General features: G+C 34.8%; 3 protein-coding genes across 4 annotated transcripts in view; 2 read left to right on the top strand and 1 right to left on the bottom strand.

Moving 5' to 3' along the window:
- Positions 1-10,790: 10,790 nt before the first annotated feature.
- On the top strand, positions 10,791-14,093 carry LOC115984176 (disease resistance protein RPM1-like). 2 transcript variants are annotated; one of them, XM_031107106.1, is made up of 2 exons: positions 10,791-12,259; positions 12,383-14,093. In XM_031107106.1, exons 1-2 carry the CDS (start codon positions 11,026-11,028, stop codon positions 13,786-13,788), a joined length of 2,640 nt encoding a protein of 879 aa, XP_030962966.1. In that variant the 5' UTR covers positions 10,791-11,025; the 3' UTR covers positions 13,789-14,093. The 2 variants fall into 2 exon arrangements, with proteins under 2 accessions (XP_030962966.1, XP_030962964.1); XM_031107104.1 differs by having other exon boundaries at positions 10,791-14,093.
- A 25,534-nt stretch (positions 14,094-39,627) lies between these two features.
- Positions 39,628-57,796, top strand: LOC115983779 (wall-associated receptor kinase-like 10). The gene is made up of 3 exons (XM_031106551.1): positions 39,628-40,610; positions 47,406-47,525; positions 56,558-57,796. Exons 1-3 carry the CDS (start codon positions 39,728-39,730, stop codon positions 57,682-57,684), a joined length of 2,130 nt encoding a protein of 709 aa, XP_030962411.1. The 5' UTR covers positions 39,628-39,727; the 3' UTR covers positions 57,685-57,796.
- Positions 57,797-70,727: 12,931 nt separating this feature from the next.
- LOC115983181 (receptor-like protein 6) overlaps positions 70,728-72,089 on the bottom strand; it is a 6,869-nt gene continuing 5,507 nt past the window's right edge. Inside the window, exons 3-4 of the mRNA XM_031105823.1 lie at positions 71,558-71,723; positions 70,728-71,471 (exon numbers count right to left, since the gene is read on the bottom strand). The gene's annotated coding sequence lies outside the window, so the exon portion shown is untranslated. The remainder of the gene's footprint in view (positions 71,472-71,557; positions 71,724-72,089) is intronic.

Raw genomic sequence — 72,089 nt, 5'->3', positions numbered from 1 at the left:
TACTTTAGCCTAATCTAAATGTATGTGTATGAAGTTCCCTTCTAGATATTTGAACTCCAACTCTTACCCCTCACACTCTATAAGCACTTATTCTTGTGGAATAACCATCGTACAAAAGGTGTGCAGTGGTATGCTTATTGTTAATAGATGGGAAATAAATTAAAGCCACCCTTATCATATCTTAGACTAGTGTCATTATTTCACCACTGCACACCCTTGGTGTGATAGTCACTTCACAAATATAAGTGCTTGTGGAATATGGGGGGTAAGAGTCGGAGTTCAAGTCTTTACAAGAAAGTTTTACACACATATACATCTAGATTATGCTAAAGTCGAATCTCTATCTTGTAAAAAAAAAAAATTAGTGTTATTATTTCTATTTTCATCTTAGCACCTACATTTGAACGTGATACTTAATTGGCGGTACCAATTGATGAGTATGACTCAAAATTCTTTGCAACCAATGCTACTTTTCCAATTTATTCTTTGTTAGAAAATAAGTCTAAATGGACATTCGTGATATTTTTGATAGATAATTGTGCATTTTTTGCAAAGCAATGCAATCAAGTGAGTTTTTTCTTTTTCAATACTTTACTCATTTATCTTTCATAAAAATTCTTCATCATTTATCTACTTTCGTTTCTGCATTTTTGTAACTGCTAGCTAGTTTTAACCTAGTGCGTGCTTAGGAAATTAATAGTCAGTCGAAAGTTTGTCTTGGGAGAAGCCGTAAATGGAATGTAAAGGTGTGTCCCGTATGTCATAAATTAGTTTTTTTACTAATTCACTAGGAATGAAATCTATCTCTTACGTCTTAAATTCTGAGATATTTCATTCCTGGGGTTTAGCACTTGGGCTAAGAATTGAAGCAATTTTAAGTTAGGTTGCAAGTTTGATGGTGAACATTGTTGGCTGAGGTTCTTAATTAGTGGGGCACATTTTCACCATATGCTATCATTTCTACTGTGAGTCTGGTTTTCTCTTGTTTCTCATTGCTAGAGACTTGAGATCGAAGTTTGGAGAAGATTAAAAGTCAGCATGTTGTTCTTGGAATGTTGTTAAAAGAAATTAAATAAAATCTATTTAATAATAGTAGGGTGTAATACTGTGAAGCCTAACGGAGCTTCAAGCCACCATTAAACAACTTAAAGACGGGTATTATGTCATTCAAGAAAACATAAAAGAATTCTTTTTTAGATTAATGCTAACATTTTGGTTAATTTCTTTATTCATTTTCAAATTTTTCCTTTTTTGCATGATTTGGTTTTGAATATTATGTTCGTCTGATATTGGTTTGATTTTGTTAGAAATTTAGGAAAGCTTGGAAGGTGGGTTCTTCTGCAAATAGTGCTCTTGTGGTCCCTAAAAACAACAACTATCATCTTAAGCCAATTACCTTAATTCTCAGGTCCTTTCATACTAGATTTTACAAAGAAGGTAAGTTTTATGATTATGCACGAATGCATCTATATAATAGGAATTCTCATCTTAAATCAATTATATTCTATGGTTCTTACAAATCCAATTTTACATTGAAGTTGAGTTTTATTCAAACATGCACATCTACATCCATAATAAGTGAGTTACATTCCAGGCACGACACAACTTTTTTCTCAACTGTCGTTTACTATATTTGTATTACCAAATTTTGAACAGAGGGCTTGAGACCTAAAATTTTAAGTGGTGGTATTTTGTGAGATCTAGTACTTTTAGATACTACTTATTTTACTAAAAATTGAAAACTGTAAATAATGAAAAAAATAATTTTCAATTACTATTCACACTCACAAAATATTGTTCATTTATCTTAATGCACTGTTCATATTTCATGAACAGTACAGTAACATAAACAGTGCAAGAGGCACCCATAAAAAATAAATAAATAAATAAAAAAGGCCAAACGGCAGACACGTGAATCCAAAAAGCAAACCATACGGACACCCAATATCCTAGAATTTATTAAAATTGACTTTTTATACTATTTAAATTGACTTTTTATCCTAGAATTTATTAAAATTTATACGATTTAAATTCACCTTTGGGTGAGAGAGAAGTCTCATGGTCCTAAAGTGACTTTTTATTAAGAAAAAGATAGAAAGCCAATGATATTGTTTTGGTGGTTTCTGTTTTTATTTATTCTATATAATATAATAGGAATAGGATTTTGATAACATTCTTTTAGTGGTTAATTTATGTTATATGGAGTGTTTAGTTTCTTTCAATGAAAAACTTTGTGTTAAAGATAGATTTTGTATTTTTCAATGTTTGATAGTATTAATAAAAATAAGTCAAAGAGATACTGTCTTTGGTCAACTGAAAAAATATGACTTATTCTTAAAAATTGTTTTCCACTAAATTTTTTTAGAAATAACTGTATCTCATAGCAAGTTAAATAAAGAAAGTTTAGAAATTATTTTTTAACTCATTTAAAGTTGTTACCAAGCATAAGAAAATGAGATAGACTTATAAAAAATATCTTTTTAAAAATAATTCATTTTTTAGAAAACATTATCACCTCGTAATCTACAATTCTATTATATATTGTTGTAATTGGATCTCACTGTCCATTTTTTTCTCCTTTCCTAAATAAATTATTTATTGAATTAATATTAGCTTAATATAATATAAATTAAAGAAATTTAAATTGACTGCGGAATTCTACTTCCACTCCCAGTGACAATCTCACACACGTCCCAGATTTAGATTCCAATTCATTTAAAATCACAAGCAACGAAGGGAGGCGAGACCGCAAGAGGCAGCAACCCCGATTAGTAGTTACTTTTTTGTTGAATGGACATAACACTTGTTAGCACTAGCATTGGGGTGTAAAAACTCCTTAATTGCTATTTTACTACGTAAACTCTTAAAATCATGCAACATTTGAGTATGCAAACTTAAATTTTTTCCAATCCTTGCTACATGAAGGTTGCACATATGCAACTGTGGCATGGTTGTAAACATAAAAGTGATTATTTTAATTAGTCTCCCCTCATAAACCAATTAGACACTTTCTCTTCTCTTTTCCCCTCATAAAAGCAATTACTTATTTGTTGATATAGTTTATATTATTTTAATAAGTTGTATGTAAAAATAGAAACCAAGATATTGGGTGAGTTGTGAAATAGGTTGGTAAAATAAATAAAGTGGTATTATCTATTTTATGAATAATAGCAAAAATAAATTGAATAGTAAAATAAGGTAATTTTTTAAATTGAAGTCAAACGCACACTTAAGATCTGTTTGGTTGGAGAGAATGAAAAGTGAGAGGATATAAAGTGGTGGGAGGATGAAAAAGTAGGAGGATTAAAAAAATTTTAATTTCTCTCCTTTTTGTTTGGTTGGAAGTGGAAAAATGGAGAGATGAAAAAAGTGAGTTTTCATAAATTTACTCATACACCCTTGTTAAAAAATGATGTCCAATTTAGACAAAAAAGTGACAAGCAACCAAAAAAAAAAAAAAAATTAAAAAAAAAAATCATGTCCCAAAAAAATAATCATGTCTAGTCGACTATCACACCCACAGCCCAAAAAGAAAAAAAGAAAAGCAACGTGCAGAGGAAAAAAAAAAAATAGGAATGAGACATGGGCATTTTTGTCTATTAGGCAGCTTCATTTTCTCCCTTCAATTTTCTTTCCATTTTAGAAAAAAAACTTTTTGGTGGGACCGGGGAGAAAACATCTAGGCCCTACCATTTATTTTCCTTCCTCCTCATCCAACCAAACACACTAAAAAAAGTTTTCCTTCTCATTTTCTCTCCAAAATTTTTCATCCACCCTCTTTCACCTCCAAACAAACACACCCTTAATGAGTCTAGTTCTACATAGGTTTACCGAATTGTGGTCTTGGTGAATAGGAAAAGTCATAGTGTAGGCTTGTAGTGTGAGAAGCTATCAGATATAAAATAAAAACAAATAAAAAATAAAAATAAAAAAAAGGTGTATCCCATAAGTGCCCATGTGCCTTTCTTGTACTTGGTTTTGTCCTCGTCTTGAAAGAAAATTAATGGTGGCAGGTGGCAAGAGATAATAATAAAAAATTAAAAGGAACACAATTAGAGCATTCTCATCGGGTATGCCAACTGCCAAATAATAATAAAAAATAAAAGGAACACAATTAGAGCATTCTCATCTAGTGTGCCAAATGCCAAATATTTGGCATTTGGCACACCAAACACCAAAACTAATCCTCATTAGGTATTCCAAATCTCAAAAATTTTGCCACACCGCTACAGTACTATCTCAAATATGAGACGGTATGGACATCAATGCCAAAAATATTTTGGGTTATTTTATTTACTTTTCTCTCTCCTCACATCACATATCTCTTTCTCCGTTTGCAACACATCTCTCTTTCCACTCTCTCTGTTGTTTGTCTTCTTTCTTGATCGGACCAAAATGCTCTCTTTGGTTTGAATGAGAATAAATCGATGATGATGGTATGTTTCTCCCTTCTCTATGTTGTTTGAATCGGTAGTTGTTGGGGTTCTCTTGTTTGAGTTTCGGTTTACTAGGTTTTGGTTTGAATGGGTTTGAGTTTTGGTTTGATGGGTTTGGTACTGAGGAGGGGGTTTTGGGTTTGAGTTTTAGGTTGCTGAGTTGCTGGGTTTTGGTTTAAAAATCGATGGCGACTAGCTGTTTGGTTGACTGGTACTTCGCGTGATGGTGGTTTGATGGTTGTGGGATTGAGGTTTGGGTCTGATGGTTTGATGAATTGAGGTTTGGGTTAGTGGGTTTTGGTTGATTTTGTGCGTTTTGTGGTTTAGGTCAGTGGTTGATCGTGGTTTGGATCAATGGGCTTTAGTTGATCGTGGTGGTTATGTCGTTGTTGTTGTTAATGATGATGATGACGATATTAGGGAGGAGTTAATATATTATTTTAATGTGTAGTAAATATTATTTTAATGTATAGAATTGAAGGATAAAACATCTGATGAATGAGATATTGTAAAATGATGCGATAAAATAATAATCTAGACTTTTGGTGTGTCAAAATGACATTTTTTTATAAAACAGCTGAAGAGAATACTCTTATAGAAGAAGATGGGCCTAGGTGGTGGTCCTTTACAAATTGACTTTGACTCTATATGGACTCTAAAAGTTCAAATAATGTATAAAATACTATGAACATTTAGACCCCCAATAACAAAATTACCAATTCAAGCTTTATGACAAACAATAAGTGTGCGAAAAATGAACACAAGCTATAAACAGAATTGGTAAACAATCTAAGCCAATTAAAATCACATCCACAGCAGAAAATAAAAGGCAAAGATTAAGAAAAGAGAGATGCAAACACAAGGACAACACAGATATGTTATCGAAGAGGAAACCAAAGCCCTCGACGTCAAACCTCTCCGCCACCCTCCAAGCGGTAAGTAATCCACTAGAAAATGTAGTTGGAATATATGAATAGCAATAGACCCTCCAAGCCTAATCTACCCAGTGTACCTAAGCCCTCCAAGCTTCTTGCTCCAACAAGGTTACGCCGAACCTATTTCTTTTCTAACTTCCCAGATTCCACTACTTGACCATAGCATCAACCAATGTGAAATTGGTTCCTTCCTAACTGCTTCCTAAAGCACCAAACAGCTCTGTCACAGTAATGGATATGGTGAGAAAAGGTTTTGATAAAAAGCCTCTCAAGGATTTCACAATGGAAAGGAAGAGAGTTGAGGAATTTGAAGAGTCTCTTAATGAAGATTAGGGATAAATCAATCTTATTTTTCTCTAGGGTTTCTCTCTCAAAATTCTCTCTGGAAGCTCCCTTTCTTTCGTGGGCATAAGGGGTATTTATACTAGGATGAGAATGAAATATGAAGAGTCAGGTTTTTCAAAACAGGGCTAGCTCGCACCTTGACTGAGTCGCGAGTTCCAACCGCGAGGTAACTGAACAGCCAGTTGTCCTATTTTGTCCTGTAGTGCTCCAGCTGGCATGACGCTTCAACTTCTGGCATGTCTGGCACGTGTGCAGTTTCTGGCGGCTTGTAGCCACGAGTCACCCACGAGATCCAATCACAAGTTCCTGTTTTTCTTGCACACTCTTGAGTATTTCTTCACACTATCTCACTCACTACCCTTACAAGAATCCCACCTAAATATAGGGTTATTAATTATTGAAATACAAGCAAATTTGGCACGGAATAAAACCAACAAGATGGTTGATTAAATTCAACCTTACAGAATCTTTAGGCCTTATCCCTAGGAATTGTTGGTGGTAGAAAGTAAATAAAATATATATTATGAATATAGGGATTTTTGGTGTGAGATAATAAGTGAAAAATTATTAGATATATTTAGAAGTTTTTTTTTTTTTTTTTTATCGGAAAAATTGTTTTAGGTGATATCTAAAAATTTTAAGAAAATGTTAGGGAGAAGTTTTTTTGTGGTGAGCTAGTTGAGGTAAGTAATCTTATCCTACTTGGTTTTATTTTGCTTATATTGTTGTATCTTAACTACTGAAAATTGTTTATAATTGTTACCATTTATTTCAATTGTATTACCAATTTAAAGTACAAAATAAAGGATTATCACAAATATATTTGTGTACTAAATATATGATTTTATATATGTATTTGGATGATATATATATATATATATATATATATATGTTTGAACTTTGGTTGATATATATGATTTTGGACAATATGACTATGTTTTGACTTTGATATCCAGTCAATGAGAGTTATTCATTGGTATGTAAAGTTTTCTTATCAGGTTTAATGTTAACATATATGAGAGATATTTGGTCAATAATATGAAGAAAAAAAAATAGTGATTGTATTAGGCAAAGACTTTTGGAGATTGTTGTTTTTAGTTTTGGAATTATTTATTCATATGTATGTATGTATTGGGTTTAATTAAATTGGAATTATCTCTCAAACTTTGATCTTGATTGAATAATGAAAATGTCAAAAAAGTATGTTCCAATATTTAGAGTCTCTTTTATATGTGTTGTTGTAGTTTATACTTGGTATTTGAATTGTTAAATTGTTAGCTCACAGTTTTATTGTTCATCTATTAATCATGAATAACAATATTGTTATTTGCAACCATTATGATATGATATTGATGATGTGATCATTCTGAAAACTTTCCTTTAGAGTTTAGATAGAGTCTATTATGATTAAAAAAAATTACAATTAGAGACTTTTGAAAAAAATGACTTCTATTAAACTCCATCCTTTATGGCATCATTAAAAAGAAAACTCATATAAATAGGTATTAGGATATTATTTGGTACTGTCATAATGGACTAATGTATTACACTTGGTGTGGATCTAACTGTAACATCCTATTCTATAAAATAAAAATTGGGCCTATGGTTATCTTCTCTTTGCAAAATTGGTTAAATTCTCGTTAATTATGATAGTTCACTTTTAGGTAAAATAGAAACTCTATTAACTAAATTTTAAGAAATTTAAAATTCTATTTCAAAAAAATTCCTAAACATTAGATTTTATTTTAATTATTTTAATCATCTATCATAATAATTTTATATTATAAAATAATAAAATTTATACATTACATATAATCAGTACTCCAGTTACCTTCTAAATGATGAATGATATAAGAATGCAATTTGTAAATCTACTATCAAGATAACATAGATTAGATTGGTGGTGGATAGTAGATTTAATTGTTGTTGAGAATTGTGTGAATTTATCATCATAGAATAACCCATACACGGGATGTGTTATGTGGAACCAATGATAAGAAAGAAAAAAAAAATTCTAAACCTTTATATTGAACAAAAAATTACTTTTTTCATTCATTTTCAAGTTATACATTTAAAAAAAATAAAAAATCAAGTTATAGACTTTTAATTTTTATTTAATTATCCTATGCATCACACGGGTTAACGACTAGTGTACTTCAATTGCCAATACCATATGGTCCATATCATGGTTTTTTGACCGGCAGATCATTTAAAGAACTGTATAAATGAGAGATTCAAGGTTGTTAAGGTCGGACCAAAGTCAAACTGAGATTAAACCGTGATGATGTTATAATTAATTTAATAATTATTTAAAAATATATATAATAAATTAATAAAAATTAACTAAAATAATCCAAATACATATAAAGCTCTATATTTCAAATGTATTTTTCAGATCATAAATTTTATAAAACAAACAAGAAATATTAATTCCTAAGCAAACATAAATTGATTTTTAGTTATTTTTAGTGAGGAATATAAAATATTTTGGTATCAACCAATAATGATATACCATTTTGAAATTACATCATATATATATATATATTGTTAGAGCTCAATATTTTTTTGAAAAAATTATCTTAACCTATATATAAGCTCATTTGATAATCTAGTAAACTGTTTTTATGAGACCCAATAAAAAAAAAGGTTAAGAGAGACAAGCATTTTTTATCAAAAAAATAGTTGTCAAGAATTTGTCATGAATAAAAACAAAAAACAAAAAACAAAATTTGAAGCTTCAACAATTCTACATTTCCATGAGTTTTTAAGAATAAATAAATAACAAAATCTAGAAGAGTGGGAGGCCGCTGGAACTTGGGAGCATTGGTGATCACTTATTTGAAATCTGATGGTACAAAATCAAAGTCCGTAAGAAAGTGTGCGTTTTTAAGCTCATTTTATTTTACTATTTAACTTATTTTTATTATTTATAAGTTTTATTGTGTTTTTTGGTATTATTTATGGATTTTACTGCATTATTTCAGTTAACTTTTACTTTTATCTATAATACTTTTAGGAAAAAAAAATCAATTTCAACAAAATAAACTGATAACTTATTTTTATTATTATTTATGAGTTTTATTGTGTTTTTTGATATTATTTATGGATTTTAATACATTATTTTAGTTGACTTTTACTTTTATTTATAATACTTTTAGAAGGAAAAAAAATTCAATTTCAACAAATTAAACTGATCCTAAGAGTATTTGCAGCAATGTAGCTATATTGCTATATTGCTATAATATAGCTACACTACTGTTAAAATTGTGCTCCAGCAATGGAGCTAAATCTAAAAATTTTAGCTCCACTGCTACAGTGCACATCTAAAAATAAATGTGCACTGTTCATGGGGAGCAAAAAAAAAATTTATTTTAATCACTCGGTGATTAAAATAATACCTCATTCACACTCTCTCTCTCTCTCTCTCTCTCACACATTCACTTTCTCTCTCTCTCATCTCCTAAACATTACTCTCTCTCACTCCGATCTCTCACTCCAGCCTCTCACTCTCTCACTCCGACCTCTCACTCTCTCAACTTTGGTCTGCTGTCGATCCACCCTTTCTGCTGACCCAGCTCGCCGACGTGATCAAAGTGCTTGCTCGTGGTGGGTTTCTCTCAACTCCAGTCTCCCAAGCCACCGATTCACTCCTTCTGCCGACCCAGCTCGCCGATGTGATCAGAGTGCTTGCTCGTGATGGGTTTTTTTTTTTTTTTTTTTTTTTTGCTGTGGACTGTTGGTGGTGGTGGTGGTGGTGTGGTAGTGGTTGTGGTTGTGGTTGTGGCCGTGGCTGAGGAAAAAGATTGGAGATTTGGGTTTTTTTTTTTTTTTTTTTCCCTACTGTAGACTGCTGGTGCTGGTGCTGGTGGTTGTGGCAGTGGAAAAAAGATTGGTGATTGGGTTTTTTTTTTTTCTTCCTTCCTGCTGATGGTGGTGGTGGTTGTGACAGTAGCTGATGGTAGAAGTGGTTGTAGTTGGTTTTTTTGGATAGTGGGATTTATTATTTTATTGTAATAGTTATAATATTTTATTATGATGTTTATATTATTTTATTGTGTTGAAAGCTAAAATAGATCCATTGCTGCAGCATATGTATAGGTAAAATAGATAAAGTAATTTTTGGTGAAACTAAATAGCTAAATATTTAGAGCCTGTTTGGATTAGCAGTTTCCGCAACTCAATTCTCAGTTTCTATAACTCATAACTCAAAAATGGTGGAACCTATAGTAAAAAGGTTGTTTGGCCAAACGATAACTCTGTTTCCATAACTCAATTCTCTGATTTTTGAGTTATGAGTTATGGAAACTGAAAACACATTTTGGCTGTTTTCAATTTTCATAACTCATAACTCAATAGCAATATTGTAATTAAACATACATAGGGGACCTACAAACAATACTCAGCCACAACTTTTGACCTTTGACTTTTTTTTTTTCTTTCTTCTCTGGGTTGGCGGTCTGGTTTCTTCTTCTTTCTTTCTTTTTTCCTCCTGGGTTGGCTGTTCGGTCTGGGTTTCTTTTTTTTTTTTTTTTTTTTTTTAGTATCTAGACTCACCAAACTTAGTAAAAAATAAAATAAAATAAAATAAAACCCAGACCGAACAGCCAACCCAGGAGGAAAAAGAAGAAGAAGAAGCTGCTAGTGAAAAAAAAAAAAAAAAAAAAAAAAAGGCTGCACCATGACAGGCATGGGCCCTCCAAATAGGGTGAAAAATAATGAGCGATGAAAACTGAGTGATGAAGACAAACGGATGTGAAAAATTGAGTGATGAGTGATGAGTAATGAGTGATGGAAATTGAGTGACAGAAATTGAGTGATGGAAATTGAGTGACAACATTCTATTGGCCAAACAGGCTCTTAGTTCCACTGCCGTGGATGCTCTAACAAATCCAAAATGTTAGGTGTGAGAATGTTAGGTGGCTCACAGTAGGACATTGATATGAGAGAGAGAGAGAGAGAGAGAGAGAGGGAAAAAAAAAAAAAATACTGTAACAAAATAGTGCCGTAAATACATATCCACTGTCAAACTTACCAAAATAAGAAAAATAAAAGCCAGACGCAGATACGCATGGCCAAAACGCAATCCAAACGTGCCTGAAGAAAGTAAGAAACAGTCAAACAATGACGAAGCAAACTGATAGGTTCCGTCAACAGTGAGTGTGAAGAAATATACACCCAAAACCGGATGTATTTTCTCAGAAACAACAGAAAGCAGAAACTACTTTCTTGTTACATGCCTTCAAGTCTCTTTGCGAAGAAATAGAAAACACAGGAAAAAGAGAGAAGGAAGGAGAAATTTGGGAGCAAAAATGGCGGATGGTGCTGTAAACTTCTTACTTGACAAACTAACAAGTATTTTACTACAGGAGGCATCACTGCTAGGAGATGCTTACGATGAAATTGAAGAGATAAAGCTTGAGTTAGAGAGCATGAGATCATTCTTAAAAGATGCAGAAAGAAGAATCGAAAGAAGTAAGTCAGTGGAAACTTGGGTGAGGCAAGTAAGAGAAGTAGCATATGAAGCTGAGGATATTATAGATGAGTTCAAGCATCATAAAGATATGGAGGAGCATAAAAGTGGTTTCAAGGGTATCACCAAAGAAATTGTCCACTTCCCCAAGAACATCATTGCAAGGCATCAAATTGCTACAAAGCTTCCAAAGATCAAAGTGAAGGTGCGTGAGATCTCTGATAGAAGCAAGAGATATGGTTTTGATAAGCTTGATGAAGGGACAAGTAACTATATGTCTCGTGAAAGTTGGCAGCACCAAGCAGTACCATCAATTTTTTTTGGTGAAGATGAGATAGTAGGAATGGAAGAAAAAACAGAAGAAATGATTGAATGGTTACTTGAGGATGAACGACGCCGGACAATTATTTCAATTGTGGGAATGGGTGGTTTAGGTAAGACCACTCTAGCTACAAGAGTCTACAATGACCAAAGAATCAAGCAACAATTTAATTGTTGCGCATGGATATCAGTGACCCAAATACATGACAGCAATGAGCTACTAAGAAGCATGGTCAGAGAATTCTTTGAGACAAAGCAACTAGTGTTACCAAACAATTTTGGAACAATGAACAATATACAGTTGATGGCAATGCTCTTTCACTTTTTGCATCAGAAGAGGTATGTTGTTGTTTTGGATGATGTATGGGACATATCTCTCTGGAGTTCAATAAGATATGCTTTTCCAGATGATAAAAATGGAAGCAGAATTATCCTCACAACAAGAAATGAGAATGTAGCAACATCTGTTGGAGTCGGATACCGTGTTAATCACCTTGAGCCCCTTCAAGAGAAAGATGCTTGGGCTCTTTTCTGTAAGACGGCATTTTGGAATGAACCAGGTCGTTGCTGTCCTCAGGAACTGCAACCATTAGCTCATGCCATTGTGAACAAATGTGAAGGCTTGCCACTTGCGATTGTGGCCATTGGAGGTCTAATGTGTTCAAGAAGCAAGGCAATCGGGGAATGGAAGAAAGTTTATGAAAGTCTCAATTGGCAACTTAGCTACAATCCCAATCTGGGACAAGTTAAGGGTATGTTATTGTCAAGTTACAAAGATTTACCCTTCTATTTAAAACATTGTTTCTTGTATTGCTGTATGTTCCATTATTGTTCCCAAATCAAGAGGAAGAAGCTGATTCGGTTGTGGGTAGCAGAAGGTTTTGTTAAAGAAAGAAAAGGGAATACTATGGAGGAGGTAGCAGAGGAGCAACTCACAGAGCTTATTCTACGAAGCATGATTCAGGTCACAGAGACTAATGCTGCTGGGAGAGTGAAGACCTGTCGAGTGCATGATGTTATGCGTGAACTGGCTATGACGATTTCTGAGAAAGAGAATTTCTGTGCAGCTTATGACGGAAATGAATCAAGGCTAGAAGGAAATTTCCACCACCTATCAGTACACGATAGAGGTGAAAAAATCCGATTGAGCAGAACCATGTCACACCATCTTCGCTCTTTCTTCGTATTTAAGACAGATACGTGCACCTCATTCTCTTTGGATGCAGCACTATCCAAATTCAAATTGCTAAGGGTGCTTAATCTACAAGGAGTTCCTGTCGTAACAATTCCAAACACATTGGGTAGGTTGTTCAATTTGAGGTACTTGAACTTGAGAGATACCAAGATTAGTGAGCTTCCCAAGTCAATCAAAAAGCTAAGGAACCTACAAACCTTGGATGTTTGGAATACTAATGTGAGAAGGCTACCAAGTGGAATATCAAAGCTGACAAGATTGAGACATCTATACATGTATTGCAACAATTATCAGAATTCTGAAACATCCAATATTGCTAATAGCACAATGGCTCCAACAGGAATATGGAATATTCAATGCCTACAAACTCTGGCTTGCCTTGATGCGGAGGAAGAGTTAATCCAACAAGTTGGGAACTTGACTGAACTCAGAAGGCTGGATATTACAAAGCTTAAAACTGTTCATGGGCCAGAGTTGTGCACTTCCATTCAGAGGATGAAAAACCTCCTCCGTTTATGTGTGACAGCAACTAACGAGGAAGAACTTCAGTTGGAATCTTTATCTCTTCCTCCATCGTATCTTCAGAAGCTGGAATTGGTTGGACGGTTAAATACATTGCCTCGCTGGTTTGAGTCACTATCAAATCTCACTCATCTGTATTTAGGTAGGTCTTATCTCCAAGATGATATGGTTCTTTCTCTCCACAAATTGTCTGCTCTAGTGTTTCTTGAACTCAGAAAGGCCTACAATGGTAAGATCTTGCACTTTAAGGCAAATTGGTTTCCTAAACTCAACAAGCTGAAAATTGTGGAGCTCGCACAATTGGATAGTCTAGTAGTAGAAGAGGGTGCATTGCCAACCATTCAGGAATTGAATCTAATTCGTTGTCTGGAGCTAAAGGCGTTGCCTCAGGGTGTTGAACATCTGATTAGCCTCCAGAAGCTATACTTGGAAGAGATGCCAGAAGAATTTATACAAATGCTGAGGAATGATAAAAATCATGATCAATCAAAGGTATGCCACATACCCACTATCAAAATTGTACGTTTAAATGGACAAAGTCATGTAGTTGAAACACTTTGCTAGCCAAATGTTAGCTATTCCAAAAATAAAATATAAACCACCTTCATTCTTGTTGTCAAGGTAGTTTACTTGTCTGGCTTGGATGCGGTTTCGATTGTGCAATATTGAGGCCATGTTAAAGATGGTGGCTCATATTCTGTTATGCTAGGGATGAATAATAGGTTTGTGGGGTGTGGAAAGCATAGCCCCTTGTCATTCAAGAAAAGTATATTGGGAATTTCAATGTATTGGGTTAGGGTTTTGATTGAGAAGGCATATATGTTATAACCCTATATTGAGAATTTAAAATCTAGGCAGGCACACATCCTTGCCCTTGCAGAGGATTCATATGCTGCCCTCTTTAAATCCTCTTTGTGATTTGGAATACTTCAGGAGTCAGATAATACTTATATATTCATTCACAATACTCTCAAATCATTCTATTTTAAACAATGAATTAGAATCTTACGGCCACAATGATTTGAGTGATTAGAAATGCTAATATTCTTTCTTTCTGGTCTTCTCTGCTACTAATCCAATCAATAACAAAGTGAGTCTACAATAATTCTGCACAATTTAAAACTTTATAACTGTATGCAAACAATTTTTTGCAATGGATTTTGTGCACGTGAATATCAAAGAAACTTGGTATTCATTAGTTGAGTAACATCTTGTTTCTCTGTATAACATTGTGATGTATGAAACTTCCAGTTAAAGAACTAATAAAAGGACATGCACTAATTAAAAGATGTAACCAGATGTACAGTACAGATGTAGTAAGTTTATATCATTGTGAAGCCTTCAATCCTTTTCAAGGCAGAATTTCCGGCATAAAGAATGCTGCTGAACCTGCTTCAAAAGTCAAAAAATAAAATCTAAGCCAAAACAACTAATATCGTGTTTGAGCACAACTAACACCTCCTCGTGTTTCTAATAGAGACATCCACCATTCAAATCGTCCCACCCAAATTATAAAATTAAAAAAAAAAAAAGATAAAATAAAATAACAAACACACAATTATATAAGGAACAGGCAATTCAAGTTTCATGAGCATTAAAGCAAATACCTGAAGACCCCATTATATGGTGGCAGCAGAGTGGTAAATCGTACATATTAGCCAAAATCCTAGCCATGGTCAGCCTGAGCCCAATGATTGTAAATGAAACTCACACACATGGTGTTACCTGTTTCTTATATGCTATTTGTTTGTGAAGTGAGGAAGCCGGAGGTTCTTTGAAGATGCTAAAGCCCAATGCAAGAGTCACCAAAAGCCCATTAAAGGACACCATCGCATGCAAGGTCACATTTTTTTAGGTTAAGTATTATGGGCACACAAATGACTGGGGTCCAGGTATTTTACGATAAAAGAAACTAGGTAGTTCGTTGCTACCCAAAAGGCACTTGTAGGTAAATGGGCCGGGTACCCACAATTTGTCTTTTCCATTTAACTGATGGATCTTTTAATAAGCCCTATCATGAAAGGTTATATATTTTATAAGGAAAATTTTTTTTGGGAAACCATTTTATCACCACACTGATTAGGAAGGCTAAATATTTATCAAAAAAGAATAGTAAGGTTAAATAAATATAAATAAAATGAAAAACTTTCTTTTAAACTATAAGTTAAGGGTGTAACAAAATAAATCTTACGGTTCAGAAGTAACAAAAAAACATTTTGAGATTTAAAAAAAGCAGCAAATTAAATCACAAACCATTTTATGTTGAACAAGCATATTATGCAGAATTAGATTTCCTAGAACAATTGAATCTTTTGTAATGATTAAGAATTTATTTACATGTTTAATAACATTATCACATTCTTTCATTGTGGTTCCATTAAATCTCTTAATTAAAAGTTGAATGTAAGTGCATGTTTTAGAGGAAGCATGATATGTGTTAATAATAGCATCAAACATTATTTAAACATTTGCATATATATATTAATAGAGTTTCAATGTCAAGTGCTATAAATATAAGCAATATATCTCTCACATTTTAAAATTATGTTAATGTTTTACATATATTCCTCTAATATTAATAATAGCATTTTCACTTATACTTCTACTGGCCATAACTAAGAGTATTAGTATTGGGGAACTAATACACTCAAAATGTTATTTTAGCAACCCCCAAACACCAAAAACCTACAACATCTGGATTGCTAAACTTAAAACTTTTTGAACTTAAGAAATCATTTTTAAATCATTTCCTCTCTCTCTCTCTCTCTCTCTCTCTCTCTCTCTCTCTCTGAGGTTGATTTTCGGTTTTGGTTGATTTCTTGTGGTGGCTGGTCGTGGGTTAGATATTTGTAGTGGGTTTGCACGTGATGATTTTTGGGTGAATACTTGCGGGTGAGTTGGTGATTTGTTTGGGTATTTTTGGAAAATCTGTGGTGGATAGCATGATTTTGTTGGTTTCATGTGGTGGGTTTGCGGTGGGTTTGGTGATTAGTTTTGTTTCTGAACATGGTTGTTGTGGATTTATTATTATTATTATTATTTTGAGACAATATATACTTGCAGTGGCAATAATGGTGGGTTATGGTGGCTAAGGGTGGCAAATGGGCGGGTTTGGTCATAAATGGGTTGGGTGTTTAATTACCCATTTATCCATTTATGACCCATTTATATATAAATTAATTATCCATTATCCACCCAACCCATTTAATTAGTAACCTGCCCATTTAATCCAATATGACCCAAATAAATAAATAACTTGTTACTAGATTTTCCCATTAAGTTAGCAACTACAAAATTTCTCATAAACCAAATAAGACCCTTGGAAATCGAATTAAAATCTTTTAGCTTTATAACAACATCAACCACTTCATTTTCATTTATTTTCCCAAACTTTCTCACAAACCAAACAGAACTTCTCCTCACCCAGACCAAATACCTAGCTAATCAAACAATCTTTTAAGCAAACAAACAAATACTCATAGAATTAACTTGAACTTTAGTCTAAACTCTGAAATACAGTTTTTCCCTAATTTTCTCAAAACTTTCTTGGCAACCAAACAGAAAAACGCGAAAGAAAAAAAAAACACTATTACCAATACACTCAAATATTTTCCACTGACTTAACGCTTTCTTGTGAGCTTCACACCGAACTCAATGCCAACAAGTGCAACTGTTAGGGACATATTTTTATGTAATTGGCATATCCTTTGACAAAATGCACTTTACTTGTATTTGGGTAAATCTAAGTAGGTTCAAGATGATCATTACAAGTGGTTAAATTGAAGACATGAAGACTACTCAAGAACTGCTCAAGAAAAGTGCAATTTGTAGGTATAATACTTGCTCGATCTGTCGAGATTCGTTAAAGCTGGACAGATGCCTTAATCGATCAAGCTTACGGGTTTTCAGATTATAGCCAGAAATGTTTTATTCTAAAAGGCTATTTGTTTATGGGTTTGTATAATCCTTATAGGACTAGGAAAGCCCAAGGTTTGTGTAAACCTATTTGGAATAGGAGAGCCCATTAAACTCCTATTTAAAAGAGGTGGAAAAAGAAAAACCTAACCCTAGAGAGCTTCATAAGGTTTTCTTTTTGAAACCCTAGCCTCCTTCTACAAAAAAAAGAGTTCTTGCTGCATTTCTTGTACGCCTTTGGGTTCTGTAACCAAGCAAAGTCTCTTGCACCAACATTGAAGATCTTATTAGTGTTTCTATGTGAAGCTGCTACAAATCAACTACAACAATCAAATGGTTGCTGTGGAGTTAGTCACGTATTAGGATTCGTGCAAAAGAGTAATCTACGTACTGGGATCCGCGCATCAAATTGGTTAGTCACGTACATGGGAGCCGTGCATCAAAAAGGGGAACTGTCACTACAGAACAAATCCAATTGGGTATTGGGGTAAGGGTTCAACTGTAGGTTGGTAAGGTACTTGGGATTCCTTTAAGTGTAACTGCTTGTTGTGATAATAGTGGAGTTTTGGGAGTGGTGACCTAAAAATCACCTGGTGGGGTTTTTGCTGTTAGGTTTTCCCCATTCGTAAACAAATCACCGTGTTATTTATTTTCAGCTGCATAATTAGTTTACTGGTGATTTGTTTGTGTTATCACGCGTTTGCATGATAAATTGATTAATTAATAACTTAGCTAATTAATTAATTAATTTCTATCACAAGGGGTCATTCAGTTTGTGGCCTATCAAATGGTATCAGAGCAGGCACACTCTGATTAGGTTTTAATCTTTGCTGTATGATCCATTGACCCCTGTTGTCATGGAAACTCTTAATTGTTTTGATTTGCATAATCTTATGTTGAATGATGAAGATGATATTCAAGATACCTATTGCAAGCTTTATAATTTTTGTATGAAATCTCTTGAATGTTCTACAAAATTAAAAGCTAAATTTAAAAAGGTCAAGCTTGAAAAAGATAATTTGATTGCAGAATTGGATGAAGCCAATAATTTGAATGAAAATTTTAAAAATCAAATTTCATCTTAGGTGGACAAAATTAATAGTTTGGAAGAGCAACTAGTTGAATTTAAAACTGAAGTTGAAAAATTAACTAGTGTCAAACTTGTTGTTGAGCCTAACTCAAAAGAAAAAAAATTTTATATTCCCCCATTTAAAAGGAATAATGAAGAGTTGAAGGCTAATATTACTAGGATAGACAAAGGTAAACAATCTGATGTTAATGCTGAAGTTTCTAAACCTATGTCTAAAACTCTTCCTAGGTTGCATAAAACTTCTGAATTTGTCCCCACTTGTCATCATTGTCATATTGTTGGTTATATTAGGCCAAATTGTCCTAAATTAAGGTCTTTGTCAACCTCTAAGGTTAGACCTCCTTCTAAGAAGCATAGTAGTTTGAAAACTACTCATGTTTGTCACCATTGTGGTGCTTCCAGTCACACTCGTCCTAATTGTTTCAAGTTGTTTCCTCATAAGCGGGTGTCCAATAGGTCTCATCCTTTTTTTAAAGGCTCTGTTCCTATTCTTGGTGAGTTATTAAAAGCTTTGAGCTTTTTTACTCAATTTTAGGGGAATTCTAATTCCTCTATGTCCTTTAATAGTCATACTAAGACACGTGCCTTTTCATCTTCACGGTCAAAGACTCGTGCTGTGTGGGTGATAAAGGATCTTAAGACTTAATTGTCTTTCTGTTTGTCCTTTGCTTTAATTCTTTCTATCTAAAGTGGGACTCTTTTTACTTGATTCCTTATCTGCTTTTGGAATCATACTTGCATGCATCTGCACCCTTCTATCATACTTTCATGCATATGTATATTTCTTTCATGCTTTCATGTTGTCTGTTTAAAATGTTTTTGTTTGTTTGTTTTCAATTTTGTTTTTGATATAAAAATTAAAAATTAAAAATTAAAAATTAAAAATTAAAAAAATCAGAAAATACAAAAACAGTGTATGTTTTGTATACATTGGTACTTGTGTACCTTGGATGGCCATTGAAACACAAAGTCTTCTAAACTTTGTATCATTTGTAGCTTAGATGAGCATCTCTATGCACAACTAAGTAAGTGAGCTTTGTGGCTCATGTTTGTGATGAGTAAGATTAAGTTGTCTCTTATACATTACACTTATATCACTCTTTTTGATGAGAATGACTAGAAAATCCTAAGAGAAAGGCATAAATAACCATCTCACCACTGTTACCCGCCAATCATAATATGACACCTATATGCTTCGGCATAGCAAAATTGGAATGTTAAATATTATTGGGTATTTCTTTTCTCTTTCTTTTATATGTCCATGTATGATATGCTTAGAAGAAAAATATGCAAAGAAAAATCAAAAGCAAAAAGATCAAAAATACTTTAAAAATGATTGCAAGCGTGTATTCTAGGAGATATGGGAGTTATAGGATGTACCTCGAAGGTGACAGTTCCCATCAAGCAGTTATGATTATGGGTGAGTTAAAGTGATTTTCTCATATCTCAAATTATCATAACATGTATACACTTATGCAATCTTGCGATGTTTTTCACACACAACACGCAATATTCTTTGCTATTCTAAATACATGTGCAGGTACAATGTGATTTGGCCATCACAAGGTTTTACATGTGTTAATGTATGCTCATTAAACTGTCTTGACTTGTTTTTGAAATATAAAATTGGTTAGATTTGTTTAGTGTGTGTGTTTCTGAGGATCCATGTGCTTAAATTTTTAATTGAGAGATGATTTTGAGAGCTTAATATGTTGATTGGTTCATTGGTTAAGTTGCATGTTGGATTGCATTCATGTCTGTGTTTTTCACATCTTGAAAAACTGGTTTTAAAAGCTAGCTCGACACCTCCTCGATACCTCCTCAATACCTTGCTGTCTGTCGAGCTTCTTCAGCTTTTTCTTATCGCAATCCCGACTGCTCCTCGACACCTGCTGGATCGATCGAGATTTCTCCTACCTCCTCAACAGCTTCTCGTCAGCTAGGTCGATCGATTGAGATTCTGTTCTTGTGTCTTTGGTTTGTTCCTCGATACCTTCTTGACACTTGCATCTGTCGACGTTTTGTTCTCTCGACACCTCTCGATCCATCGAGATCCTCTTGCATGCATTATTTTTCACATGTTTTGCATCTTTCTTTTATCTTTATGTCCATAGCATCTTGTTTCTCTTTTTCTTGTAGGTCTGTGGTTCCTTGTTCTCCTCATTCTCTCTATGTCGGTTTTCTGCCTATCTCCTGTCATGTCTTTTGGCTTCTTATGCCCTTTGACAATCGTGTCAAAAAAGGGGAGAAATTTGAGAATTGAATGTCATTTCTCAGGGGAAGTAATAAACTTAGGGGGAGAACTTTATGTTAAAAGGAAGAAAGTTTTTGATGTAACTAACTTAGGGGGAGAGTTAGTTTGATACACATTGATATTGATATATTTTTCTTTGTGTTGTGTATCTTTTGGTTTTGTAACCATTTACATACATCATGTGTTGATTCTATATTTGATAATGATGTATGTGTTTCATTCTTTATCTCACATGTGTTGTTTCTTTTCTCTCTTTATACATATGTTTCTTGTTTATTTAACTTGTCATTATTTTCCACATGGTACTTTGATGTGTTTTGTTTAGTGCCTTTCAGAAAAGACAAGTTAAAACCAAGTCAAGATTCCGAACCTTCTTCTTGTAGCAACTTCCAAGGTTCAGATCTTTTAGACTAAGCTTATTTATTTGGTAATCTTGAGTAGAATGTATTCTAGGACATTCAATGTACTCTTGTAGTTTTGTCACGGATTGCCAAATGGGGAGATTGTTAGGGACATATTTTTATGTAATTGGCATATCCTTTGACAAAACACACTTTACATGTATTTAGGTAAATCTAAGTAGGTTCAAGATGATCATTACAAGTGGTTAAATTGAAGACATGAACACTACTTAAGAACTGTTCAAGAAAAGTGCAATCTACAAGTCTCGATACTTGCTCAATAGAACCTTGATTTGTCGAGATTTATTAAAACTTGACAAATGCCTCGATCGATCGAGCTTACGGGTTTTCAGATTATAGCCAGAAACGTTTTATTCTAAAAGGCTATTTGTTTATAGGTTTGTATAATCCTTATAGGACTAGGAAAGCCCAAGGTTTGTGTAAACCTATTTGGAATAGGAGAGCCCATTAAACTCCTATTTAAAGGAGGTGGAAAAAAAAAAAACATAACCCTAGAGAGCTTCATAAGGTTTTCTTTTTGAAACCCTAGCCTCATTCTACAAAAAAAAAAAAAAAAAAGAGTTCTTATTGCGTTTCTTGTACGCCTTTGGGTTCTGTAACCAAGCAAAGTCTCTTGCACCAACATTGAAGATCTTATTGGTGTTTCTATGTGAAGCTGTTGCAAATCAACTACAACAATCAAAGGATTGCTGTGGAGTTAATCACGTATTGGGATTCGTGCAAAGGAGTAAGCCGCGTACTGGGATCCGCGCATCAAATTGGTTAGTTACGTACATGGGAGCCGTGGATCAAAAGGGGGAACTGTCACTACAGAACAAGTCCAATTGGGTATTGAGGTAAGGGTTCAACTGTAGGTTGGTAAAGTACTTGGGATTCCTTTACTTGTAACTGCTTGTTGTGATAATAGTGGAGTTTCAGGAGTGGTGACCTGAAAATCACCCGGTGGGGTTTTTGCCGTTATGTTTTCCCCATTCGTAAACAAATCACCGTGTTATTTATTTTCCACTATATAATTAGTTTATTGGTGATTTGTTTGTGCTACCACATGTTTGTATGATAAATTGATTAATTAATAACTTGGCTAATTAATTAATTAATTTTTATCACAATGGGTCATTCTGTCTGTGGCCAATCAGCAACGAAGAAGAAGAAGCCATGATACCTGACGATGATGACACTTAGAATCTACTACAAACTCTCGAAAACCAAAACACCTAAACTCTTTCTTGTGAGTTTCGCACCAAACAAAAACAAAAAGTGGTTTCAATGGCACTGATGTTGTTTGATAAATCATGGGTTTCTCCAGTGTTCACGCCTCCACTTTTCATGACGAGCCCAATCGGCAATATTGTTACAGATACTTGTACAGCCTTTGTTATCAAGCCAGTTCTCGAGCAGGTCGTCTATAATCTCGATTCAGAGCTGCTAGTCCGAGAAGTTACTATCGTTGAAAGCGAATGCGAAATCAACATCTGTAGAAGCCGATACACTATAGCTGGTGAACTCCAATTCCATCCCTGTTCTCTCTCTAGAATTTCCTTTTGTTTGGTTATTGAGAAAATCTGAGGGAAAGTATTTGGTTACCGAGAAAATCTGAGGGAGAGTGAGACTGAGGGCTGGGCTTAGAAATCTAGAGGTTACTAGGTTAATCTAGAGTGAGACTAAGAGTGTTTTATTTAAGTTTTAGATTTTAGAAGGGTTTATTGGGTTTATTTAATTTTAAATTTTAGATGGGTTTAGTGGGTATTAGTGGATTTATCCATTTAGACCCATCTAATTAAATAACCAAATAGGTATTTATCTATTGAATCCAAATACTCAAATGGGTTTGGTTAAGACTTATCCAAATAAGGTGGGTAATGGACGGGTTTTTGGATATGGATAAAAATTGCCACCCCTAATGGTGGCCATAGTAGGTTGTGGGGTGGTACTAGGTTTTTGGTGGTTATTAGGTTGCTTGAGAGAGACGGAAAGGAAAAGAGAGAAATAAATAAATAAATAGTCTGATTAAAGGGTGTTCTTATGGCATTTTGTTAATTGATCATTTTAAGAAAGTTTTTATAATTTTCATGGGAAATATAAGATTATTTTTGATAACTAATTTTGTTTTCTGTGTTCAAAATTTTGCTTTTAAGAAAGAAAGAAAAAATTGTCGTGTTTTCAAAGTTAAAAATAAGTTTAAAAATATAAAAATAAATATCGGTGAAATTATATTGGACTGGTTAAAGTCCCAACAAGATCAATATAATTTGGGGTCATTCGGTTTTTAAGTCCCTACAAGATAAACATCAACAGGTGCCTATCAAAGGTCATCATGTTGGTGTGTGAATTCGCATTGCTAATTTGCTTCATTCCGTGGGGCAATGGATATTGATGCCACTAGTGAGCAAAGGTGGTCTGTCATTCTCTTCTCTAAGATCATCAGATGGTTGAGTTCAGCATAGTGGAATGCAGAGAAACAGCCCTCGTGTCCTGTGCGAGAGAGAGAGAGAGAGAGAGAGAGAGAGGATGATGAAATTCTGAGTTTTGCTGCCAGTGGCAATGGGGTTTGAACTTGGGCACGGCATCATTAATTGAGGCTTTTCACATTGAACAAGGGCTTAAGAGCTAAAACTAGAAACAGGCAAAGGCTTGTTTTCTCAATTTCCTTTTTATTTTTTTGAGAATTGCAAACAATTTTTGTTTTCTATCTGTTTTGAATTACCTAATAAGTTTATAATAAAACTATTCTTAAAAACATAAAATTAAGGGAAAAAAAATAGTTACCAAACATATTGTTATTAAAAAGTGAGTTATTTTTTTTAATAAAAAGTTTATAAAAATATTTCCAATCCTAATGTTCTTAGAATATTCGTTAACTTTTCCCATAAATAAATAGCATTAGTCGTGATATGAAAAATAAAATATAGAATATATAGTGAGTTGTGAAATAATATGTTAAAATAGGGGAATTAGTTTTTTGGATTGCTAAAATGTTAAAATTTTTAATATCCTAGACTTAAATGCTCTCTAAATAACAAAAAATTAAAAGCTTTTTGTTTAGAAAGCTTACCTTGATGGATGAACCCAAAAGTAAATTCGCATGTATATAAGAAAAGTGTATTAATATGCTCGCAATAACATTACGGCGCTGCTCCATCACTATTTATTTAGTCAAGTTACAACTCACATATAAAAATATTAGAAAAATACTAACGAATACCCTTAAGGTATCGGTTAATGTAAGGACTGAAATTGGATTGGTCCCAAAACCGGATTGGGCTCAAACCCTAGTGGCCCAAACAATAAAATTGTAGAGCGTGGATAGAAGAACTAGATCTATCCCAAAAGAAAAATGATTAGATTTAACAGTTCAAGACGGTTTGACACAAGTGAGATTAGAAAATCTATTCTCGGAATAGATTTAGTCGTTCGTATTATATGGTTTTGTTGAATAATAAAATTGTACAAGAGTTCCAGTCCTTCTCCTTTTTTTTTTTTAGTACATCTTTCCATGTTATATATTCCAGCCTTGGTGTCGTCCCTACCATACACGTGTAGGTTGGATTCGGAGAACTCGTTCCTGTCCCATCTAGCACTTTCCATAACCATCAACTAATAGCTGTAAGGCTGCTTGGTCATTGTTTAGGTGTCACTTCCACATTAATGCGGCCAGAGAGTTGGTTGGGAATCATTTAATTCGGAGATAGCAGCTTTTTGAAGATATTTGTTGCCCTTCTCCTTTCTTATCCTTTGTCTGATGTCTAACCCTTAGTAATGATGTAAATTTGAAGTAAGTCCATGATGATATGGCGCTCAGATCAACCTCGGACACATGTTGTCGAGAGGGCTTTTGTCCTTGGACACTTGTTTGACCTATCTCATATTGCCTCTACTCCTCTCTTCATTCTGTTCTCCTTATAATCTTATCTAGACCTCCTCGGATGGTCTAACGTCATTGGATTGGGCCATAGGCGCAGTTAACAATGTCTTAACAGTACTTCCTAATTAATTGGCCCTCACAATAACCCCTCAAAATCTTGCTTTTCGACTCCTCAGGAGGAAATGATGATTTTGACATCCTTAGCCCATCTTGCTTTTGGTCCTACTCTGTGTTCCTGACCTTCCACGTGTCTTTTCGCCTGCTCAAGGCACGCTCCTGACGATTCGGCATCCAGAACGTGCCAGCATTAAATTTTGGCAACGCCTTTGTGCCCCACGTTCAACGATAAGATGTAAATCAAACAATGGAAGGTTTTTCTTGTTTTGTGAGCGGGAACTTTCCCACTTGTAACTTCTGCGCCACTATAAATAGATTTTCAAATCAATTCTCTCTCCTACTTTCAACAATCACACAATCCTAGAGCTCATACATTGAACCTCTCTCTCTCTCTCTCTTTCATTTCCTTGTGCGTCTACAAATACTAGAACTTTGTCCGAGGACCCTCTTTCAAACCTATAAGTCTTCTTAAAACCTTTTTAGTTTTCATCTTAAACTTGTTTATTTTCTTTGTAACATTTTAGAAAAATGGGTAAGTTCCAATGTTTGGTTGAGTCCGAGGAGTGTATAAGAAGTTTCAGGGTTAAGTATAGGATCCCACCAATAGTGGGTGTGAGGTATGCGGCCTAGGGGGAGTGGGTTGGTGCTAGGAAAATAGGGGAGGTGGTCATTCCCATGATTGCCTTCATAGAGGGTGGGATGACCATTCCCATGGGTACTATTACTAAGAATTACCTTAGGTTTTTTAGGTTATCTCCCACACAGTATGCCCCAAACATGTTTAGGGTCTTGGAAAGTATAGAAACTTTAAACGAGAGAATGAACCTAAACCTGACCCACCATGATGTGAATTGGGTGTACAATTTGCACCATTTGAAGAGGCAGGGTTATTACCTCAAATCAAGGTATCCCGCAGTAAGGCTAATCCAGTGTCTTCCTACTTCAAACAAGAACTTAAAGGAGGATTTTCTTATCTTTTCTAGGGAATGGCACGACGGCCTGCCCTGCCCAACGGAGGAGGGAGAACCAGGTGGGGGTATAACCGTAGATTCATGAATTTTAGTTTTACATTTTTTTTTTTTTTTTTTTTTGTCTTGTGTTTCAATATTCTTGTTTCTAATGAAACCTCATTTTAATTCAATGATTATTCAGATAGGCGTTCTACTAAACCCAAACTCAACTTAGTCAACAAAGCGAGCTTGGATAGGGTATTGCAAGCCAAAATATATGTGAACGAAACTGACGGTTAACTCCGAGCAGCCTATTTAATCCTCGGATACACACCTCTCTCATTCGCCTTCCAAGCTCCTAAATACGTAATCAGAGCTCGTGACCCTCAGCTCTAACATATCAGCGTTGCCTACCAGGGGTTTGTCGTTCCAGAGGGTGTTCCACTCCCTAGAGACATTCGCTGCACCTAGCCACTTTTCGTTACCACTCCTTCAGTATGAGCATCCTCATCCCAACTCGTCCTCAAAGAAGAGGAGGACAGAAGAGAAGAAGAAGAAGAAGAGGAAGAAGAAGAAGAAGAAGAAAGAAATCTGGAGGAAATTGTAGATTTGACAGACTCCTCGGATGAATTCGAGGTTTTTAATCAAACTATACACTCCGAGGACGCTTTCGACGAAATGGGTGTCCAAAGGAAAACCCCAAAGGAGTCTAATGGAGCTGATAGAGAACCAACCTAGGAAAGGTGCACCGGGGAGATTTGCACAGTCTCAGATTCCCTCTCCTCCTGCTCCTCACCAACCTCCTCACCAACCTCAGCCAGTCAGACCTGAAGCTGCTAATCTAAAAAGGAGAAGGGAGCAAAAACGGCAAGACGTTGTTGATACTGGAAGATCCCGTTCGACCCAGGAAGAAGAGGCCCAACGAGCTGCGAAGCTATAGAAGGTCAGCCACACATCACAACGAAGCCTAGAGAGGTCGGATACTCAGCCTTTTGAGCCACAAGCCTGGCTCCTAGCACCCATGCATGGTGGGGAGCCCTTAAGGGATGATGCATCACTTAGGGACTTCAACGATGGCATTGGGTGCCACGTAGCCTCGGTCGTGGAGGAGGCTTTGTTGCTACCAAGAGATATGGCTGAGCTAAAGAATATAAGGAAGAATGAAGTCTTCCTTAATTGCAAAAGATATTTGGGAATGGTATAGTGTTAACTCTTTTCCCTCTTTTTTCTTTTTATTTATAATTATTATTTATTGATATGTATTATTTATTGGCTATGGTGTTGATCCTTCCCTTTTAAGCTATCCAAAATACTTTTAGACTGGAAGAGATTACCAATAACTGCTACCAGCAATTGGAAGATGAAAGAAAAAACGGACGGCCGCCATACAAACATTGACCATATCTGAGCATAACCTTGCCGAGCTGAAGAAAAAGTTGACTGCTGAGGAGCAGGCTCACCGTAGCACTGACTCAGCCTTGAAAGGCGCAGAGAGACAAGCCGAGGACCAGAGGAGGTGTCTACGCGAGGCAAATGAAGAATTGAATGCTGCTAGGGAGCAAATGGCAGCCCTTAAAAAACAACTGAAGGAAACCCAAAGGCTAAAGGATCAAGCTGAGAAGTCCAAGGCTGAAGCCGAGAAGGCAAGGGTTGAGGTCGAGAAGGCAATGGACGAGGTCGAGCAGAAGGGTTATGACCTTGGAGTAGTTGAGACCGAGGAAACCCTTAGGGCAAAGGTCCCAGTGGTGAGCTGCATTTACTGCGCCCAAACTTGGGATGAAGCCCTTAACCGAGCTGGGATTGAGGCTTTATCTGAGTTGAGGAAAGCAGAGAATGTGTTTTACCCTTCTACAATTCGAGCCTCGAATCCTCCTTCCACTCAAGATGAAGTGGCCTCCATAATTGCTTATCCAAATCCAGAAGTATTGCCTCAGGATCCTCCTCCTCCTAGCCAGCAAGGACCAACAAAAGAGACCGATGCTTCCTAAGAAGTATCCTCAGATAAGGCTGCTGCCGTTTTGGAGGTAGGGGTAGCTTCCCAAGGCTTTCAGCAAGACTTGGCTTCTACAGTCATACCCGCTGAGGGAGCTTCTAAAGACAAAAAGGGAACAATTGCCTTGGAAGCAGATAATTCGACCAACAAAACTTCCAAGCTTCAAATTAAGCTGAAAAAATGAGCTTTCTTTTGTAATACAATTAGGACTTTTGCAAGGGATTTTGTTGTTTGTTGTTTTTTTTTTTTTTTTAGAAATATTTTAATGAAGTATGCATTTTTACTTTTTGGAATTCGTTTTGAGTTGTTGTTTATCTCATTTTTGTGTTATTCGTTCTATCATTTTGGTTTTGAGTAGTTTCATCTTGATTGCCCTTTATTTATATAAGAGAAAAAACATAATTTGCACACATTTTTAATTGGCAGCTAAAATGGATGATAACCATTGAGTCTATAACATCACATAGATACAATTTGGATACATATATATCCATTCTAACAAGTTGAACCTTAAGAAAATGTTCAAAAGCCGGATAAAGTTAAGTCTAGAGCACCTCAACATGCATTAAATGATGCTCACAAGCTTATTAGGATTTATATCTTTACTAGGTAATTAGAAACCCTGTGATCTGAGAATAGGATTTAAGGGTTTACTCCTTTGAAATGCCCAAGTTTGTGTGGCACTAGCATTTTCATAACAAGAGGCTGTATTAGTTTCTATTGAACCTATTTAATGCTCCAATACAGGTCATAGGGTATTAATTTCGACTAAGTTTTTGGTTCGAGGAACATGACATAACTTAGTTTCTGTTTAATACTTCAATAGATGTCAAAGGGTATTAATTTCCACTAAATTTGTGGTTTGAGGAACCTGATATAACTTAGTTTCTGTTTAGTACTTCAATAGATGTCAAAGGGTATTAATTTCCATTAAGTTTATGGTCCGAATAACTTGACATAACTTAGTTTCTGTTTAATACTTCAAGAGATGTCAAAGGATATTAATTTCCACTAAGTTTGTGGTCCGAGGAACCTGACATAACTTAGTTTCTGTTTAATACTTCAATAGATGTAAAAAGGTATTAATTTCCACTAAATTTGTGGTCCGAGGAACCTGACATAACTTAGTTTTTGTTTAATACTTCAACAGATGTCAAAGGGTATTAATTTCCACTAAGTTTATGGTCCGAGGAACTTGACATAACTTAATTTCTGTTTAATACTTCAATAGATGTCAAAGGATATTAATTTCCACTAAGTTTGTGGTCCGAGAAACCTGAAATAACTTAGTTTTTGTTTAATACTTCAATAGATGTAGAAACACATGATGTATGATTGGCATAAATTAGAGGAAGGCTAAACAAGATTACTTTTATTAATAATAATACCTCTTTAGATTGTTTACATTCCAAGGATGAAGCACAACTTTTTCGTCTAAGTCTTCTAAGTAATAGGCTCCTATTCCGGCCACTGAAGTAATCTAATACGGTCCTTCCCAATTAGGCTCCAGTTTTCCCCAAGCTAGATTCTTGGTGGTTCCCAAAACTTACCTCAGCACCAGATCTCCTACAGCTAACGGCCTCAGCTTTACATTGGTATCGTAACTTTGCTTCAGTTTATGCTGATAATAAGCCAGTTGGACCATTGCGTACTCCCTTCACTCTTCGATCAAGTCTAGACCTTTTTCCAATAGCCCATCATTACTGTCCAAGGTAAATACACTGGTTTTTAACGTTGGGAAACCAGTTTCTAGAGGGATGACGGCCTCGGCTCCAAATGTCATTGAGAAAGGAGTTTCTCCTGTTGATCGTCGAGGCGTTGTTTGATATGTCCAAAGGACATATGGCAATTCCTCCACTCATTTTCCTTTTGCTTCATCTAGTCTCTTTTTAAGTCCATTGACTATAACCTTGTTGACAACCTCAGCTTGCCCATTCCCTTGAGGATAGGGCAGAGTGGAATATCTATTCTTTATCCCTAAGTCAGAACAGTATTGCCTGAAGGCTTTACTATCAAATTGAAGGCCATTATCCAAGATAAGGATGTGGGGAGTTTCAAATCGAGTAATGATATTCCTCTAGATAAACTTTTAACATCTATGTTTTTTATGTTAGCCAAAGGTTCAGTTTCGGCCCACTTAGTGAAATAATCCGTGTCGACCAGCAGATACTTTTTGTTCCCTAATGCTTTAGGAAAAGGACCTACAATGTCTAAACCCCACTGAGCAAAAGGCCAAGGGCTGGATAGAGGATTCAGAATTCCTCCAAGTTGGTGGATGTTTGGAGTGAACCTTTGACATTGGTCACATTTTCTAACATACTCTTGTGCTTCCTTCTACATATTTGGCCACTAGTATCCTTGAGTAATGGCTCGGTGAGCTAGGGACCTTCCCCCCATGTGACTTCCACAAATTCCTTCATGCAGTTCCTTTAGGAGTGACTCTGACATCTCGGGATGTACACAGAGCAGATACGGCCCAGAAAAAAAAAAAAAAACGTTTATACAACTTTCTATCCTCGGACAACCAAAACCGAGGAGCTTTCCTTCGTATCTTTTCAGATTCTATTCTCTCCCCAGGCAATATATCGCTTTCGAGGAATTGGAGTATGGGGTCCATCCAGCTCGGCCCCAAGTTGACTAGATGAATCAGGAGCAAGTCCTTCCTTGCTGGGGTAGGGGTGTATAAGTCTTCAACAATTATCACCCAGGGCAAATTTCCGTGCCGAGGAGGTGGCAAGCGTTGCCAAGGAATCTGCATGGGTGTTCTCACCTTTGGGGACATGTGACAAGTCAAAAGATTCAAACTTTGTTTGTACACACCTGACTTGACCTAAATACTCCTGCATTCTTGTATCTCAAGCTTCCAGCTCCCCTTTTACCTGGCCGACGATCAATCTCGAATCTGAAAATATTTCCACTGCCTTTCCACCCATTTTTTGGACCATAGTCATTCCCACTAGCAAAACTTCATATTCCGCTTCGTTGTTCGTAGTTGAGAATCCCAGCCCCAAGTCCCTAGGATTGTGCCCCACTTAGCGATCTTCCGAGTATAATTTGCGCTCCTAGGTATGGACTTGAGCGGTAACTGAGTTAGAACTACTATGGTGTGCACCTGGAAATAATGTGGGAGTTTCTGTGTAGCATGCACTACTGCCAAGATGGCCTTTTCCAGTGATAAGTACCGCACCTCAGCTTCATGAAGTGACTTACTTATATAATAAACCGGTCTCTAGACACTACTGTCTTCTCGTATCAAGACAAAACTTACTGTATGAGTAGCCACTGCCAGGTAGGCAAACAGGACCTCATCCACTTCAGGACTAGACATGATAGGTGGCCGAAATAGGTATTCTTTCAGCCGCTAAAATGCTACGACACATTCTTTAGTCCACTCAAACCCTTTCCACTTATGCAGTAAAAGGAAAAAAGGTCTGCATCTATCAGCTGACCTAGAGATAAATCGGTTTAAGGCAGCAGTCATTCTTGTCAATTTCTGCACCTCTTTCGGATTCCGAGGTGCTTGTAAGTCATTAATGGCCTTAATCTGATCTGGATTCACCTCAATTCCCCTGTGAGTCACCATGTACCCCAAGCACTTTCTGGAGCCTACACCAAAGGAACACTTTGAAGCATTCAAACATAGCTTGTGCTTTCTCAAAATTCCAAAAATGCTCATAAGATCTCCCACATGCTTGGACACCACTTTGCTCTTCACAACCATATCATCAATATAGACCTCAATGTTTTTGTCCAGTTGTGGTTCGAACATTTTAGTCATCATCCGTTGATAAGTAAACCCTGCATTTTTCAAACCAAAGGGCATCACTTTATGATGATAATTTCCAATGAGAGTGACAAAAGCTGTCTTCTCTTGATCGTCCAATGCTAACGGTATTTGATGATATCCTTGAAAGGCATCCAAAAAACTCATCCGAGGATGACCTACTATTACATCCACCAACTGATCTATCATTGGCATAGGAAAAGGGTTCTTGGGACAAGCCTTATTGAGATCCGTGAAGTCCACATACACTCGCCACTTCCCAGTCTTCTTTTTCACCACCATCGTGTTGGCTAACCATTGAGGATAAAAAACTTCCTTGATAGCCCTTGCCTGCTTGAGCTTAGCCACCTCACTTTTGACAACCTCAGCGTGCTCTTTTGATGGGCGCCGAGGTGGCTGTCTCTTCGGAGTGTCAGAATGATTAACATTGAGTTGATGATAGATGAAGCTTGGATCTATACCCGGAGCTTCATATGCACTCTACGCGAACACATTAACATTTTCTTTGAGAAATTCAATCAATCGCCCCCTCTCTTGCGAAGGCAGTTTAGCCTTAACTTGAAAGAATTTCTCCTTATCATCACCAACGATTACTCTCTCCAGATCTTCGCATTTTGCCTCGTCGGCTAGTCCATTTAATTGTAATTCTGGGGCTTTTGATTGCTATAAACCATTATCGGCGGTAGCTGAGGTCTCTGCCTCTGGCCGATGTTGGATAGCCGCTACCAGGCATTGTTGAGCTATAGCCTAACTTCCTACTATCTCCAAAACCTGGCCTCCAGACGGGTATTTCACCTTCTGGTGTAGAGTAGAAGAGACGGCCCCCAGAGTGTGAAGTCAAGGTCTGCCCATAATAGTCGTGTATGGAGAGAAAACATCTACAACAATGAAGTCCACTTCCACCACATCCGTACCGATTTGCACAGGTAATCTGATCTGACTTTTTGGGACGACCATTCTTCCCTCAAAACTCACCAAAGGGGAACAGTAGGCCGCTAAGTTCTCAGATTTCAAACCTAGCCCCTAATACAAGTTAGGGTACATTATATCAACAGCACTACCTCGGTCAATCATCACCTTTTTCACATCGTACCCGCCAATTCTCAGCGTGACCACAAGAGCATCATCATGGAGCTGTATGGTTCCAATCTTGTCCTCTTCTGAAAAACCCAAAACCAACGAGATGTCCATCCTGGCTCTTTTAGACATTGAGCTATGCTCCTCGGCTGGAGATGGGGATACTAACATTACTCTGGAAGGACAAGATCCAGTCCTCCTCGGAGCAGTAAAATTAACATTTATTATGCCAAGGGAGAGTCTCGATGAAGCATCTCCCCGCATCTCTGAGCCTGCTTGGCTTACCCGATCACTGGAATGATGCAAGAGTTGCTTCAACTTCCTTTCTCAGACTAGCTGGTCTAAATGGTCCCATAAATTCCTACAATTCTCAGTTATGTGTCCATGATCCTGATAATAGTGGAAATAAATATTATAGTTGCATTTCATAGGCTCTCCTACCATCTTATCTGGCCATTTGAAAAACGGCTCATTCTTGATCTTCTCTAGTACTTGTTGCACTGGCTCTCGAAACACAGCACTAACCGCCTGGGTGTTGGCAGAACCTGATTGCCCAACAAAGTCTTTCCAAGGTCGGTTATTGTTGTACCAGTCCGACCTGAAATCCCTCCTCTCCTGAGGGATCACCTTAGCCTTCCCTTTTCCCTACAATTGGTCTTCTTCTACCCTTTTGTACTTGTCAATCTGATCTATCAATTGGTATACGCTAGTAACAGGTTTACCAGTTAGAGATTTCCTCAAATCATGCTCGGCTGGAAGACCAGCCTTGAAAGTGCTTATGGTCACATCATCATGCTCTCCCTCTATCTCATTAAACATTTCCCAGTTTCTATCCGAATAAGTCTTCAAAGTTTCACCCTCCCACATGGACATAGACAAAAAGGAACCCAAAGGCCAAGGAACCCTGCTGCAGGTAATAAAGCAAGCGCCAAAAGCCTGGGTGAGTTTTTTAAAGGAATCAATAAAGTTAGCCCTTAAACCATTGAACCACCTCATTGCCACCGGGCCCAAGCTAGATGGAAAGACCTTACACATCAAGGCCTCATCTTTGGAGTGAATAGCCATCATTTGACTGAAATGGCTAACGTGTTCTACCGGGTCTATCTGACCATTACATATGGTGAATGTAGGTTGATGAAATCGCCGAGGAAGACTCGCATCCTCTATGTTCCGTGTGAAGGGTGATTTGGAAACTTGACTCTACGCCTTGTTCATGGCATCATTCCCTAAGCCTCTACGAGGCGGACTTTTGTACCTCCGTCGATGGTGATGCTCCTCTTCATAGGAAAAAGTCTCATTAGGCGGAGTCTTGGATCTCTGTCTACAACCAGCAACATCTGTCTCTTCGGAGGACGGTTCGGAGCTAGGTAGGGAACATCTTCGCCGAGCGTGACGAAACTCTCTTTTCAACTCATCAATTTCACGTTGCATGTCTCTGTCATTCTTTGCATGGGAGACATGACTCTTCCCTCAAGACTGACTTTTACTAGTATGAGTTGTGCGCATACTTCCCTCACGGTTCCCTCTCCATTTGAGGTTCCGGTGCGGATTGCCATGCTGGGAACCCCTTGACTCTGCTTGGTGTAGATCAGCATCTATCTGGTGCGGTCTTGCTGCTGCTTCGTGTGGACCTGCCTCCTTTATCATGAACGTTGTAACCAAATTTCCTTTAGCCTAGATCAAACTCTTCCCACAGACGGCGCCAATTGTAAGGACTGAAATTAGATTGGTCCCAAAACTAGATTGGGCTCAAACCCCAGTGGCCCAAACAATAAATTTGTAGAGCGTGGATAGAAAAACTATATCTATCCCAGAAGAAAAACGATTAGATTTAACGGTTCAAGACGGTTTGATACAAGTGAGATTAGAAAATCTATTCTTGGAATAGGTTTAGTCGTTCATATCATATGGTTTTGTTGAATAATAAAATTGTAAAAGAGTTCCAGTCTTTCTCCTTCTTTTTTTTTTTTTTTTTTAAGTACATCTTTCCATGTTATACATTTCAGCCTTGGTGCCGTTCCTATCATACACGTGTAGGTTAGATTCGGAGAACTCGTTCTTGTCCCATCTAGCACTTCCCAAAACCATCAATTAGTAGCTGTAAGGCTGCTTGGTCATTATTTAGGCATCACTTCCACATTAATGCGGCCAAAGAGTTGGTTGGGAATCATTTAATGCGAAGGTAGCAGCTTTTTGAAGATATTTGTTGCCCTTCTCCTTTCTTATCCTTTGTCTGACGTCTAACCTTAGTGATGATATAAATCCAAAGTAAGTCCGTGATGATATGGCACTCAGATCAACCTCAGACACATGTTGCCGAGAGGGCTTTTGTCCTCGGACACTTGTTTGACCTATCTCATATTGCCTCTACTCCTCTTTTCATTCCATTCTCCTTATAATTTTATCTAGACCTCCTTGGATGGTCTAACGTCCTCGGATTGGGCCATAGGCCCATTTAACAATGTCTTAATAGTACTTCCTAATTAATTGGCCCCCACAGTTAACAATCCATTTAAAGAAAATTTTTTATAGAAAAAAAAAAAATTAATTTTTTGACAATTTTTATCATTTCCTATGAAAGTGGTGTCAAAAATTTTCTAAAATAAAATTGTTAACCAATGCCCTAAACGCACTTCTTAACATTCTCTAAAATATAAAGCAGACAAAATAAAGTAGGGTAGAAAAATTGGCTCTCCAACAATTTTGACTCTCACACGCATTAAAAACCTGATGGGCCAAGTAGAAATTTCCTATTTCTAAGGCTTTCTGCACGTCACTTTTTTGCATATGCAGATATAATAATAATAATAATAATAATAATAATAATAACCCTCTTCTAGTTCTAGCCAAGTTATTGGTGGGATCAATGATGTGAATACTATTTCGATGCCTGTTTTGATTTGTGCATTAAGGCCTCGTTTGGAAGGAGAGAATGAAATGGAATGGAAAGGAATAAAAAGAATAATTTTAGAATATTCTTTCCTTCCCTTATTTAGGAGTTTTATGGAGGGAATGGAAAACTCATTTCCTTGTTTGGTAGTTTAAGTAGGAGGAAATGAAATAGGTAGGAGGAAACACTCATTCCTTTCTATTCTCTTAAAATCTCAATTTTTCATTCCTCCAAAATTGGGAGGAATGAGAGGGAATGAAATTAGATTTAATAATTTTTTTACAAAAACTCCTAAAATACCACTATATTTTCAATCCTTTATTTTAAAATAGGGGTTTAATAGTAATATTGTCATAAAATCATTCCATTCCATTCCATTCCCTCCAAGTTGCTCCCAAATAAGATTACTTACATTCCTTTCATTTTAATTCATTTCCATTCCTTTATTTTAAAACATCCAATTAAGGTTATTTAATTCTATTCCATTCTATTTTTTTCCATTCATTTCCCTTACTTAAATATATTCTATTCCATTCCATTTCTCTCTATTCTTTTATGATCATTCCATTCCATTCCATTCCATTTCCTTATGAACTCCCAAACGGAGCCTAAGGGTCCGTTTGGATATAACTTATTTTGCTGAAAACTGAAAACACAGTAGCAAAATAATTTTTAAATGTGTGAATAGTGCTGTGAGACCCATTTTTAATTTTTTTTCCTGAATAAAGTGGTTGTGGGTCTCGTGAACAGTGTATGAACAGTGCACAGGTGGAAAAAGTCAAAAATCGTGTCTAAAACAAAAAAAAAAAGAAACATGAAAACTCAAAACGCAAACACAAGATATTTCCTATTCAAACAAACACTAAAACAAAAAAAAAAATTTAACAGGGGTAAATGATAGTGGAAAAAATGAATTAAATAGATAAAAACCTTTTGTTTTGACCAACAGAGAAAGAGGAGTGGATTGGTTGGATGGGGGAGAGAGAGTGTAATAACTAAAGAAAACACGTGAAAATGAGGGAAAGAAAAACAGTAAAACATAAAACATTAACTGCTATTGTATTTGCGTACCGATTGGATCTTGGCTTTTGGCTTGACCAATAGAGAAAGAGAAGTAGATTGATTGGATGGGGGAGAGAGAGTGTAATAACTAAAGAAAACACGTGAAAATGAAAAAAATGAAAAACAGTAAAACACAAAACATTGACTGCTATTGTATTTGCGTACCGATTGGGTCTTGGCTTTTGGCCTGACCAATAGAGAAAGAGGAGTGGATTGATTGGATGGGGGAGAGAGAGTGTAATAACTAAAGAAAACACGTGAAAATGAAAAAATGAAAAACAGTAAAACACAAAACATTGACTACTATTGTATTTGCGTACCGATTGGATCTTGGCTTTTGGCCTGACCAATAGAGAAAGAGGAGTGGATTGATTGGATGGGGGAGAGAGAGTGTAATAACTAAAGAAAACACATGCAAATGAGGAAAAGAAAAACAGTAAAACACAAAACATTGCTGCTATTGTATTTGCGTACCGATTGGATCTTGAATTTTGGCCTGTATTTAGCAAAATGGCCTCGAATGGCCGAAATGGACCATAGCAATAGCTATCTGAAAAATTTTCCAAGGTGGAGAGGATGTTTTTCATTTGGATTTGCGCACTTGTATAGAAATTCCCGGCTCAACTTAGAATGGAACGAAATTGATAACATTGGATGTTAGCGGGAATAGAAAAATAAAATAAAATTGCACTCCCTTTGGAAATAATAATAGAATAGAGTAAAGAAGCGAACAAAAATTGATGTTTTATCCAAGGATGAATCCGAATAAGAATAAGTGAAGATAAATTTAGATATAACAAATTTGCTTCCATGTTCCAGTACCAATGAAACAAAAAAAAAATAATAATAATAATAATAAAAATCTTAAAATAAAACAATGAATGTGAGACACAAAGTGGATAGTGTTTGGTTAGCAATGATTTTTTCTCTTTGGGAAATTAGGAACCCTGTGCGGTAATCATTTGATTCATTTCCAAAGAGGTCAAGTAGGTTTTTTAAACCCACAAGGGGCTTTAATAATCTTTGTTGCATGCTTAATCTAATTAAATCCTCCCACTCTCATTATGACCAAACATGCAATCCTTTATTTATAATTATTTTATTAAAAATATAGTAAATAATATACAAGGTTGATATAAATTAATTTTTATTTGAACTATTGCACACTTTGACGCCCTTTTAGCCACACAATCCAACATCAAAATCATCACCGGTCAATAAATAATAAGTATTAGTTAGCAAAAAAATAATAAAATAAAATAAAACAAGGAAATAAGTAATACAAATTTTTATTTTTGTATGGAAAGTAATTTTGTTAAAACAACCCTTTTAAAAAAAAAAAAATTTTTTGATAGTTGGAAGAACGAGAGAGTTGAACCCCAAATGTCTCATTTAAAAATACCAAAAGATACCAACCAGTTGAGTTACAAAACTTACAACTAAGAGTGTCCACAGGTTGGTCTGAGTAGGCTTTGTGCCCAACAAGCAACCAATCGGACAAAATCAAGTGGAAAACTTCCAAACCTACCATCGACTGGTGAAGGACTTGGGTCAAACTTGTATGATTCGTGTCAGGGGGTGGTCAATCTTGGTTGGAGTGAGGAAGGAGGAGATTTGGCTAACACTCATCAAATCTAGCTGAAATCCACTAGATTTATTGAGATCTTGTTGGATCTATCGAGATATCACTGGATTGACATGAAATCTTGTCGGATCTCAACGAGATTTCACTAGATTTGGCAAGATTTAATTGAATTGGTTGGTGGAGATCAATCGGGTTGATTAGAATCGGATTTTGATTCAAGGGCTGACCAACCGACCCTTCGGAATCTGCTTTCTGGAGGTTGTAACCCGCCATCGACTATCACAAGCCTCAAATCAAGTGGTTTCCGAGTTGGCTTGGTCGGGCTGGATGGGTGGGTTGGACAGCCCTACTCTTAATTGGTTAAAACAACTCAACAATATAACTTTGAGAGGTGAGATTTTCATTTTTAACTAATGAAAATTTTTTGGAGGAGAAGATTGAGATTTTGCTATATATATATATATATATATATATATATATATGAAAGCAACATCTTACTAGCCATAATGATAAAAGCGGGTGCTTGTTTTTCCATGGGGGTCAAGATAGGCCCCATTTCCTCTATCATTAGTGGATTAGGATTGGGTACACTAGTTGTAGTTATCCCCTCTCCACTCAAACATTTTTAGCGTTTTCATTTTTATACTTTCACTTTTCTTTTCTTTTTCTTTTTTTAACTTTTTTTATTCAATTATTAAGATTGAATTTTTTTTTTTTTTTTTTACTTTTAATCTCAACTATTGATAGCTATTACATCAGGTGTTATATCCTAAGTATTGCATCTAATCTCAATCTGTCCTTGGTAATGGTCCATGCAATAGCTCTCACTAACTAAGATTGAGAGTTGAAAAAAAAAAAGAATTTTCAATCTTAACTATTGAATATAATAAAGTTAGACAAAGTTAAAAAGTGAAAGAGTAGAAAATTTTATGAGAGAGAATTGAGCAATTGCACCAAGTAGGACATTGCATCTAATCTCCACCCTAAGTATCAGAGGTGAGAGGTCAATAAAAGTCATCTTGTTGTGAGTGACATGGTCGGGCTTGTTTGGTTATGTTGTTTAAATAACAATTTTCGTTGTTTAAACAACACAACACGTATTTCTATAATATTTTTTCACTTATACATATTTATACAACACTTAAATAATATTACTAAAACAATATTACCAAATGAGCCTGACATATGCGACTCACCTAGAAATAAGTGAGCTCTTAATTCGTTAAAACAACTCATAAATATAACTCTGAGAGGGGGGCGGGTGCTCATTTTTCCTTGGGATCAAAGTGGGTCCCATTTTCTCTATTATTGGCAGTGGGTCAATGTTTATGCAATGATGTAGGAGTAGGATTACACGTGTTTGATGCATGTATCCACCTTTCACCTTAGGGTGGATTTTTCTCCTCTGCAACAGATATGAGAACATGCGAGGGGCAGAGGTCTATAAAAGTCTTCCTCTTGCGAGTGACATATGAGAAGGTTGTGAGTGACACCTGAAAAAAATGGCTGTACATTTGGTAATACGAATTACTTTCATACTTTTGCTTACATGCGAGTTAGCAGAAGCAGCACCACCTATAGCGAAACCCAATTGTAGAAGTGGCTGTGGTGACCTTCAAATTCCATACCCGTTTGGGATTGAACCCCATTGCTACTTGGACAAGTGGTTCGAAATTGTTTGCAAGGGAACTGGCGGCTCTGCTAAAGCCTTCTTAACTAGTATGAACATGGAGGTACGGCAAATCAATATTAGTAGCAGTCCATTAAATAGGCACTATTCTTTTGTTCCAACGGTTCATGTCCAAATCCCAATCATTTATTCGAAGTTTTGTCAGCTCGCGGGAAATCACAATGTTACGAACATTTCAGGAAGTCCTTTTAACTTTTCTGCCTCTGATAATACATTCATTTCGGTTGGTTGCGACAACTTTGCAACAATAGCTGGAATTTTTCCGAAGGTTTACGGGTGCAAGTCAGATTGCAAGAGGGACTCAAAGGTAGACAAAGAAGCTATATGCTCAGGTTTCAACTGCTGCGAGTCGACCAATATCCCATCAAACCTTCAAGCATTTGATGTTGAATTCAGAAGTGTAAACGAATCAAATGACAGAGAGGGAGTAGAAAAGGGTTGCAAATATGCCTTCCTAGTGGACCAAGTTTGGTTGAAGGAAAACAAACCAGATCCTTCTTCTGTGCAATATTGGGAATATGTTCCCGTGGTGCTGGAATGGGCAATATTTCAATGGAACAACAATTCACGTGAGTTCTTTAACTTGCTAAAAAATAGACGCAAAGTCAGTTGTTCTTACCCAGACGTCTACACCTTTTATTGTGACTGTGCTCCGGGATACAGAGGAAATCCTTATGTTGAAGAGGGATGTGAAGGTAAACTTCAAATACTAGTTTATATACTCCATTTTTGCACCCGAACAACATTCTCTCCATTTCAAGTAATTCCATTTTATTTATTTATTTATTTTATGGTTAAGATTATATATATATACTGACCCCAAAATCTTTTTTGTTGGTAAATTACAATAATCTTTTTTGAGTTATAGGAAATATCATAAACCCTCTCTTATTTGTATAAATAATATTCCATTTATTTAGGTTTTAATATAGCTAACAAATAATCCCTTATGGCCATTTATGTGCATTATAATTATGTCAAAAATACAGATTTTAAAATTAAATTCTCATATAGTATAACCTCAAAGTAATGCTTACTAAGTACTAGATTAGTTATATGTTTAGAATTTGTTTAAAAAATAAAATAAACTTATTTTTAACACCCCTTTTTTTTATTGTAAATTCTGTACTTTCATACTTTCATCTTAAGCTAATGTTTTGCACTTTATTCTGAAATATATATTTTCATCTAAATTTAATTCAAAGTAAAATATGTATTTCCAGTCTATAATAATCTAATCACATATATAATTACTAATTACTCCATGTTATAATTAGTAATTAGTAATTATATATGTGATCAGATTATTATAAATAATCTAATCACATTATATAATTACTAATTATTCCATGTTATAATAATAATTAAAAAAACATTATTATATATATTTTTAATTATCTTATGAGATCTCACATCATATATGAGTATGATATATTGTACAACTATAATAAGAATGTTAGACTCTTTTGTAGTTGTACTCTGATTATGTAATGTATTATAAACTCAGTTTAAAACACTAATATTACTATTTTTGTGTGTTGTTCTAATAAGTATTATTGTTTACTAAAAAAAAAATTGGAATGTTTATTCTACATTGGTTGTATGTGTCTAGTGTTCACTATTTATAATTCCAATCTACAACTATAAAGGTTAAACCCTTTTATAGTTGTATTCTAGTTATATAATGTATTATAAAACTAATTTAAAATATTAATATTACTATTTTTGTGCCTTTTTGTTTTTTTTTGTTAACAAGATAAATATTATATTAACAACCAACAACAAACATTACAAGCTACCCAGAGAGGCAAGAGTACTGGCAGCATAGCTATAATAGTACAACTCATTTTTATCAAAGTCAATTAAAATATACATATTAGCAGGGGAGGGAAAATCAAACTTAACAAAATTTTCCATCATAAAATAGTCATTTTTAGCCAAAAATTTTGTGCACGTTTTAATAAGTATTATTAATTATTTAAATTAAAAAAAAGTATGATATATCGTAAAAAAAAAAAAAAAAGTAAGTCTGACGTAAATTTTTTTTTTTCAGTAAAGGCACTTTTTTTTTTCTTTTCTTTTTATCTTTTTTTGAGGCTAAACGGTAAAGGCCAATTTGGTAGCAAGATTCGAGGAGTGTTTATGCGATTTAAATTGACATTTGGGTGAGAGACAAGTCACATGGTCCTAAAGTGACTCTTTTTTTAAGAAAAAGATAGAAAGCTAAAGTGACTTTGATATTTGTTTTTTTTATAGAACATTGAGATAATTATTGTCATGGTACGTCTATTTCTTGCTTTTAACTTTTGACAGAGCCAATAGTATTGTTTTGGTGGTTTCTGTTTTTATTTATTCCATATAATATAATAGGAATAGGATTTTGATAACATTCTTTTAGTGGTTATTTATTTTATATCTAATCTACAATTCTATTATATATTATTGTAATTGGATCTCACTGTCCACTTTTTTCTCCTTTCCTAAATAAATTATTTATTGAATTAATATTAACTTAATATAATACCAGTTAAAGAAATTTAAATTGACCATGGAATTCTACTCTCGGTGACAATCTCACACAAGTCCCAGATTTAGATTCCAGTTCATTTAGAATCACAAGCAAGGGAGGGAGGTGAGACTGCAAGAGGCAGCGACCCTAGTTGGCAGTTACTTTTTTGTTGAATGGACATAATACTTGTTAGCACTAGCATAGGGGTGTAAAAACCACTCAATTGCTATTTTACCACCAAAACCTTTAAATTCATGCAACATCTGGGTATGCAAACTTTTTTTTTTTTTCCAATACTTGCTACATGAAGGTTGCATATATGCAACTGTAGCATGGTTGTCAACATAAAAGTGATTATTTTAATCACTCTCTCCTCATAGACCAATTAGACTCTCTCTCTCTCTCTCTCTTCTCTTCTCCCCTCATAAAAGCAATTATTTATTTGTTGATATAGTTTATATTATTTTAATGAGTTGTATGTAAAAATAGAAACTAAGATATTGGGTAAGTTGTGAAATAAGTTAGTAAAATAGATAAAGTGGTATATTGATGATGTAAAATAGGTTTTTTATTTATTTATTTTTTTTTTGCATCCCCATATGTTAGTTTAGAAAGTTGTTTGCCTCCCCATATATATACACACACATACACAATTTAAGTCACCCTTTCAAAATTTCTTTACTTGTCATATGTCATTAGTTTCACCGTTGACGTATTAAAATAGTGGATCACACTCAATAATGAAAAAAGTGATGTTAGTAATATTATAAATTTTATTATATAGAGTACATAAATTTATGTGCCACTAATTACAAAGAATAAAAATATAAATATAACACTCATTTATTAGATTGTTGAATTATACAAATTACATTCATTGTCTTATCAGTTTGTAAATTTTATTATATAAAATTTATATTAACTTTAACATTTTTCAAATAAAAATAGTAAGCCTTATCTTTTTTAAAAGGATAAAATTTGGCTACAAACTTGGTTATAGCCTAATGCTATAACTTTACTCAATATCTTTTTATTGAATGTGAATTTTGATAAATCCACCTTTTAGATTACATTTTCTTCTTATATACTCCATGTTTGCAAAATTTCTAGAAAATTAAATATTAATAACTATATTATCAATCAATTGTACAAAATAAATTACAAGTTCTTGAAGTATAAAATTATGCATGAAAAATAACTTTTTGAATCATATACTCCATCAGTCCCACTTTGTTTGTCCTTTATTCCATTTTGGGATGTTCCAAAATATTGTTCTGTTTCTAAAAATAAAAATCATTAATTTAGTAATGTTCCTATTATACCCCTATTTTATTAATAATTCAATTTTTTGATAAATTTATTTAAGGGTAGTTTTGAAAACTTATACATTTTTAAAAAGTAGACAAGACAATAAATGATGTTCCCTTAAAAAGTTTGACTTTTCAAACAGGACAAACAAAGTGGGACAGAGGGAGTAGTAAATAACATTCAATTGACATAAAATTTGACATGTATGTTAAAAGCATAAAAAACATGCAATCCAATAATTAAAATTTAAAATACATAGTCATGGTTTTTTTTTTTTTTTTTTTTTTTTTTTTGGTGAATCAAATATGTACTTACGTCCTTTTACTTTACACGACACTAAAATTAGCGCCTCCACTAAATTTTTTTTTTCTTTTTCATCTCCTATTTATTTTCATAGTTTCAAACTTGTAATTTTTGCTATAAAGCTAAATGTTATCTACTAAGAAATATTGAATTTTATATCATTTTTTAAAAGCGTTCTAGGCATTGAGTCATGTATACAACTAACCATGCTCCTCCACTGAACACCCATACACAAACTAATATATTTTATTTTTACATCCTTCTAGGAATTTCTCTAAACACAAATGTAATTTATTTTGTATCCATCTTGGACTATGGATCCCAAAAAGTTTAAGCCAAATGGATATGAACTCAACTATGTTATATTAACCACTCATTATTCTTATCATTATTCAACGTAAGACTTTACTTACACTTGTATACTCAATAGTAGCATGCTTTTTAATTAGTACTATGTTCAGTAGTGAGTAGACCTTTGAGTTTAAACAGATAGATTCTATTATAGATAGCTCATACTTGAAATTGTATTCTATGTTAGAAATATAGACTCAAAAATATAAAGCCGCTTGCATAATAATATTTTCAATTATTCTTCTTCATAGAAAGTTATCAAATAATAATATAATACATTTTCAATGGACACTCATTGTTTCTTACTTAAACATATTTAACCTAAACCAATTTTGATGAGGGAGTCAATTTCATACCATAATGACCTATTCGATTGGTATTTACCCAATTGGTACCCAAGTCAGTATAGAAACAAAGTTGAAACGTACCACTAGAAATACCAGGTAAAAATCAGGTTGTTTCACCTATGCTAGGATGTATTCCGGATTTCGGTTAGTAAATGTATATGGACCAGAATTAAACCAAAACTTTTTACTGTTTCTTTTGCCTTTCTTCTTCTTCTTCATTTTCTTCAATTCAATCACTTTGTCTTTACATAATTTCTCCGTCTATTGTAGTTGTCTTTGAATTTCTTAGGCTTCTTCGCCTCTTCATCTTCTCACTCTCTCTTTCTATGTCACTGTCCCTTAGCTTCTCTTTTTAAATTTCTTATTTTGTGTGATCACATGACCTTAAACTGTGACTAAAGAGTGAAGACTAAAGGGTTTAGTCAATTCCCATCCACCATTCATTATTTTAATTAGTAATGCTAAGATCCCAACCAATCCTCAATTAGTATTGCGGCCATTTTAATCTTCAAGTTTCAATCTTCAGGTTTCAATTTGTTTTATTTTTATTTTTAGAATTTGAACGATTTTTTTCCCCCTGAAACTAATGGTAGGTCCATTATTATTAATGGGCTAATATATTGGGTTAAGGATTAACCTTTTTTTTTAATCACTAAATCATTTTGGGTTAAGGATTAATATCTAAACCAAGCATGTTTATAATAAAATTAAAATACCAGTTTGGATGATATTAGAGATACTATAAATTTTATAATATTTAGTTTATAAACTACTAGCCTCTAAAGACGCGCTTTGCGCGTGCTCAAAAACTCTTTCTATTTTTTGGGTAAAGTTTAATAATTTGCATTTATTATAATTTGAAAATGTTTTTTTTTTCAATTAAATAAAAAGAATAAATTTTAGAGATAAACAATAACTATAATTTCATTTTTAAACATGTGTTTGAAAATGGTGTAGTGATATAGAGAAAAGTTTGGATAGGAAAAATAAGATGAATGTGAGGGGAAAGAAAGCTAAATTTTAGGAATTCTCATAGTTTTTTACAGTATTTTTTAAATTAGGGTGCTTTACTTTTATTTGAAAGAAAAAAGAATAAAAAAATGCTAAATTTTAGGGAATAAAAAAAAAAATGAACATGAAAGGAAAAATATCATAAAATTTAGGAGTTCTCTTTTTAAATTCAAAATAAAATTTGTTATTTGACATTTATAACCATATTTCTAAGAGAAGTTACTCATCATTAGTGAGGGTATTTTTGCATCACATAAAAGTCAAGAGGGAAATCATCTTATAAATATTATCGATTATATAAAGTGTCAACTTTTCAAAAAAATAATTCTGATATTATATAATAAATTTATTTAATTATTATGTTGTTGATGCAGTGTTAATAAAATTCATTACAATGTCAATTTGTAATTATAAATAGGCTAAAATGTAAGGCTTACTCTTTAAGTTTCTTCATTTTTCATTTCAGTCCTATAAATCTGAGTTTTGTCATTTCAAACTTTTAAGTTTCATTCTTTCCCAATTAAATCCTATATTAATATGCTATTAGTTTTTTCTGTTAATTCTTTTTTAATTTTAGAAAAAACGTTAATTAAAAAAAAAAAAAAAAAAACCAATTAAATGTGCAAACATGTATTTATTCGGTTTGGGCTTCCATTCGATGGTTCTTCACTCGTTCTTGTTCTTTTGATCCACCTTCGCACACGTGTCCAACCCAAAACGAGGATCGGAAACATTCATAGGTTTGGAGTCCTGAGAGGAGTTTTCGGTGCAGTGTGGCGATAAGATGATTTGTTGAATTTGTTTGTTCAATGAAATCTGGTTGAGCACGGCGAGGTTAAGGTCAGATTGGGAGTAATTGGAAGTGGAATTGGAATGAGAGAGAGTGTGAGTGAGGAGAATGGCGAAGAGGTACCTTTTGTCCGGGAGGAAATGGTGGAAATGCCTTTGTATTGTGCTGAGTGGAAATCGTTTATACTAATGTGGAAGGTAGAAGGAGCTTGCATAGCTTAAGCTAGAGGAGAATAATGTAGAAACTAAATATAAAACAAATATTTAGTTGGCTTTCTGTTTGCTCATTTAATTGGCTTTTTGTTTTTTTTCTTTTTTTTTTTAAATCAAATTTTTTTCTAAAATTAAGAAATAAATATAAAAATAAAACTTAAAAAAAAAAAAGTTAATTGCAGAAACTAACATCACATTCACAGAGGACTCAATTAAAAATGAATGAAATTTAAAGGACTAAAATGACAAAACCCAAACTAATAGAACTAAAATGAAAATTGACAAAACTTAGAAGGTGAGTTTTACATTTTGGTCTTATAAATATTTTTAACTTAAAATATGGTAGTATTATTAACATTTTCCTTCCCATTTTGTGAAAATTCTTAGGTACGTATTCCCAGAATAAAGAAATAGTGTTCTCTCTTCTCACATGAATGTGAGAAGAAGAAACAGAATTTTCTTTACTTCGAAAATATTTAAGAATTACTCCTTATTTTGTAATCTCTTGTTGGTCTATGTGTGGGTTGAGCAATAAATTGCACAACACTTTAATGAATTTATTAATTTGCTTGTCAAACAATCACGCATAAATGAAAAGGATACGAATGGTGAGAGCTCCAAAAATAAATTTATTAATTTTTTTTTTGTTTTCCTATCAGATATTAATGAATGTGAAGACAATGATCTCAATTATTGCGGAAACAAGTTGGATTGTGAAAACACAGATGGTGGTTATATTTGCAACAAGCGAAAATCTAAATCGAAGATGGTCATTATAGGTATGCCTCTATACTTATTAAATTATCAAAATAAATATAAAACTAGAAACACAAATCATATTGTTACATGATTGAGAACAGGGCTCTCCGCCAAGAGCCTTGTAGCAAATTTAACTTCGTTAAATTATCGCTAGCAATAGTCTAAGGTTCCCCTAACAAAATTCTTCATGTGATAGGGGAAAGAGATTGTCTTAGACCTAACAATCAATGCATGCAGTAATTTCAATATCTTGATGAAATTCAACCTTAAAATATATATTTCTAGTGTTCTTTTTCCTTATGGTTCATTTGGACAGTGGTATTTAAAAACAAAAGCTTCGAATTTCAGCTTTTAGTTTAAATGACTTGAATAAAATATGAAATAACAGATTTTTTATTTTATTTTATAATATGATAGAACAAAGAAGGTGAATATTGAAACCCTGATTCTCCCTAATTTTACCAAAACTTTGGTAGTTCCATCTAAACTTGTATTCGATTTATGATCCATTTAGATTAAGACTGAGTAAAGGAAAATAGAATAAAGTTAGCCCGAAAAATAACCTATTTTTTGGCCAACTCTACTCTATAATCTCTACTCCTTTCAATCCAAATAGATCCTTAAGAATATACAAGTTACTTTAATATGTAGAGCACATCACCGATAATGCACCCAATATTACTTTGTATGGTTCCATTTTCCATAACAATATTCAAAGCTTTGGATTCTAACAAATCCACTAAGATTATATTCTTCTTCATGTCTGGTAAATATTGAACTTTAGTTAGGAAACGAATTGTTGCATCATGCGATTTCAATTTCGTTCGTGTAGAAAAAACCACCTTCCAACTATTCAAGTCTGTAAATTGTAAAACCATTCCCTCTGGGGACAAATAAGATAGGTACTAGTAAAATTTACTATACACTCACCTGAATAGCAAACAAATGATGAATCAACCAAGTCCAATTCAAAATATTATGCTACGTTTGCATTGGAATCATTTTTGTCCTTATTTTTCAAAAGAGTACGATCTTTTGTCCAAAGTGAGGAATTATGTTTAGACCCTTAATAAGCTTAACTATCAATTTTAATAATTTATACCATTATTCAACTAAGTAGTTACTATTCACTATTCAAGTATAATGTACAAAATGGATTTTAAATAAATAAAAAATAAAAAGAAAAACAATAAAGAATTTTAAATACACTGAGAGAGAGAGAGAGAGAGAGAGAGAGAGAGAGAGAGAGGGGGGGGGGGGGTGAGAAACACATGACTTCTTGTATTTGTAGTCACACTCAATAAGTCAACTATATATGAAGGTTGTTGTAGTATAAACGATGCTCACATGACTTCCCATATGTGTAGTCAAATTAAGTACCTGAGCAACTGAGTTGGTGAGCCACCTTAAGCAACACGCTGGAAGTGCTCTCGAGCCTTTTGGCACGTAGAAGCAGAGTTGGTCCCACAGTTTTTTGTGGGAGTAAAGTGACCTTCTACTCTGATGTTGAGGTCAGGGACGGTTTTGTTAACGGGATAGGAATGGCGGAGGAGCTCGAAACTTTATGGCAGAAACTTAAAGTTACTGAAGAAGAGGAGGTAAGTATTTCGCTTGGAGATGAATGTACAAGAGCAGCAAATGAGAGGGGAAAAAACTGCCTTGTCTTGAGGGTACTATCAAGTAGAGGTATAATGTTAGATGCACTGAGAAAGAACATAAGGATGCTATGGAAACCAAACAATAGTCTTCAGCTTTCGGTTATTGAAGAAGAGTTATTTTTGGCAGAGTTTGAGGATGAAAGAGACAAGAAAAGAGTGATGGATATGAGACCGTGGCACTACAAAAAACAACTGGTGCTTTTGCAGGAGTTTGAAGGAGAGTAGGACCTGAAAGACATTGTGCTGAAATGGTCACCGTTCTGGGTGCAAATATACAATCTTCCCCTCAAGAGTCGAAGTAGAGAAACGGGGAAAGCAATTGGAGCTAGTTTGGGAAAGGTTATGGACGTAGATTTAGCAGACACCGGAGTGCAGTGGGGGAGATATCTTCAAGTTCGGGTTGAAGTAGATGTTACATGGAAACTAATCAGAAGCCGGAAAATTAATTTAGAGGGGGAAGAAGCGAGGTGGGTGCATTTCAAATATGAGCGCCTTCCAAATTTTTGTTATAGATGTGGTCTATTAGAACATGATATGAAGGAGTGCAGGAGAGCGCAGGAAGTGATAAGGTAGAAGAGAGGGGTGATCTCCAATATGGGGCTTGGCTGAGAAGGGAACCAGCAAAACGGTCGGGAGGAGAGTATAGCTTTGCAAATAAGAAGGAGAGTAGCGACACAAGAAATAGAACAAAGGTTGGTTTGGAACGGGGATGGAATGATTTGGTAGAGCCAAGAAGGGTGGTGGCGCATGATGAGCAAACAACGGAAGCATCAATCCTCGAGGAGGGCACATTAGGGAAGTTGACGAAAAAGTCTAACGAAGGAGAACTGACCGCAAAGGCTATTCACGAAGATGGTAAGGTTAGAAACCTTGGTGAAAATCCAAGTGAAACTTTAGCTCAGTTGAAAAAGAAAAACTGGGAAAGTGGGATTGACTTAGGCGGGAATGGAGGAAGCATGCAAAAGGCAACAGGGACACAACATAGTGAAATCCCGAAATTTGAATTTAAGTCAGCGCTACAAGCCCCAACACAGGACTATCGAGTGGGCCTGGCCTTAGACGAAAATAAGGACGGCCCAGTGGCAATGATGTATGAAGTGGATGTGGGCTGGGTTACAGAAAATTTAGGCCCAAATAGCGATCACTGGAAGAGGAGGGCTCGAGCTGGGCTGTGTAAAGAAAGTAAAGAGGAGACTGGCCCTATTCAGGGGAAAAGAGAAGGACCTACACCACTGGAAGAGCTTGACCAGCATTTCAGAAATACAAAACGTAAGAAGGGAGAGGCGCAAGGCAAGGAAAGTACAGGGAAGGAAAAAATCAAGGGTGGCGGAGTGACGGTTGCTTCGAGGCAGCACCGTCGAGCTCAATGACCATCCTAGCGTGGAACTACTGGGGAATGGGATCAGCTTCGGCAGTTCGTGCTCTCGCCAATAAGGTGAAAGGTTGCAATCCAATGTTGGTCTTTCTATCAGAGACCAAAGCTACTCAAAATAGAATTAAGGGTCTATAGAGAAAACTCTGTTTAACACAAGGAATTTCGGTGAAGTCTGATGGCCGTAGTGGGGGTTTGGCTATGCTGTGGAAAGAAGGTTGTGATGTTCGTTTGAAGAGCTGCTCCAATACACATATTGATGTGGTCGTGTGCGAAGGAAACAGTGCTCAACCGTGGCGTGCTACGGGGTTTTATGGACACCCCGATTCAGGTATGAGACCAATTTCCTGGGAATTACTTGTCTCTTTAAAAAGACAATGTCAAATGCCTTGGATTGTGTTTGGGGATTTTAATGAGATTCTTAATTCTGATGAAAAGTTGGGTTGGCTGGAAAGAGATGCTAGGCAGATGAAAGGGTTTAAAGATTGTTTGTGTTATTGTGGGCTTATTGACATGGGTTTTGTGGGTTAGCGGTTTAACTGGTGTAATGGGAGAATTGGGGAACAAAGAACGTTGGTCAGGTTGGATAGAATGGTAGCTAATGAGGAGTGGTTAAACTTGTTCCCGGAAGCGAAGGTTTTTCATAGATCAATGTTGGCTTCTGACCATTGTTTACTATCTTTGTCTCTTAGAATGAGAGGTCCGAAAAAGAGACGATTTATGCTTGAAGAGATGTGGACTAGGGAAGAGGGTTGCAAAGAAGTTATAGAAATGGCTTGGGATCCGTTGAATTGTAATCCAGCAATGCCAATTAAAAAACGTTTACAAAGCTGCAAAGACCATCTTCAGGATTGGAATTACAAAGTATTTGGGAATGTTAATAAAGTTCTGAAGCAGAAACAAAGGCGTCTACAGTAACTAGAAGAATTAAATTTGCTTAATGAGTCAGCGAAAGATATTCAAGGCTTAAAAAAGGAAATAAATGAGGTGTTATTTCGGGAGGAATTGATGTGGAATCAAAGATCAAGGGCGCTATGGATCAAATGTGGAGATCAGAATACTAAGTTCTTTCACACCACGGCCAACAATCGACAAAGAAAAAACAGAATTGAAGGAATTTGTGATCCAGAAGGAAGATGTAGAGCGGACAGAGTGGTGGTTGAAAATATAATTTTAGAGTATTTTACTGAGATCTATAGCACATCCTACCCAATAGAGTTTGAAGCAAGTCTTGGTGCTGTTGATAGAAGAGTTTCAGAAGCAATGAATGTTGAGCTCCTGAGGGAATTTAAGGAAGAGGAAGTGTGGCGAGCCCTTATGAAGATGCACCCAACTAAGTCCCCTGGCCCGGATGGTATGTCCCCTATATTTTTTCAAAAGTATTGGGATGTGGTAGGTCCTCAGGTTATTCAAAGTGTTATTCATATACTTAGAACTGGAATAATGCCTAATGGACTAAATGATACATACATCTGCTTGATTCCCAAAGTGAAATCCCCCAAAAAATTTTTGAATATCGCCCTATTAGCTTATGTAATGTGATATATAAAATTGTATCCAAGGTTCTTGCTAATAGGCTGAAAGGGGTACTCCCAGAAGTGGTTAGTGATGCTCAAAACGCGTTTGTTCCTGGTAGGCAAATCACAGACAATGTCTTGGTTGCTTTTGAAGTCATGCATTGCATCAATCAAAGGAGGAAGGGTAAAGAAGGTCTAATGGCAATCAAGTTGGACATGAGCAAAGCATACAACCAGGTGGAATGGGGTTTTCTGGAGGTGATGATGTGGAGAATGGGTTTCCAAGATTGGTGGATATCTTTGATGATGATGTGTGTATCCATGGTCTCGTATTTGGTTTTAATTAATGGGGAACCTAAGGGTAAAATTGCTCCAACAAGAGGGCTTAGGCAAGAGGGCCCAATCTCCTTATACCTATTCCTCCTATGCGCGGAGGATCTATCGGCCATGCTAAGAAGAGATGAGTCTGGCGAAAATCTGAGGGGTATCTCAGTGTGTAGAGGAGCCCCAAGGCTGTCCCATTTACTTTTTACGGATGATTGTATTTTTTTCTGTAAGGCATCGATGGAAGAGGGGCTTAAAGTCACCAAAATTCTGGATAACTATGAAATAGAGTCTGGGCAGAAGCTAAATAGAGAGAAGACATCCCTATTTTTTAGCAAAAATATAGAGGTGGAGGTTCAAGAAGCAGTAAAGGATATGTTTGGGGCCCAGATCATTCTCCAACATGAGAAGTATTTGGGGTTGCCCCCTTTGGTTGGGAAGGGAAAAAAGAAAGCATTTAGTCGCATTAAGGACCAAGTTGGGTGCAAAATAGCAAGTTGGAAAGGAAAATAGTTGTCACTGGTAGGCCAGGAAATTCTACTAAAGGCAGTTGCCCAAGCCACCCCGACATACACAACGAATTGCTTTAAAATCCCTGACTCCTTGTGCAGCAAGCTAAACTCTTTCATTTGTAATTTTTGGTAGGGACAGCGTGACAAGGAAAAGAAACTAGCATGGATTGCTTGGGAGAAAATGTGTAAACCAAAAGCTGATGGGGGGATGGGATTTAAAAATCTCAAGGCTTTTAACTTAGCTTTACTTACAAAACAAGGGTAGAGGCTCATGCAAAATCCGGGATCTCTTACACACAGAGTCTTGAAAGCGAAGAATTTTCTGGAAAGCAATTTCATGGAGGCACAAGTAGGCAAGAAGCCTTCATACACATGGAGGAGCTTGATGGAAGCTAAAAATGTCCTTGATAGGGGGCTGCGTTGGAGCATAGGAAATGGGCAAAGTGTAAGAATATAGGGTGATAGATGGTTGCCAACCCAAAAATCCTTCAAAGTTACTAGTCCTCGGCTTCATGCTTTTGAGGGTAATATGGTGGATTCTCTACTAGATCGAGAGGGAGGTAGTTGGGACAAAAACTTGGTATGCAGTGTTTTCCTCCCTTACGAAGCTGAGACTATTTTAAGCATTCTAATCAGCCACACTTTTCCAAAGGATGCTCTAGCCTGGGCATGGACCCAAAATGGGAGATCTACTGTGAGCAATGGGTATAAAGTGGCATGTAGTTGGCTGAAGGAACAAAGGGGTACGGCTGATGGGGGCGAGGCATCAAATCCAAAGAAGTGGAATGAGTTCTGGAACTTTATTTGGAGTCTGCACCAATCAATTTTTGGTGTAGGCAATAATTGAACCCCAGATCTTTTATTCAACCGTGAGAGATTTTATTAGTTGAGCTAACTAAAACCCGTAAAGGGTATTAAGGAGTTTTTTTTTTTTTTTTTCAACCTTCTCTTGTGATACAGTTTTTTGAGAGCTTCTGTGATAAAGTTGATTTTACTGGTTATATATATATATATATTTTAGGAGAGTTATTGAGATTTTTTTTTTCTTTTCTAATGATACAATAGTTTGACATAGAAATGCCTTTACGGTAGCCTTTTGTTCAAATTGAGTTGGTTTTCCACACTCGTGGTCATGTATTTGTGCTCCATTTTTTTTTTCTAACAGCTCCTTAGATTCCATCTCCTTCATTATTAGTCAAAGCATTTTATTATTATAACCAATCAACAAATTCTCTCCAAAGAGATCAAATCTAAACGTCTAGATGGCAAACCTTTTATCATAGTTTTTGGCACAAAGGAGCCAAGGAAGCACTGTAAAACACAATATACACATGAAAAAATGAAAGCTCGAATTTATATGAGAACACGAGCTTGTTTAGACTCCAATTTTAAAAGATACAGCTGGATTGTTTTTACTCTAACTTATCTAAGTGTGGAAGAAGAGTAAATGAAGTGCAATAAACCGATAACTACTCTAGTGCATAAACATGAACAACAAACAATAAAAGTAAAGCACAAAAGTAATGGAAGAGAGATGTAATCACAAGATAACTCTAAGACATGTTATCGAATAGGAAATCAAAGAACTCGGTGAAAACCTCTCCGCCGCCTTCCAAGCGGTAATCGATCCACTAGAGAATAAAGTTGGAGTACACAAATAACAAAAAACCCTTCAAGCCTAGTCTATCTAATGTACTTAAGCCCTCCAAGCTCCTGCTACCAACGGACTTCTCGGAGTCATGTCTTCTCTAACTTTCCAAATACTGTAATACGCCCAATTGCATCCGCCAAGTCTCACCAACTTCTTTTGGCAAATCCCCAAAACTTCCCAAACCCCAAAACACACTCTACACTCTAAATAGATGTGGGTTGTATTTGAGTACAAATCTCCTCTCAAGGTATGACAATGGGAGAAGGAAAGAAAAGAGGCTAGAATGATTTCTCACTAAGGATGTGTAGCTCTCTCTCAAAAGATGGGTGTGTATGTTGTAGAAAACCTATCTTGGGTTTTTCTCTCTGAATGGCCTCTTTTACTTTTGTGGGTAATGAGAGTATATATAGTATGAGTAAATGGTAAGAAAGTCACACTTAAAAATCCTCTAGGCAAAATGTTTTACGAGTACTTTTCGAGAAGGCCTTACCCGCGAAACACTCGCGAAATTGACAGACTAGCATGACTCTTTAGCTTCTAGCATGTGCTCTTCATGTGACTTTTAGCTGTCTTGATCAAATCTCTAGCACTTAATACTAAACCCGTTATACCATCGTGCACCCTTGGTGTGGTGGTCACTCCACAAGTATAAATGCTTGTGGGGTATGGGAGGTAAGGGCTAGGGCTTAAGTTTATAGGAGGAAGCTTCTCACACATATACACTTAGATTAGGCTAGAGCAGAAATTCTATCTTGCATCAAAAAAAAAAAAAAAAAATACTATACCCATTACAAATAAATCCCACAAAAATACAAGGAAATAAATTTATGCAATTACAACACTTTTTGTCATGGAATAAGCCAATACTAATGTAATGATAAAAATCATAACTTAACAAAAAGGAACATTAAAAATTTACGTAGTTTAGCTTTAAGCATTCATCAACATGGTGCAGCAACAAGGAGAAAATTTCACTAACAAATATGGATATTATAAAGATAAATATCACAAAAACCAAACCAAAAATACATCTAAAAAGCTCTCTCACAAATAAATAAAAAAATAGAAAATTTTTTATTCCCTGTTCTAATTTGTGACATACACATCATACATTAGAAACAAACCACATATAAATGTCTATTAAAGTTGGCTAATTCTAAAGAAAAGAAATGCCATACAAACCAAAAAAGAAAAAAGGAAAAAAATATATATATAATGCAAGACATAGATAGCTTGCCATAGCTACTATGATGAGTGCTAATTTCAACCTGCTACTATTTAAGCCTCTCATTGACATCGACAACTTTGGTTTTGATGCCCTTATTAATTCAGTCACAATTGAACATCGCATATATGTACTAACTAGTTGATAATTTGTGTAGTAAACAAGAAAGTTTAACATAATATGAATTTTTCCTATTATTTTTATTTAAATATGAATTTTGATGATTATTTTAGTTACTAATAGGCATTTATGAATGTGGTTGTAGATTGAACTATATCTTCTAGCATTAGGTGTTTATTATGATTATGTTTGTGTATGGAACTATATATTCTACCATTTAAAGAAAATAGGAAGTGTCAAGATTCTAATGAAAGTTTTAACTATATAATAGAATTTAAATTCAATTGAAAATTTTCTATTGAAATAATAATGTATAAAATTATGAAAACTCAAAAGTTTATATAGTACCATATTATGATGTAAAACAAAAGTCAAATTGTTTTGTTATATATATATATATATATATATATATATATAGGTTACCTTCATTTAAAAAAATATATATCATAGATTACCTGAAAATCAAGAAAAATTCATTCTTTTCCCCTTGTTCTAGAAATCAATTTGAAGTTAACAATTATTTAGATTACAATGTAGTGTGAGAACATTATTTGGAAGAGTTAATATCTAGAAAAAAAAGGTAGGTACTTCTGATCAAAATGTATATTACACATTCATATTTTAAATAATAAAAAACATAGATATTTCATATTTATTTGTTTGAATTGTGCAGGTCTTGGTACAAGCCTTGGAGTACTATGTCTACCAACTACATGGGTTATATACAAATGGATAAAGAAGAGAAATAAAATCAAAATAAAGAAAAAATTCTTCAAAAAGAATGGTGGTTTATTATTACAACAACAATTATCTTCCACGGAAAATAATGTTCAAAATATAAGATTGTTCAATTCAAAGGAGCTAGAAAAGGCAACAGATCATTTTTGTGAAAGAAGAATAGTTGGAAAGGGTGGACAAGGTACAGTTTACAAAGGAATGTTGAGTGATGGACAAATAATTGCAATTAAAAAGTGCAACATTCTAGATGAAGGCAATCTCAAAAACTTCATTAATGAGATTATCATTCTTTCACAAATCAACCACAGAAATGTGGTTAAGCTACTTGGGTGTTGTTTGGAGACCAAAGTTCCTTTGTTGGTATATGAATTCATCCCAAATGGGACACTTTTCCAATATCTCCATGAAGAAAATGAAGAGTTTCCATTGACATGGGATATGCGCTTAAGGATTGCCATAGAAATTGCAGGAGCTCTTTCCTACCTACACTCAGAAGCTTCCTCACCAATTTATCATCGAGATATAAAGTCTACAAACATACTCTTAGATGAAAAATATAGAGCCAAAGTAGCAGACTTTGGGACATCGAAGTCGGTGAAGATTGACCAAACTCATGTAACCACCTTAGTTCACGGAACTTTTGGGTACTTGGACCCAGAATACTTCCAAACAAGCCAATTTACAGAAAAGAGTGATGTGTATAGCTTTGGAGTAGTCCTTGTTGAGCTTTTAACTGGAGAAAAACCTGTTTCTTCAACAAGGTCGGAAGAAGGTAGAAGTCTATCCTCATATTTCATTCTTTCAATGAAAAAGAACCATCTCTTTGATATTCTTGATGATCAAATCAAGAAAGAAGGTGATAAAGAGGAGATCATCATAGTGGCTAATCTTGCAAAAAGTTGTTTGCACTTGAATGGGGAAAAGCGTCCAACAATGGGGGAGGTCGTAATGGAGTTACAAGGAATTCAAAAAGCTTCTCGTGGTGAACAAAATTATGAAGAACTTCAGTATGTTAGAAGCAAAGAAATTGATCCTTCATATGTTTGCTCTACATCATCATAATCCTATTCAGAAAATTGCTTCATTTTTGTCATTGATTGTCCTACCAGTATTATCTTTAAAACCGCTGTAGTTAATAAAACTATTTGCTTCGTAGTAATTTGTTTCATTTCATGTTGTGAACTATTAAAACTTATATTAATATGTACATAAAATAAATTTAAGAATAATTCATGAATATTTGCATGGCAATGGCTTGCATATTATGAGAATCGTAAACCGTGGGTGTCAAAATCAATGTCCAGTCCATGGGGATCACCTTGGGGCAAACTGAAAACATACCCATGGGTTGAGGTTTATGGTGACTAATGAGATATTGTTAGGACTAATGCCCAAAAATCAAATTTGTGAGATATTCTTTATTCTTTGATTAATAAAAGTGTTTTATTTTTTGAGATAATTTGTGCATGAGCTTTTTGGACATTAAGTGTAGTCCATGAGATGTATTGTATGTGATCTAGGTATATGGGAATTATAGTCACATACAAAAGATCTAGATCACAAGTTTCTTATAAAATCATAAACCCTAGTTCTTAGTAGGTGATGAAATTGAGCATTTCTTCTATGAAGACTACAACATGTCAATTATGGCAACTTATCTTGATCATTGAATTGGAAACTTCTAATTGATATGTTGGCATATCATAAGTGTTTGGGATACACTAAATTGGAATGCTGTCAGATTTTTTGTTCTATCAAAGTAGTCACTTGAACAAATAAATCCTATGACTACTATTTGCATTGACTCTCAGGATACTATTTCAGTATACCTAAGTGAGATCTTGTAAGATTAAAACCTCAGTACATTGGATAATTCCATATAGAGTGTAGGGAATACTATTATTCAAGACGGAATCCAAAATCTTGATAAGACACACAAAACATCACATTAAGATAGATTTAAAGGGAATTAATTATTTAGAATGTTAGGTCTTACTATTTTAGCAAAGAGTTACTAAAATCTATATCCAACGGAATTAGATTCCATAAGAATGTAAGAATAATTAAGAGATTAAATTAAGAACACATGGATTTAAGATGTAGTGATTTACAAAAGGACGCTAACTATTGACTTTGTTTCACTATGGATGATTTCATGGAGGGGTTAAATGTTATTTAATAGAGTTTTAGGATGATTTTTAAAAATAAAAAAAAATTAAAACCTAGAGTGCAATCATAATTTATTCCAACCATAATCTTATAATGGAATAAATTATGGTTAATGGTAACTTTAGGAATGCCATGAGTTGTCAAAAGGCTCAAGGCCTATTGAAGCTTATATTTTTATTTCTCTTTGGTCCGACTTCAAGCCACATTATTGAAAGCCCACCTAGGTTGACACACTAGCTAATCCAATTATAAAAGGTATTGGTTTAGTTTAGAAAACCCCTAAATTATATTTTGCACTACATTTTTAAAGTGTGAGAGAGAATTTTCTCTCCCCCCTCCAAGTGATGTACGGCTTCTAAGGGAGAAAGAAAATCAGATTTTCAAGTTTCTCTAAGAGGTTGGCACATAGCTAGGGGTTCGATTCTTAACAAGGAGAGCTCGGTCTCATAATATTAAAAAAAATCAATAGGGTTTTGTCATGAAATTAATTCAATTAATCCAATGAAGGACCAATCAGAATTGAACCCACATAATCACATGTTTTATGCGTTAATGTACTTGGATGCATATTAACCGCTATATTCATTAAGATCTTTTTAATTGTGATGAATTCAATTTTGATTTAAATTGATGCTAGTGTCCATCAAATGGCCCAGACAACATTTTTAATCCTGAGTTATTTTAAAGTTACAGTTGTGCGCCTTTGTGAATCTCTTGATTGCAAAATGAGATATCTACATATGGGCATTGGATTCGCTATTGCAAAAATAGTAGGTTAGGTATAATGCATTTTATAACACATGATTTATGGATGTATAACTCATGAGAAATAGGGGCATGTTTGGTAGAGGTATTTGAGTATTGTTATTTAAAATGATGTGAAAATTGTGGTTTAAAATGTGTTGTGAAAATGTGTATTTAAAGTACTCATAATGCAAAAAATATGTTTGGCACTATATTTCTAATAACGTATTTTCAAAAGTGAAAAAACATAATTGTGTGTTTGGTATGTGTGTGTGTGTGTGTTTTAAGCGATGATATGTAGTCTAATAAGTGGGACTTACAACTTTTAAAATATTTATAAAAGTGTCATTGAGCAATATTATTTGAAAACTGAAAACTGATATGAGGAGTTTTCTATTTTCAGTGTTTAAACATTCTAAAATAAGCAATATAACTCAAATACTCCTTCATAAAACACTCTTACCAAACGCCTTTTTTTTTGGGACTATGCCCAGGCCCAAGTAGAAGCAAGGACCCTAGGCCTTTGAGTTATTGTTTTGGTGGACTGGGCTTGGTTCACCGTAGCTAAATGTGGCTAATTACAAACCAAGTTGTGCGCAAGTCACATAGAGCTCCTCAAGATGAAAATGCGATTCCTCCTAAGCAATAAAATACCATTATAAGTGTTTTAGTGTCATAAAATGACCATTTACTTTTACAAAACAAGTAAAATAATTATTCATAATATTCACAATGAGAAAGAGATTGAAATAAAATATTTAAGACTTATCTTTTATTGTGTAAACATTTAAAATATTTCCTTCACTTGGTACCCCGGATGTACTGTCGTGGTACCTCGGACGTACTAGACCTGTAATCCAAGAATGCTGATTCCCTGAATTATACGATCTTTCCCATGCTTATTATGCAATGGAGTTTTTGTCCTTTCCCTTTGCCTTTATAGGTTCAACATAAGAACAACTATACAATACACATATCTTCAAATAATTATTAGTTTCTTAGATTATGATATACATTTTAATACATATACATATATGTAAATGAATTTCATGAGAATAATTCAGCCACGAGGATCCTGGCTCCAATTCTCACAAACTTAGTACTTTTGCACAAGACTTGTGGGATTTAGAACTCAAGTCCAAGTGGCTTTGCTTGGGCATTGCCTTCCAAGATAGTTAGGCGAAGAGGATTCTTGTGGGAGAGAGTGATATATGATGTGTGCATGTTTCGGCATATGTTTCTTTGGAGGCTAAGTGATATTTTGAATGATCTCAAGGATATGGGACAAATTCCTCCTTGGCTCTCTTATTTTGTTTCTTTCTTTCTCTTCCTTACTGGGCTATTAAAGCTCTATGAATATATCTTTTGAACTTCTAAACTATCCCTCTGCATCCCCATTTTTCTCCCCCCCCCCCCCTCCTGCTGCTATGCCTTTGTGTTCCTTTTATAGTGAACATGGTCTGGTACCGCGGGCGAGGACACCCCTGGTTTACTGGGTAAAACCATGTTCTCTGGAATCTAAAAAGGTGGATTGGGCAGAATTTTAGCTTATTTAGGCAATTATAACTCAAAAGGGGCATTTGGCTTTAATTACAAATGGAAGATTCCTTCTTGGAAAGTCAAAACAATGGGTGAGCTACTCAATGTACTTGATGATAATTTTAGTTGAAAATGACAATTGAGAGGAAATTGTGGGGAGGTGTCATGCACATGGGGGAACTGAGTTTTCCATTGGTCCATGCATTCCAAGAAAATATATGAACCAAGGGAAACACTCGAGATCCTCCTTTCACCAGAAATCACTCCCCTACCAACCAAACCATTCCTCCCTTACTATCCACTCGAGATCCCACAGGTTTGGACCATGGGTTACAATGATAATACCTAGTTTTTGCCGGATTTTTAATGGCTTTTTGCATACATCTGAACATACATAGGGCCTTGATGTTGATTCTTCTTGCTGCATATACTTTGGCCTGATCGAGATCCTTGTTGCATGTCCTCTGGTCTAATCGAGATCCTTGCTGCATGTCCTCTGACCGAGATCCTCTTCTTTTTTCTTTATTATTGTTATTATTTCTTTCTTTTTTCTTCTTTTTGGGATTTGGGTCTTTATAGTCCTTCTTAACTTCATGAATTGGGTCTTCTTTTGTTGAGGCCCATGATCTTTCCTTACTATTCATGGAATGAACTTTCTTGTGAAATTTTGGTCCTCAACACATTTTTCTAACCACATGTAGATAAAATAAGACCAAATCTAACAACATAGGTTAGTTTACTATAATTGCCCCTAATAAGAATATCAGCTTCATTCAAAAGAAACCTAACAATATGTACTTTAGCTCAAAATTCTGATAATCCAGTGGCTAGCTCAAAAGAAACCTAACAATATGTACTCTAACAGCCTAGCACACCCAGCACTCATACCCCAAATATCCTACCTAAATAAGGATTGAGATTAGGTGCAATTGCTAACAATTAGCAATTGCACCATGCCACTACCCCATTTCCTTCCAAATTTTTTTACATTTTTAACTTTTTAAATATTTTTTTATTTAATGGTTACAACTTTCAATCTCAACCATTCACTGCTATTGTATAACGTGCAATACTATTACACCTAATCTCAATCTCCTAAATATAACTAGTGATGTCTGCCATTTATCCTCAAAAGAATATAACTAGTCATGAAGAAGTTAACCACGTAATTACTTGGACCAAATGATTATTTACTACTTCTCTTACATATAGGGCTTTCTCACATGAGAAATTTGCAAGAAAAAACAAATGCTAAAGTATTAAGGGAAAAAAAAATCCTTCCCAAGAATGTATCATTCGTAAAGTTTAACTGATAATGAATGAGACAAAAGGAGGAAATTTGATTGATGGCAATTTTCAACTTTACCAAATAAAAATAAAATCTGACCAAAGTCGAGAAAATTATTATAGTACAATTCGATAAATAAATAAATAAATAAAATTGTTATTGTACTTTGTAAATATTACTTTTAATTCTAAGAGCACAAAAATGCTATAAAAAAAAAAATTTAAACGAAATTTAAATTACTAACCAAAAGAACAAAGAACATAGTAGCTCAAAGAATTTCTATTCCAAAATTTGTACACATTCTTGCACAAAAATCAATTATGCATTCAACTAAAAATTGTTATCCTAATACAAAATTTCTCATAATATAGATTCAACCAAATAATTTCTGTATTGCTATTCTTGTGAGTAGTGTGATTCATAGTAGGCATATCAAGTTTTGTATTAAAAGATCAAACAAGGCAATAAGTTGTATGTACTGATTTTTGGGAGTATCAATTTGTTATTCCAATTTAATCTCGATGTTGTGATTTTTTTTTTTCCATCTATTTGTAGGTATTATCTTGTTGGTCTTAATGGTGCATGGGAATTTGTTGATCAAAATTGTGATGCTTTGGTCCTCTTGGATGACAACAATGGTGATAAAAACCATTCCACTGATATTTTTCTTATGTTCTCTGACTTGTAGGTATTATCCTGAATTTTCATATGTTCTCTCTTTTTAAGAAATTTTTTGTTAATAGTACGGGTCAGTTCACCTAAGGGTTTTAGCAATAGTTTTCGGTTTAGGATTTGATGATTGTTTGTGGATAAAGATGCCTAAATGAAACTAGGGGAAAATGTAAGAAATAGACTTTAAAAGAGTTGGTATCTCTTTACATTTTTATATGTTTAGGAGTCTATCAATAAGATTCTAAAGTACATATTGATTATGTGGAAAACTTAGAAATTAATGAATTGAGAATATGTTTCTATTGAATTTTGCTGTTTTGGTTTCCACAAATTGTTAGAGTCACCTTTACTTCACCAACTAGTTGTTTCAAGCACTTTTTTGGTTATGGTTTTTCAAGTCTAAAACGTCAAAAAATTCAAAAATAAATAAATAAAATGAAATAATTTTCTTATTCCAATTTCTTTTTCTTTTTTTCAATTTTGTTTTTTTGGCTAAATTATTCCAGTTTCTGTTAAACTGACAATAAAGAACAGCTCAATATTGATAACTCTTTTTATTGGAGTTCTCTGATGTAAACTACTATACTTGAAAGCACAAGCTAGACAGCATTCTTTCATATTTCAATAGACACCTAATCTCAGGCGTCTTGGCCTCTTTGATTTCAACATTCCTTGCCATTTGTGTAGCTTGATTTTCTTTGAATGAGCTTATTTATTTCTCTTTCTTCTCTCCCAAATCACAAAAAAAGGAGATCTACTGAAAGGTACCAATGGGCAGAGACAACACTGGCCAAAATTCCACGACTGGATAATAACATATTACAGACACTTAACCTTTTTGCCCATGGAAGTTTTGATGAAAGAGAAACAGTTAGTCTTCTAGATACATACTAGTTTTCTGCCTTTGTTTCATTTTCCCCACCTGTCAAATGGAGTTGAAAAGGCTTTAAAAAGTTGGGTCTGCCTCCCCTCCCTTTAAAATTCTTCAGTTTTCTCCCGTTTTTACCCGAATGAAGGACACGTGGCACATAAAAACATCTGAAGATAAAAAAAAATGCGACATCAAAACATTATTTATCTCCATCTTACCCACCCCTTTCACTCAGCAGCAACCTCCATTCATAAACCCACCACCCATATACACCAACAATCTTGGCAAACGGACGGCAAGGAGCCATCGGAATGGTGCCGAAGGCGCCACCCACTAACACCCATGGTGATTTTCATCTCCTTAGAAAGGCCACTTGGAGAGTGTCAATTTTCACTTTTTGCTCATCACTAGCTTGCACTTTTTGGTCTCTGAGAAAGTGTAAGAAAAGAAATGAAATTGAAATCTTGAAGCTTTTATCAAAAAATGGAAATTGAAATCTTGTATATGGGTAAGTTTCTTTCCATTCTTACACTGCTTCCTCTCCTCTTCTTCTTAAAGCCGCATAGAAGAACGTCCCAACTATGGTTGGTCCCAACAAAGCAACCATTTCCTTTTAAGAAAACAAAAAATAAAAGTACAGTAGTCGCAAAACCTTCGTAGCATTGCTATTTGTTGCCATAGGTGTTAGTGGGTGGCATCTCCGGCACAATTTCGATGGCTCCTTGCCATCCGTTTGCCAAGATTGTTGGCGTACGTGGGAGGTGGGTTTGTGAATGGAGGTTGCTGCTGAGTGAAAGGGGTGGGTAAGATGTAGATAAATAATGTTTTGATGTGGCATTTTTTTTTTTTTTTTTACCTTCAGATGTTTTATGTGTCACGTGTCCTTCATCCGAGTAAAAACTAGAGAAAATTGAAGAATTTTAAACGAAAGGGGATTCGAACCCTAAAAAGTTATTTCGTTTGTATTGGTTTCTTGATCCTCTGAAGGTGCACACAACGTTGGGAAGATTGACTGTGAATTCATACAAAAACGCGTCCCTGACTTCAAGGGGACAAGGCAGCCTGACCCAACTATAGCTCCTAATCCTTGCTAAGATGAAAATGAGGTGCCAAGACAATAATATGACCACCACTCATCCTTCTTCTTCATCCATGACATCATATGGACCCTATTAATAGGGTAAGGCCTAAGTCTTCAATTAAAAGCCAGCAAAGCGGCCATAATCATAAATTCTTGGCAAAAGCCCATTAAAAGGACTACAACTACAAAATGATCCAAGAATCCACTCAAAGCAATGTACTAACATCCTTAGACAAGTTGAAGAAAGCCCATATAAGTCCCAAGAAGGAAAGCAAAGAGATCAAGAGAGTACTATGAATTCAGCTTATTAGACCAACAGAATAGAAATTAGTTTGCTCTAAAATTTTTATCATCATCTCTTCCCTTAATAAACCAATGGACTGAAAGTCCAATGAGTCAATGACATGCTCCACTAACTTCATCCAATACACTTTAAATTGAGTTCCAAACCTCACACTCTAAGTTTGGGAGTGGGAGTTGAAGCTTGGGGAGATAAATACCTTGAGGCGCTTCCTTGAATAACTAATATAACACATAGAAACACTTTAACTCAAAAGGCCAAAGTCAATGTGTATGTTCTCAATTATGTTATATTAATTTCTCATTGTTTTCATCATTATTCAATGTGAGACTTCAATCACACGTGTATACCCAACATATACTTGGGTGACTCTTTTCACAATCTGAATAAAATTTCCATCACTTATAAAAAAGTACTTTAAAGTGAGTACATAAAAGTGAGAAGTGTTGAGGTTAGGACTTTTACTATTTTACATTTTCAAAGAATATGATGGCAATGAAGCAATGAGAAAACAAGAACAAATAGCGGCCTTGTTGATCAGGGCAATGAGAAAAGTTAAGGCCCCTCACAAGTCACACCTTGGCAGCTTTAATATTAGGTGAATTTGGGAAGACTTCATTGATGGCATGACACATTCAAGATGACAGTATTCCCCTCCCTTACAAAGCCTCATTTTTGTTTTGTTTTATTTAAGGTTTTTTGCATTTGTTTAATACTTTGGACCGAAATGCAAAATAAAGCAAGAATGACCAAAATAATTCAAAAATTCTAGAATCAATCGATATAGTTTGCTACTTTGACTGTGACAGAATAGTATGGTTGTTTGTACTGGTTTTGTGACCTATACAAAAAAGTCCAGCCATAGTGATATGTACCATATGTTTTTAAAACATTACTTTAAATACAATAAAATTGGGGGGGGGGGGGGAATGTTACATGCGGTAAATCTAGTCTTTTGAAGATTCAATGCCAATCAAAATTTTTAGGATTAAGCCTTATTATAATATTTCTGGGTAAGGAAGATAATTTTTTTCAATAACCATGTCTTTATTTGCTAAGGGTGTTGTAACTTGGTGGAATATCTGACTGTCCTTCATTAGGAAAATTAAGGTTCAAATCTCACTTCGCCCATATTTGTGACTATCAAATTATTAAAAAAAAAAAAAAAAAATCTTTATTTGTTTACACTCCATCACTTTGGGTTCGTTTGGTTGGAAAAATAGAAAAGTTGAATGATAGAAAAAAGGTGAGATGATGGAAAAATAAGAGGATAGTAAAGATTAAGTTTTTCTTCATGTGTGTTTGGTTGGAGGGATGGAAAACTCATTTGTTTGGTTAGGGTAAAAGGTGAGAGGATAGAATAAGTATTTTCTATAAATTTACTTTTCTGTCCTTATTTCATTATATATAAGAAGTAATTTATTTGTAATAAAATATTATTTATTTATTAGTTAATAAAATAACATTTTATAAAAATTAAAACATTAAACATATTTTTTTCTCTTTGTTATTATATTTATCACTTTTTTTATTTTATAAAACAATGGTGAAAAAAAGAGCACTAAGAGAGAGAGAGGAACAAACCAACAAAGAAAGAAAATGACTAATAGAAGGAAAAAAACAGGAAAGAGAGATCCATGTTCAATGACTTCAATATTTTAATTGAGGGCAAAAAAAGAAAAAAAAAAAGGAACTAGAATAATTAAGCAAATTCACCTGAGTTTCCTCTCTAAATTAGGGAAAAAAACGTTTTGGTGGGCCTAGAGAGAAAACAGTGGGCCCCACCAATTTTTCTCCTAAAATCACCCCAACCAAATACTCCAAAATATCATTTTCTCTCTGCATTTTCTCCCCCTTTTCCATACCCCCTAAAATCCACCCAACCAAACAAACTCTTAGGTTCTTAGTTGAAATAACTCAACTGGCACTTCCTCTTTACATATACTTGGATGGAAGCTGAGGTTGTGGGTTAATGCTCCACTATGTGTGCATATTAAATTATCCATGCCTTTCTAGGTGTTGTACCTCCACTATGTGTGCATATTAAATTATCCATGCCTTTCTATGGTGTTGTACCTCCATGTGTAAAAATATTATTCCTTCTTTGCATTGGAAGCACTACCTCTATGTAGCCAAAATGATTGGTTTATGAGATCTTGGTATTCTGCTGAAAAATAAAATTTGGCTAATATTTTATAGATATTGCGAATATATAGCAATGGGAGAGCATTTTGTTCAAGGTTAATGATTCAAGAAGATATATAAGAACAATTGGATCTATTGTTGGTTCAAGCATAATAGCTGCTTCCCCTATAGACTGCAATTATTAACTGATGCATATTAATCAGCTACTCTTCAAAAAAACCTTTGTGCTATGTTTGGGCCTATAAGATGGCGGCAGTCTGAAATTCATATTTGTTAGCATCTTGTAGTTTTGATAGATGTTTGATAAAATAACCTATATAAAAGAAGAAGTTAGATGTAACAAAAGCATACCTTTCCCTTTTTAGGATCCCTACCTAATTTACTGGGGAAAAAAGCAAAGGTGAGTTTAGTGTTGTCCTAAATTAGCAGAAAACTTAGTGTTGTCCTAACATAATATTTTTTATTTCATAAATTCAAGAGGCATTTAGGGCTCATAGAAAGAGTTATCAACATGAATAACAAGATCATAAATCAATTGGTAGGCAAGCAAACCTAGCCCATGACTCAATGCAGATTTTTATAAATGAATAAAATCATAATCATTGCAATTAAAATGGCAGAAGTTCCACTATTTTGCATTAGAACATGAACATGATTCTCAGCAAGAGTCCATAACTCATGGTTAATGGAATTATTTCCAAAGTGAAGTAAACTGACTCAAGTTTTGTGGTATGTTGGAAAATGTACATAGTATCTTGTTTTAAGTATCACATTGCATTATGGATGAGTACTCTTCTCTCTGAGAACCTATAAAGAATGCTGTTTTTTTTTGAAGAATGGTCGTATGCAATTGGCAAGAGAGGAGGAAGCCTATAAGCACAAGAAGTAAACTAAAGAGGCAATAGAAGAGGTGATTTGGTTATGCTCACTATACTGATGAGAACACATTGCTTTTTTTTTTTGGTTAAAAGGATAGTATTATAAAAGCATTAGCCCGCTGGAAGGTGGTGAAAGCTTTTGCGGAAGCAATATAAAACAAAAATCATATTTTCATTTAAAGATCGTTGTACCACACAACCATGGATTCTAAATAGAACAAAATTGCGTACCTCTTTTAGCAACCCAAGCATGTTGCCTCCCAAGGTATTCACGTCTCTCTCTCTATTTCTTTTGAGTTTTCAGAAGACTGCAGTATCACACAGTAGTTCTGATGGCCAACCACTGAATATGATATTATAAAATCTTATTTTATAGTAGACTTCTAAAACCCTAGAGAGAGATTGGACGTGGGATCCTTAGGGATCCTAATCTTCAGCCGTAGGATTTTATCAATAACTTTTTGAACGTTATTGACTTATCTTGAAACTCTTTCCAAAAGTATTTCTTAATTTTCTCAATCATATCAAGAAAATATCTGAACTTCTACATATTGCAATAATGTCCATCAACACATTGCAATTGACCCCTGAAGATTAGAGAATTACAAATGAGGTCCCATTTCATACAATTTTATATCTATGTCCTTCCACCATACTATATTCCCACAAGCCACTAGGACTGGATAAATATCATTGTCATGTCCCTAGCTTATGTGACCCTTAATTTCTTGATTTCATAATTTCTATTGGACTCCAAAATATTTATAAAAACTCTTTAAATATATATATATACAATATTATATATATGAAAAAAAAAAACATTTTTGAAAAATGTCACCGGCCGGTTTTGTTTTGTGTCCAGCTTCAATATGAAAATCAACTGAATATACTATCTTCTTTAGAGACTGGTGGATTCATTGTTGAGCATTTATATATTTTACTCATTACATACATAACCCAACGTGTCTATATATAGCCTTTAAAATTGGCATCACCAGTTGACATTGTCAAAGTTATGTGCATAATAAATAAATATACACAAACCCCTCATGTTTAAGGACAATAGAAAAATTGCGATAGAACAACCTTTTAAATAACAATGATCACTCCATAAGGTGTTCTTGATCGGATCCAATTCAGTGTATGTACTTGTTACATTACACCCACTTGTTTGCTTAAAGTCACTACTTCAATGATGGAGTAAATCATCCTATCATATAGCAGCACAACAAGTGTAGGCTTCAATGGTAATAATCAATTAATATCCACAGCCTAGAACAATTTAATAATATATGAAAAATCATTACTCCCTGTCTTTGGTTCCTTAACCATTAACATGATTTTTCCTACAAAGGTGACATCACATGCCACATTTAAACAATGAAATATACCTATAAAAGTTATGAATGTGAAAATAGAAATTTATCATCAAATAAAAATGCATAGTATTGTTTTTGAGGGCACATAATTCTAACAGGTGGGTATCAGGTACATCAAGTATGGGGTTTGATGAGGATTGAATGAGGACCCGTCTTCCTGCTGGGGAGAGCAGACTAGCTTGCCAACCAGAAAGCTTCTACTGATCCTTATGGACAACAAAATTGAAATCTCTAGTGCCTCGGTCCACAAACTTTAGAGGAAACCCAAGGTATCGATCAAAGCTGTGAATAAAATATAGCCCTTCTTCATTGTTTGTATTCAAAACAAAAACCCGGCGATGCATAATCATTTCTTTTTCCTCACTTATTATTAGCTTAAAGTAGCATATTCAAGGTATTTTATTAAGTTGAATTTGAATAATAAATTGGACATTTATTTTAAATTTTCTCTATCCTTCAAATGATTTTACATTTTTAGTTGTGAGCTTGCAATTTGCTAATCTATTCATTTGACTAGTTCCATTTTGACTAATTTATGTTGTAGGCTATTAGAAGATATGTAAGAATCATAAGCATGTGCTGGTTCGATACATTCTAAGGATGTTCCCTTTCAAAGAATGACTAATCCAAAAGAAGAAAAAACTCTGTTATAACTTCCCTATAGAACCACATCCATTTCCACATAGGTCTCCATGGCAAAAGCAATTTGTAAATCCAATTAGTCGAAACAACTTTAGTTAACAAAAAATAGTTAAAAGTCCCTTATAAGTTAAAACGCCTCTATAATTTTTCCCAAATAGCTAACAAATGAACAATGTTTCAATACATTTATTGAGCACTGCTTATCAACAATCCAATTTCAGCCAATTTTTAATTCATTTCTCTCTTCCTCACTTACACTCTCTCCCTCAACTAGACCAAGCTCTCTCTCTCTCTCTTCCTTTGAATAAAACCTCCATAGCTAGTCAATAAATATTGAGGTTGATGAAGGCGTATGCTTGTTAAAATAGTAAAAGTAGAGTTTTTAGAGTTAGTTTAGCTAAAATTGTGTAGAGTCTAATGTGAATGCTCCAAGGCCCCAATTTAAATTGATACATTATGAGCTCCCCAAATAATAGTTAGCTTTTGGTAACATTCCAACCATAGGAATTCTATATTTCTAAAGAACTCAACAACCATAATATATTTCTACTCTATGCCATTGCCATTATATAGAGACTCAAATTAGTACACGCAAGAAATGTAGAAATCGCTTCTTCTACAAGCAATTATTGAACTTAAAGAGAAGCTTATATGAAAAAATAAAGATGTCAAGAGTTCATTATTGTCAAGACTGTCACTTAGTAACCGACCATAGGCAAGAAGCAGTTTCGTCGGACCTGACCTGGAAATCCAGTCAAAACATTAAGATCTGACATCTTCATCATTGCCCAAGAAAAGTCCATTCGGAAGGTTGATCCATCATTTGAAGCATAAGCCCTTACCAGTCTTGCGATATTCTCATTAGCCAGAAACTGCTGATCAGCTAAAAGGAGTCCTCTCCCTTTTAATGATTGGCTGTGAATTCATGCAGACTCACTCATTTCCAATGATTCCATGGGTTAAGAAGAAGGCTGAGTGTTGGTCCTATTACTATCTTGGCACCTTATTCTCATCTCAGTGAGGAAATCAGAAGCTACGGTTGGTTCAGGCTGCCCTATCCCCTTGAAGTCAGAGAGGCGTTTCTGTATGAACTCCCAGCCAATCTTCCCAATGTTGCATGCACCTTCAGATGATCAAAAACTGATGCAAACCAAAGAACATTTCAAACTCTTTTCAACTGCAAAAAACAAGTTTGTAAAATGAGAAAAGGCCTATCTAGTAAGTACCTAGAAGATTGACTATTGCTCTTCCATCAAAACCTCTAAGGGCAAAAAGGTGAGGTGTTTGTGTTATATTATCACCCGGTCATGGAATCTCAGCCAGTCCTTCATTGAAATATGAATGAGTGCTGTCCCTCCGGCCTGTTAACACTGGATAGAAAGGGCCACCAGCCTGTAATAGTTTTCACCAGAGAATTCCAATAAAAAGAGCAGCTAGATATTGCAAAATAAATAACATATATAAGAGAACAGACAAAAGCACAAAATAGCTATGCTTAGCTTGGCTGGTACGAAGTGGAGGTAAAGGATTTGGAAACTATAGAAAAAATAAAGGAAAAAAAAAAAATCAACTCAACCAAGTGTATTGTAATTAGTTGACTGCAATAAGTTGAGTCTCTTGATTTCCAAGGATAAGAACTGGAAAAATAAAAATCAAATTTGTTAATTATGTATGAGATGTTTTTTCAAAAAGAGAAAAAATATATATGCGTGTAATATATATATGAGATTTTATGATATATTAGTATATTTAATTATG

This window comes from Quercus lobata, chromosome 4 (genome assembly GCF_001633185.2).
Source record: "Quercus lobata isolate SW786 chromosome 4, ValleyOak3.0 Primary Assembly, whole genome shotgun sequence".
NCBI lineage: Eukaryota > Viridiplantae > Streptophyta > Magnoliopsida > Fagales > Fagaceae > Quercus > Quercus lobata.
Note: the sequence above shows the minus strand (reverse complement) of the source record. Positions and strands in the feature narration are given on the sequence as shown.

Bases quoted from the DNA above. Each gene is read 5' to 3' on its own strand.
- LOC115984176 (XM_031107104.1), top strand. From the start codon at position 11,026: ATGGCGGATGGTGCTGTAAACTTCTTACTTGACAAACTAACAAGTATT.
- LOC115983779 (XM_031106551.1), top strand. From the start codon at position 39,728: ATGGCTGTACATTTGGTAATACGAATTACTTTCATACTTTTGCTTACA. The intron at 40,611-47,405 runs GTAAACTTCAAA...TTTTCCTATCAG, and splicing joins TGTTGAAGAGGGATGTGAAG to ATATTAATGAATGTGAAGAC. The intron at 47,526-56,557 runs GTATGCCTCTAT...TGAATTGTGCAG, and splicing joins ATCGAAGATGGTCATTATAG to GTCTTGGTACAAGCCTTGGA.